Source organism: Salmo salar, chromosome ssa12, assembly GCF_905237065.1.
Source record: "Salmo salar chromosome ssa12, Ssal_v3.1, whole genome shotgun sequence".
NCBI lineage: Eukaryota > Metazoa > Chordata > Actinopteri > Salmoniformes > Salmonidae > Salmo > Salmo salar.
Window position 1 is genome coordinate 10,500,208 of NC_059453.1, and position 72,089 is coordinate 10,572,296.

The following is a 72,089-nucleotide window of genomic DNA, read 5'->3' on the forward strand; positions in this document are numbered from 1 at the left end:
CAAGAGCACCATTTGTTTTCTGTTTTTCTTTATAATAATGCTGAATGACTGTCTTGAATTGCATTTTTTTTTTATAAAACCGTACTGTAGACATGTTCATTTTTTTGATGGTTGTTTTTATGTCCCCGGCGACAACGGTTTACTAAGATGATAATACTGTCTGTTCTAAACTGTGGTGGTGACATTATTGAGCCTGGAATCCATGTTTTAAAAACACAATTAAAACAACTTTAACTGACTCAGAACGACTGGAGTGGTTTGTCATTGAATTTGACACCTCTCTCTCCCTCTATCTATCTGTACATCTCCCTCCCTCTCTCTAATTCTCTCTGTCTTTCCCTCTCCCTCTCCCTCCCTGTCTCTGTAATGACACATTCACTGACAGTAGATGGCGATATTCCTGTACGCTGGTACCAACAACACATCTGTGTCTGTGATATTCACGGGTAAAAGAGTGTGTTTCTCTTGAGTCTAGACACAGTTTTTTATGAAAGTAGATGAAGTAGCCAGCCAAATAGAAAAAGCAGCCAGCCAAATAGAAAAAGTAGCCAGCCAAACAGAAAAAGTAGCCAGCCAAACAGAAAAAGTAGCCAGCCAAATAGAAACAGTAGCCAGCCAAACAGAAAAAGTAGCCAGCCAAACAGAAACAGTAGCCAGCCGAACAGAAACAGTAGCCAGCTGAACAGAAAAAGTAGCCAGCCAAATAGAAAAAGTAGCCAACCAAATAGAAAATGTAGCCAGCCAAATATAAAAAGTAGCCAGCCAAATAGAAACAGTAGCCAGCCAAATAGAAACAGTAGCCAGCCAGGGAGTTTCATGCTGATGGGGGCTCTATAGTAAGGGCATCTGGTACATTCTAATGCCTTGATTTCATCCCATATACACAGCTCAATACCCAATACTTAATACTCATTCAATACTTTAACAACTTTACCTCCCAGCTTGGTAACATGAGTTGTGGTATTGAGTAGAAAGACATGACTTTCTCATGAAAATGACCTGAAAATGTATGAATTCAATGTGTTATTTGTTTTGGATATCTAGGCTCAGGCTTGTATGATCAGGACTAATGTTGTAAGTAGGATTAAAAAACATTAACTTTACTCCTGTCTTCTCTTGAGAAAGTCACTACGGTTTTACTGAAATACATTCATTACCATAGTGATATCTGTTCAAATTACACTGAACAAAAATATAAATGGAACACGCAACTATTTTGAAGATTTTACAGTTACAGTTCATGAAAGGAAATCAGTCAATTTAAAAACATGAATTAGGCCGTAATCTATGGATTTCACATATGGAATACAGATATGCATCTGTTGGTCACAGATACCTTCAAAGAAAAAGTAGGGTGTCTGACCACCATCTGCCTCAAGCAGCACGACACACCTTCTCATAGAGTTGATCAGGCTGTTGATTGTGGCCTGTAGAATGTTGTCCCACTCCTCTTCAATGGCTGTGTGAAGTTGCTGGAACACTCTGTAGTATATGTCGATCCAGAGCATCCCAAACATGCTCAATGGGTGACGTCTGGTGAGTACGCAGGCCATGGACGAATTGGGACATTTTCAGTTTCCAGGAATTGCGTACAGATCCTTGTGACATTGGGCTGTGCATTATAATGCTGAAACATGAGGTGATGGCGGTGGATGAATGGCACGACAACGGGCCTCAGGATCTCATCACCATGTCTCGGTGCATTCAAATTGCCATCAATAAAATGCAATTGTGTTTGTTGTCTGTAGCTTATGCCTGCCCATACTATAACCCCACCGCCACCATGGAACACTCTCTTCACAACGTTGACATCAGCAATTTGCTTGCCCACACGATGCCATACACGTGGTCTGCCATCTGCCCAGTACAATTAAAACCGGGATGAATCCGTGAAGCATGCCAGTGGCCAGTGGCAATCAAAGTTGAGCATTTGCCCACTGAAGTCAGTTACAACCACGAACTGCGGTTTCTGACAGTTTGTGCAAAAAATGATTTGCTTGTGCAAACCAAACCTGGCCTTTTATTGTCCCCAGCACAAGGTGCACCTGTGTCATCATCATGCTGTTTAAATCATCTTCTTGATATGTCCCATCTGTCAGGTGGATGGATTATCTGACAAAGGAGAAATGTTTGCTAACAGGGATGTAAACAAATGTGCACAAAATTTGAGAGAAATATGTTTTTTGTGCTTATGGAACATTTTTCTGGGATGTTTTATTTCAGCTCATGAAACATGGGACCAACACTTCACATGTTGCGTTTTATATATTTGTTCAGTGTATTTTATTGCCTCCACTTTTTGTAATTTGGGTGAACTATCCCTTTAACAGTTTGACCTGTCAATCAATCACTGTGGGTGGAACTGTCAGGGGAGGGGGCGGGATGTTGGTGAGTCACAGAGCTGGTAGGGTTTCAGACATGTCAATCAATCACTGTAGGTGGGATTTTGAGGGACGGCAGTAGATTAGTAATCTCGTCAGAAAAACTAGTCTAGTCTTCTGTTTCAATTTAGTTTATCGTACAAAAAAGGTTGTGTTATGTCAAGTAAGCATGCAGTCCCTGTTGAAAAACAATATAGCTTTCAAAACAATTCAATCTGTTTTGTTTTGTTATATTTTGAGCAGAATGAGGCTCTCCACTACCTACTGTTCCTGCAGTGAGGATTCAACATCTTCATCGAATGTTTTCACAATTTATCTGCAGAAAAACACCAAGAAGCAGTAGTAGCCTACCAGTATGCATATTAAATCAAATCTAACTTTGTCACATGCACCGAATACAACATGACCGTGAAATGCCTACTTACAAGTCCTTAATCAACAGTGCAGTTCAAGAAAGAGTTAAGACAATATTTACCAAATAAACTAAAGTAAAGAATAATAAAAAGTAACACAATAAACTAACAATAACGAGGCTGTATACAGGGGGGTACTGGTACTGAGTCAATGTGCGGGGGTACAGGTTAGTCCAGTTACTGCTCCTCCTCTAGCCAGGGGAGTTACTCCTCTTCTAGCCAGGGGAGTTACTCCTCCTCCAGCCAGGGGAGTTTCTCTTCCTCTAGCCAGGGGAGTTTCTCCTCCTCCAGCCAGGGGAGTTTCTCTTCCTCTAGCCAGGGGAGTTTCTCCTCCTCTAGCCAGGGGAGTTTCTCCTCTTCTAGCCAGGGGAGTTTCTCCTCCTCTAGCCAGGGGAGTTTCTCCTCCTCCAGCCAGGGGAGTTTCTCTTCCTCTAGCCAGGGGAGTTTCTCCTCCTCTAGCCAGGGGAGTTTCTCCTCTTCTAGCCAGGGGAGTTTCTCCTCCTCCAGCCAGGGGAGTTACTCCTCCTCCAGCCAGGGGAGTTTCTCCTCCTCTAGCCAGGGAAGTTTCTCCTCCTCTAGCCAGGGGAGTTTCTCCTCCTCTAGCAAGGGGAGTTTCTCCTCCAGCCAGGGTAGTTTTTCCTCTAGCAAGGGGAGTTTCTCCTCCTCTAGCAAGGGGAGTTTCTCCTCCAGCAAGGGGAGTTTCTCCTCCTCTAGCCAGGGGAGTTTCTCCTCCTCCAGCCAGGGGAGTTTCTCCTCTAGCAAGGGGAGTTTCTCCTCCTCTAGCCAGGGGAGTTTCTCCTCCTCTAGCCAGGGGAGTTTCTCCTCTAGCCAGGGGAGTTTCTCCTCCTCTAGCCAGGGGAGTTTCTCCTCCTCTAGCAAGGGGAGTTTCTCCTCTTCTAGCCAGGGGAGTTTCTCCTGCTCCAGCCAGGGGAGTTTCTCCTCCTCTAGCCATGGGAGTTGTTCCTCCAGCCAGGGGAGTTTCTCCTCCTCCAGCCAGGGGAGTTTCTCCTCCTGCAGCCAGAGGAGTTTCTCCTCCTGCAGCCAGGGGAGTTTCTCCTCCTCTAGCCAGGGGAGTTTCTCCTCCTCTAGCCAGGGGAGTTTCTCCTCCTCCAGCCAGGGGAGTTTCTCCTCCTCTAGCCAGGGGAGTTGTTCCTCCAGCCAGGGGAGTTTCTCCTCCTCCAGTCAGGGGAGTTTCTCCTCCTCTAGCAAGGGGAGTTTCTCCTCCTCCAGCCAGGGGAGTTTCTCCTCCTCCAGCCAGGGGAGTTTCTCCTCCTCTAGCCAGGGGAGTTTCTCCTCCTCTAGCCAGGGGAGTTTCTCCTCCAGCAAGGGGAGTTTCTCCTCCTCTAGCCAGGGGAGTTTCTCCTCCTCTAGCCAGGGGAGTTTCTCCTCCAGCAAGGGGAGTTTCTCCTCCTCTAGCCAGGGGAGTTTCTCCTCCTCCAGCCAGGGGAGTTTCTCCTCTAGCAAGGGGAGTTTCTCCTCCTCTAGCCAGGGGAGTTTCTCCTCCTCTAGCCAGGGGAGTTTCTCCTCCTCTAGCCAGGGGAGTTTCTCCTCCTCTAGCCAGGGGAGTTTCTCCTCCTCCAGCCAGGGGAGTTTCTCCTCCTCTAGCCAGGGGAGTTTCTCCTCCTCCAGCCAGGGGAGTTTCTCCTCTCCAGCAAGGGGAGTTTCTCCTCCTCTAGCCAGGGGAGTTTCTCCTCCTCTAGCCAGGGGAGTTTCTCCTCCAGCCAGGGGAGTTTCTCCTCCTCTAGCCAGGGGAGTTTCTCCTCCTCCAGCAAGGGGAGTTTCTCCTCCTCCAGCCAGGGGAGTTTCTCCTCCTCTAACAAGGGGAGTTTCTCCTCCAGCCAGGGGAGTTTCTCCTCCTTCAGCCAGGGGAGTTTCTCCTCCTCCAGCCAGGGGAGTTTCTCCTCCTCCAGCCAGGGGAGTTTCTCCTCCTCCAGCCAGGGGAGTTTCTCCTCCTCTAACAAGGGGAGTTTCTCCTCCTCCAGCCAGGGGAGTTGTTCCTCGTGCAAGGGGAGTTGTTCCTCGTGCAAGGGGAGTTTCTCCTCCTTCTCTAATCAGGGGAGTTTCTTCTCCTCCTCTAGCCAGGGGATTTTGTTCCTCCTCCTCTAGCAAGGGGAATTTCAACATCTGTTGATGTAAGACTCTTATCTCTGCACAGATTTTAATACATTTTTTATTGTAACCTTTATTTAACTGCACAGATAATTCTGTGTGTGCGTGATTAGTTTAGTTACTATAATGGGACTGTCTCTACTGAGGGACCAACTAATAAGGACTGATGGAGAGGGCGGAGAGAGAGAGAAGGAGAGAGGGGGAGAGAGAGCAGGAGAGAGGGGGAGAGAGAGAAGGAGAGAGGGGGAGAGAGAGAAGGAGAGAGGGGGAGAGAGAGAAAGAGAGGGGGAGAGAGAGAAAAAGAGGGGGGAGAGAGAGAAAAGAGGGGGGGAGAGAGAGAGAAGGAGAGGGGGAGAGAGAGAGAAGGAGAGGCGGGAGAGAGAGAGAAGGAGAGGCGGGAGAGAGAGAGAGGGAGAGGCGGGAGAGAGAGAGAAGGAGAGGCGGGAGAGAGAGAGAGAAGGAGAGGCGGGAGAGAGAGAAGGAGAGGGGGAGAGAGGGGGAGAGAGAGAGAAGGAGAGAGGGGAGAGAAGGAGAGGGGGAGAGAGAGAAGGAGAGACGGGAAGACAGAAGAGAAGAGAGGGGGAGAGAGATAAGGGGTGAAGGACAGAAAGAAAGAGGGGGTAGAGAGAGAAGGAGAGAGAGGGGGTGAAGGATAGAGAAAGAAAGATGGGGAGAGAGAGAAGGAGAGAGGGGGTGAAGGATAGAGAAAGAAAGAGGGGGTGCAGGGGCGAAACTTTGGAGGGGACAATTACGTGAAATTTTCTCAAGAGCAATTCCTGAAGGGGACACCAAAAATAGTGCTGTAACACATAGCCTACATTGTAATATGGTAAATGTATATTGAGGAACCAAAGAAATAAGGTGTTTGCCATACTCCTAACTACCGGTACCCAAAACTACACAACTAATCACAACAGCAATACCACTGCCTTTAACAAATCTTAGTTCAGTCACCAGTTTAAGTTGAGAGTGGGGGTATCCATGGCATTTTCCAATTATGTTCCTATTTTACAAAGTCAAAAAAATTGAGAACCTTTCATAATGTTGCCAAACAAAGACTCAAACTTACCTGAGACTCCCTGTCTCTGCCAGTCTGTCCCTGCATATCTGTCCCCAACTCTGCTGTCTGTGTGCCATCTGTTGCCTGCTCTGCCTAATGACATCATTGTGAAACATTTCAATTAGCATTTCACTTCTTTCTTATGAACATTTTATCAACTAGTCTTTGAGATATTAGGCTACTAGGGTTCTTACTTTGCGTTTTGGTGTACTGAAAAACACTCTGATGTCCGTATTTTTTATTTTTCTGCCATTTTTCTACCTGGCTGGTTGGCTACACACACACAGTGTGTAGGTTATTTACAGTAGGAGATGGGCTTCTATCATCTTATCTGTTATCATTCTATTTGAGCTTTGATCTAAAAGGTAGCTAGCAAATGTGAAACGGATTGCAGTGACAAGAGTTGACAGCTGTATGAGTTCACCATTTACACAACATATGCTGCAACCTTTTGTAATTTTAATAGTTTGTTTCATATTGGCTGGCTTCCAACAATAGCTGAATTTGCAAAGCTAGCGAGCACCAATTCCGTTTCAGTGGTGTTTGCTATAATCTTTGCTACCCGGGTTAAATAAAGGTGAAATAAAATAAATAAATACAAGTTCACTTGCGACAACTTAGCTTTTGCAACGAGACCATTAAATATACACTGCTCAAAAAAATAAAGGGAACACTTAAACAACACAAGTCCAAGTCAATCACACTTCTGTGAAATCAAACTGTCCACTTAGGAAGCAACACTGATTGACAATAAATTTCACATGCTGTTGTGCAAATGGAATAGACAACAGGTGGAAATTATAGGCAATTAGCAAGACACCCCCAATAAAGGAGTGGTTCTGCAGGTGGGGACCACAGACCACTTCTCAGTTCCTATGCTTCCTGGCTGATGTTTTGGTCACTTTTGAATGCTGGCAGTGCTTTCACTCTAGTGGTAGCATGAGACGGAGTCTACAACCCACACAAGTGGCTCAGGTAGTGCAGCTCATCCAGGATGGCACATCAATGCGAGCTGTGGCAAGAAGGTTTGCTGTGTCTGTCAGCGTAGTGTCCAGAGCATGGAGGCGCTACCAGGAGACAGGCCAGTACATCAGGAGACATGGAGGAGGCCGTAGGAGGGCAACAACCCAGCAGCAGGACCGCTACCTCCGCCTTTGTGCAAGGAGGAGCAGGAGGAGCACTGCCAGAGCCCTGCAAAATGACCTCCAGCAGGCCACAAATGTGCATGTGTCTGCTCAAACGGTCAGAAACAGACTCCATGAGGGTGGTATGAGGGCCCGACGTCCACAGGTGGGGGTTGTGCTTACAGCCCAACGCCGTGCAGGACGTTTGGCATTTGCCAGAGAACACCAAGATTGGCAAATTCGCCACTGGCGCCCTGTGCTCTTCACAGATGAAAGCAGGTTCACACTGAGCACGTGACAGACGTGACAGAGTCTGGAGACGCCGTGGAGAACGTTCTGCTGCCTGCAACATCCTCCAGCATGACCGGTTTGGCGGTGGGTCAGTCATGGTGTGGGGTGGCATTTCTTTGGGGGCCGCACAGCCCTCCATGTGCTCGCCAGAGGTAGCCTGACTGCCATTAGGTACCGAGATGAGATCCTCAGACCCCTTGTGAGATCATATGCTGGTACGGTTGGCCCTGGGTTCCTCCTAATGCAAGACAATGCTAGACCTCATGTGGCTGGAGTGTGTCAGCAGTTCCTGCAAGAGGAAGGCATTGATGCTATGGACTGGCCCGCCCGTTCCCCAGACCTGAATCCAATTGAGCACATCTGGGACATCATGTCTCGCTCCATCCACCAATGCCACGTTGCACCACAGACTGTCCAGGAGTTGGCGGATGCTTTCGTCCAGGTCTGGGAGGAGATCCCTCAGGAGACCACCCGCCACCTCATCAGGAGCATGCCCAGGCGTTGTAGGGAGGTCATACAGGCACGTGGAGGCCACACACACACTACTGAGCCTCATTTTGACTTGTTTTAAGGACATTACATCAAAGTTGGATCAGCCTGTAGTGTGGTTTTCCACTTTCATTTTGAGTGTGACTCCAAATCCAGACCTCCATGGGTTGATAAATTGGATTTCCATTGATTATTTTTGTGTGATTTTGTTGACACACATTCAACTATGTAAAGAAAAAAGTATTTAATTAAATTATTTCGTTCGTTCAGATCTAGGATGTGTTGTTTAAGTGTTCCCTTTATTTTTTTGAGCAGTATATTTAAGACAATGGTAGAAGAGAGTGTAGTTCTGTTCAGTTTGGACTTGAGCTTATCGCTAACCTTATCACAGGGACTTTGAAGCACTAACTTCATCATCTGCATTCTGATCTTGGAAAAAATTGACGATAGCAAAGATTCCATCTTTGACGACGCCACATAAATGGAATAGGTGCTAGCTAGCTTAATAGTTCATATTTGCGCGCTAGCTCTGCAAATTCAGCTAGTGTGTGTGTGAACCCTGCCAACATAAAACATAACATTGCTATGGCGCGATTGACTGGATGAACCTCACGTCAGTTACGTGCATTGAGTGCCTTTCAGACAGTAGATATGAACCCTCTGTTACCTTGCCAACTAAGGAACTGGCAGTGGATCAAACCATTGTGAGACAAAGGGTGGGGGGGTCGCAATCTTTTGAAACTTAAAAACCCGCTATTAAGTGTCTATAATCAGCACAATTGCTTTCATTGCGTATTATTAATATTATTTAAATTACATAGTTATGTTTACAGTGATATATTGGGGGGGACAAATCATATTTTGGGTCGTCCCCTCCCCCCCCGGGATTTCCGCCCCTGAGGGAGGGAAAGAAAGAAAGATATATTGTTGTATCATTAGGGCCCACACATTGGGTTATATTGTTGTATCATTAGGGCCCACACATTGGGTTATATTGTTGTATCATTAGGGCCCACACATTGGGTTATATTGTTGTATCATTAGGGCCCACACATTGGGTTATATTGTTGTATCATTAGGGCCCACACATTGGGTTATATTGTTGTATCATTAACACTAGGGCCTAGATTCATTCTGGACCGCGGAAGATCCGCATTATAAGCACGCTTGAATGGAATTTCCGATTGAGCCAACATATGCAGGTTTGTCGTGAATGCGGTCTTTGCGAACAAGGGAACATTGCCTTTAAAAAGGTGCATAGCTGCGAAGGGGCGATCGGACTGAATCCTGTCCCAACTGGAGACATAGATCAGTACTCACTATTGACCCAGACACCTGTAATAACAACTGAATCCTGGTCAGCTGGAGACAGATCAATACTCACTATTGACCCAGACACCTGTAATAACAACGGAATCCTGGTCAGCTGGAGACATGTAATCAGGGTAATTAGACTCAGAGGACATGAAGCAAGTCAAAGACAAACAGTAGTTTCATCAGATCTCATCCTACACTAGAATAATCCTCCCACACAGACACACAGCCAGGGAAGTCCCTGGGAAGAGACTACTAGAATAATCCTCCCACACAGACAGGGAAGTCCCTGGGAAAGAAGACTAGAATAAGGATCTCTTCCAGAAGGACACCTATTATTATGTACCTCTGGGATGCCAAGCTATTATCCCACCAACATAACACACAGCCTGATAGACACACAGCCTGACAGACACACAGCCTGACAGACACACAGTCAGGTATGAACGCTCCCACCGCATCCTGCTGTTTGATCCTCACACACACATTCCTTCACTGAGTCTGTCTGTGTGAGAATTTGTCTGTCTGTCTGTCTGTCTGTCTGTCTGTCTGTCTGTCTGTCTGTCTGTCTGTCTGTCTGTCTGTCTGTCTGTCTGTCTGTCTGTCTGTCTGTCTGTCTGTCTGTCTGTCTGTCTGTCTGAGAATCTTACGTGGCCTGCAAAGGAATGTGATGGATTAAAAGAAGCTTGGGCAGTAATCTGCCACACACACACACACACACACACACACACACACACACACACACACACACACACACACACACACACACACACACACACACACACACACACACACACACACACACACACACACACACACACACACACACACACACACACACACACACACACACACACACACACACACACACTTCAGGTCAATAAGGCGCTATAAGGCTGAATAAGGCATTAGGCTGAATAAGGCGCTATAAGGCTGAATAAGGCATTATAAGGCTTTATTAAAAAAGCAGAGAATAGCAACCACTGTGGCGAGACATAAGGCAAAATATTCAGCGTTCCCTGGAGATACTACCGTCTTTCTATAGTCCACATACTGGAGAATACATCCAACAACGACGACAACAACAACAACGATGACAACAAAGACAACAACAACGACAACAATGCAGTAAAATCCAATCAGAAACTATCCTGATCAAAAGAATAACATAAAAACATTACTAAAGCAGATGATGTTCACCTAGTGGTCAAAACAGAACAGGTTTCTATCTATAAAAGGCCCAGTTGAGGAAGAACGCTTCTCATAAAGAATCTCCAATCAGAAACCCATTATGGGTCAATTAATAACTCACAGAGAGAGAGAAGTCATCAGAACACTTATTAAGAACATGTACGTGTTCCGCTCATAGAGAAACAATCCATAGAACAGGTCTCCCCATTATGATGGCATAATGGGTGGACTGGCAGCCAATGTGAGAGTACCCAGGAGTCAAATGACCAGGGTTAAAGGTTCCAAGAGTGTTCTAGTCATTCTATTTCCACCTCTCTGATCCCTCCCAACATGCTCCATGGTACTACTACTAAACATAGAACTGGAACGGCTGCCTGTCTGCCCGTTATCACATGAATGCGGAGGCCTGTTCTACTCCTTCTAAATTCTTCTGATTACAAATGTACAGCGATATACATCTTCATGATAACAAAACGCATAGTCTGTCTTCAATACAGTATGATGTTAGGGTTGAAAGTCTTTTGGCCCCCCAGTGTGATTTCTGGAACCATATTCATAAAGAATCTCAGAGTAAGAGTGCTGATTTAGGATCAGTTTGGCCTTTTAGATTATAATGAATAAGAGAGGGCACCTGATCCTAGGCCAGCAGCCCTATTCTGAGACCTGCTTTATGTATACAGTCCCTGGTGCTTCATAACTCCCAGCAAAGTGCTTAGTCACCATCCAACTCCAAGTCATTATAACGGTTGTCTGATTGACAGCTGTCGGATGGAATAACAAGATAATACTTAAAAGTAATCAACTGTTAACAATGAGCAGTAAAACACCACTTCACTGGTCTGGTAGAGATCCAGAGTCTGTTGACAGTACTTTTTTTAAAATCCACAATAAACGTTAATATTGGGAAGAATATTGAGAAAAAAAAAACTGTACACAATTAGTTTATCCTTCAGTCTCCAAGATACAGGAAGAGGAATGTTGAACACCAAAGAGGGTATAGAACCATTCTCCTTAGCAACCAAGGGGGGGGGAGATTACAACTTCTACTCACAAAATAGATAGCCTGGTCCCAGACATGTTTGTGCTACCATGCCAACTACATTGCTGTCATGGACGAGCCAAACGTGACAAGGAGTTGATGATAGCACAAAGAAGACTGGCGCTCAGGCTACAAAGCGGAGTGCAGTGACACAACAGCACCGTGGCTTAAAACAGTCCCCCTCTGTTAGAGCTGCAACGTTGTCCATCACAGAGCCATCTGCAATCAGCAACTTCACAACAACATCGCGCCTTAAAACAGTCCCCCTCTGTTAGAGCTGCAACGTTGTCCATCACAGAGCCATCTGCAATCAGCAACTTCACAACAACACCGCGATCATCTCTTCTCCCCACCAGGCCTCTCTGGGAGGGACTAGGGGTTAGAGGTCAAGGGTTAGAGGGCGTGAGGATCCGGTGACGGAGAGATTCAGTGTCGTCCCACGAGGTGCCCCAGAGGCCCTAGGAACCCCAAAACGATCCGACTCCACCCCTATGACACCAAGTAGGACATGAGAGCTCGAGAAAGCCGTTCTATGGTCAGAAGGCACCGTATCATGACAATAGGGTCTCATTCTGAATCCATACAGAGGGAGGTTAATGGCTCGGTCTCTCCTGTCCTCTCCTCTGTCTATCCATTCATCAATATTTTTAGTCCCTCTTCTCCACTTCTCTCCTCTGTCCACCGCTCCCTCCGTGTCTTTAATCCATCTCTCGTCTTCTCCCCTCTTTCCGTGTCTCTGGACTGGTGGGGTCAGTACCTCAGTACCAGGTCAGGGCTGAACACCACGGAGTGTCTGGGTATACGACACAATGGACAGACCTGAACCTGAGAGAGGGGGAGAGGGGGAGGGGCAGAGAGAGAGGGAGGGAGGGAGTATGGGGGAGAGAAAGAAGTGAGAGAAGGGAAGTGAATGTGACACTGCATGGAAACTGCCTGCTGAGACTTTTAATACAACAACATGAAAACACATGCATAGAGAGAGTTTTACACGCAAACACTCACACAGTCACTTAGACAAAGTAGGGAAGCGACCCACTGTGGCTCTCAAAAGACACACACATGCAGACGCAAACACAAACCCTATATTACCTGGTAGGGTCTTCGTCCAATGAGAGAGCTCCTCTTACGTTGATTATGTTTCTCTTACTATCAAACGTTCCATAACTCAGAGTCACCTGAAACGGCAATAAACAAACAAACACACACACACACACACCCACACACCTGTCAGACTGTATTCAATAAATGAGAACATTCAATTCAGTAGGCTATATCATGTTCCATTGGCCAGTATTTAGCGCTGCGTTCCATTGGCCAGTATTTAGCGCTGCGTTCCATTGGCCAGTATTTAGCGCTGCGTTCCATTGGCTAGTATTTAGCGCTGCGTTCCATTGGCCAGTATTTAGCGCTGCGTTCCATTGGCCAGTATTTAGCGCTGCGTTCCATTGGCCAGTATTTAGCGCTGCGTTCCATTGGCCAGTATTTAGCGCTGCGTTCCATTGGCTAGTATTTAGCGCTGCGTTCCATTGGCCAGTATTTAGCGCTGCGTTCCATTAGCCAGTATTTAGCGCTGCGTTCCATTGGCCAGTATTTAGCGCTGCGTTCCATTAGCTAGTATTTAGCGCTGCGTTCCATTGGTTAGTATTTAGCGCTGCGTTCCATTGGTTAGTATTTAGCGCTGCGTTCCATTGGTTAGTATTTAGCGCTGCGTTCCATTGGCTAGTATTTAGCGCTGTGTTCCATGGAAGCTTAACAGGGTCCATACTCCATAGTAGTATTACTGTGTGTGTGTGTACCTGGTGGTGTATCTGTGTCGGTGACACCAGCTGAAGGTTCTCCAGGTGAGAGTGGAACAGTGGGGAGCGGATAAGACCCACCCCAAGCAACGCCTCGATGATGTAACCAACGGTACAGTCGTCAGGGAGACGAATACGATCAGCTGTTGTCATGAAATTACCTCCACTGGGGACCGGGAGAGAGAGAGTGGAAAGAGGAGAGAGAAAGACAGAGAGACACAGAGAGAGAGATAGAGAGAGAGAGAGACAGAGAGAGAGAAAGAGAGAGAGAAAGGAAGACAGAGAGAGAGAAAGAAAGACAGAGAGAAAGAAAGAGAGAAAGAGAGAGAGAGAGAGAGAGAGAGAGAGAGAGAGAAAGAGAGAGAGAGAGAGAAAGAAAGAGAGAGAGAGAGAGAAAGAAAGAAAGAAAGAAAGAAAGAAAGAAAGAAAGAGAGAGAGAGAGAGAAAGGGAGGGAGTGAGAGAAAGGGAGGGAGTGAGAGTTAGAGAGAAAGACAGTGAGAGAGAGAGGAGAAAGAGAGAGTGAATATGTCATGTGTGGAAACTGCCTACTGACTTCCAAAATAAACACACATAAACACACGTATGTTCACAACCTCACAGAAAAGCAGGAGAATAACCCACCGTGAGTCTCAAAATATACACACAGTCTCACCTGGCCCAGGGGCTCATCTTGAGGGCGAGACCTCGACTAACACAGAACCCTGCCCCTCCTGTGGCAAACCAGAAACGCACTGGACGCTGAAAGCACACAACATGCATACAAAATACACACAATATTACTAACGTGTAATAAACACAATGCAGGGCATTATATAGGCAGATACATACAATTATAAATGGAAACTCACACATATATTCATATTCAATATTATTATTATTGTTTTATATATCTATATACAATATATAACTACCCAACTAGCACATAACGTTCTGAGAACCACCCAGCTAGCACATAACATTCTGAGAACCACCCAGCTAGCACATAACGTTCTGAGAACCACCCAAATAGCACATAATGTTCTGAGAACCACCCAACTAGCACATAACGTTCTGAGAACCACCCAACTAGCACATAATGTTCTGAGAACCACCCAGCTAGCACATAACGTTCTGAGAACCACCCAGCTAGCACATTACGTTCTAAGAACCATATGTTCCCTTTCAGTCAGTCAACTTCTGTACAACATACTATGGGGAGTCGTACTCTCACGACTTCGGTTGAAGGATCTACAATCACATCTGACAAGGCCAATGAAATCTGCGCCTCGCTGGAAGCCCCGCCTTCCACAGGTGATAAGCATGAGGCTCCGATTTATTCCTTCAATTATTCCGTTCTTCACCTCAGTGTGAACAGGAACAATTCACGATACTAAAACAAACAATTGTAAGACGAGACGGTCTTAGTTGCACCAACTACACTGTCGCTTTGTGGTAGACCGTGCTCACCCCCTGGACGTTGTATGGTTCTCATAGTTTCATAATCACAAACAATTTGTTTCTCTTAAGGTTTCTTGCCGTTGGTATAACAATGAGTAAGATGACAGACAAATGAGAGCTAGATGGTGAAGGCTAAGCCCGGTTGAGGTTCGCGACCATGCCCAAACGAATAAAGAGATACTCACGTTTGTTGACTTGTATGTCTCGGCTCGGTGCATGCTCTGGCATTCCATTACTCAAATCCGTTCATGTGCAGGACTGGCACTGTTTCCCTACTTGTCTACACGCAGGTTCTCTTGACACTCGTGTAGCATTCTATAGGGGCCTTGGTGTTTCAGATATTCACTTCCTCTCCCGGGTGACCATACCTCAGCCGAGTCTGAGTAGTATGACGCCGACATAGATTGGGTCTTTGTTCGGAGCAAATGCCTTGTCTGCCTGGACGTGGTGTGTACAGTGGCTGCCGCCGCTCAACCTGGCTCCTGGCGCTCTGTCACCGGTTACGGAAGGTTACTCAAAGAGAGAGGGTAGACCCCCCCCCCCGCTGCCTGTTTATGTCTCAGTCAAGCACCGCTTTCCTCTCTTACATGTGGATGAAGGGTCCGGTCTCTCCTCTTTGGTCCGGTCCTACATAGAGACTTTCAAGACCAGGCCAGCTGACAAGCTCTGCATAGCGTGCTAGCTATTCCTCCCCATGGTGGAGTTGCTCTGCATAGCATGCTAGCTATTCATCCCCACGGTGGAGTTGCTCTGCATAGCGTGCTAGATATTCCTCCCCACGGTGGAGCTGCTCTGCGTAGCGGGCTAGCTATTCCTGCCACGGTGGAGTTGCTTGGGGTAGCTCTCTTGTTTAGTATACGTAGCGTTAAGTTGCTTGGTTATTCTAAACGGACCGTGCTGCGGTCAAAGATGCTAGCCAGCCTAGCTTAGCCTGTTAGGGCTAGGGGGCAGTATTGACACGGCTGGATAAAAAACATACCCGATTTAATCTGGTTACCACTCCTACCCAGTAACTAGAATATGCATATACTTATTACATATGGATAGAAAACACCCTAAAGTTTCTAAAACTGTTTGAATGGTGTCTGTGAGTATAACAGAACTCAAATGGCAGGTCAAAACCTGAGAGATTCCTTTACAGGAAGTGGCCTGTCTGACCATTTCTTGAACTTCTTTTCCATCTCTATCTTTTACTAAGGATCTCTGCTCTAACGTGACACTTCCTACGTCGTCCATAGGCGCTCAGAGCCCGGGAAAAACCTGAATGTCGTCATCCCAGCCCCAGGCTGAAACACATTATCGCGTTTCTCAAGTGGCCGATCAAGGGACTCTGGGCTTAGGCGCGTGACCTGACCGCCCCCGTCTTTGTGATTTTTTTCCTCTGTTTGCCGAAAAGGAGATTCCCGGTCGGAATATTATCGCTTTTCTACGAGAAAAATGGCATAAAAATTGATTTTAAACAGCGGTTGACATGCTTCGAAGTACGGTAATGGAATATTTAGAATTTTTTTGTCACGAATTGCGCCATGCGCACGACCCTTCTTTACCATTTCGGATAGTATCTGGAACGCACGAACAAAACGCCGCTATTCGGATATAACGATGGGTTATTTTGGACCAAACCAACATTTGTTATTGAAGTAGCAGTCCTGGGAGTGCATTCTGACGAAGACAACAAAAGGTAATCAAACTTTTATAATAGTAAATATGATTATGGTGAGTGCTAAACTTGCCGGGTGTCTAAATAGCTAGCCCGTGATGCCTGGGCTATGTACTTAGAATATTGCAAAATGTGCTTTCACCAAAAGCTATTTTAAAATCGGACATATCGAGTGCATAGAGGAGGTCTGTATCTATAATTCTTAAAATAATTGTTATGCTTTTTGTGAACGTTTATCGTGAGTAATTTAGTAAAATGTTAGCGAATTCCCCGGAAGTTTGCGGGGGTATGCTAGTTCTGAACGTCACATGCTAATGTAAAAAGCTGGTTTTTGATATAAATATGAACTTGATTGAACAAAACATGCATGTATTGTATAACATAATGTCCTAGGGTTGTCATCTGATGAAGATCATCAAAGGTTAGTGCTGCATTTAGCTGTCTTCTGGGTTTTTGTGACATTATATGCTAGCTTGAAAAATGGGTGTCTGATTATTTCTGGCTTGGTACTCTGCTGACATAATCTAATGTTTTGCTTTCGTTGTAAAGCCTTTTTGAAATCGGACAGTGTGGTTAGATTAACGAGAGTCTTGTCTTTAAATAGCTGTAAAATAGTTATATGTTTGAGAAATTGAAGTAATAGGATTTTTAAGGTTTTGAAAATCGCGCCACAGGCTTCAAGTGGCTGTTACGTAGGTGGGACGAATTCGTCCCGCCTAGCCCAGAGAGGCTAAACTAAAGAGCCTCCTGGCTAATGTCGGCTAGCATGCATAACTTCCGGTGAAGGAAGTTTACTAGTGTTTCCCATTGTTATGGCAACCCCATTATTATTTTCAATTCCTAGAGTTGGAGGGAGTGGAGAAAGCGCGGCTTGCGTGCTCCTCCGATGAGGAAGCAGCCCCCGAGAAGCTGGCTTGGGTAACCTGGAGAAAGGGGCCTTATACCCTGACGACATATATTCCTAAAAATTAATAGCCGACATTAGCCAGGAGGAATTTAGGAATATTATGTTCCTCAATTAGTGCACCCACACTGCTCGCAGGATCGTCTGCGTTGCCAAGGGCTAAAATAGAAGTCATTCCTATTTCTGACGCAGATCGCGCTGCAAGTCCTGCCTCTCCCATCTCCTCATTGGTTTATAGAAGCAGGTACCCACGTGCCATCTCCTCATTGGTTTATAGAAGCAGGTACCCACGTGCCATCTCATTGGTTATACCCATGTGGGTGATTGAAAGACTAACTGTTTTGCCGGTTGTCGTGGTAATACTATGAAAGTGTAGAAGCCAATCACAATATAAGTTCAAAGAAAAAGCCTGGAAGGAGGAGAGATGACTAGAAATGATTCGGTTGAGAGTTTTGTGTGTGGATTAATTGTCGGAGTAGAGGACCTTGTGCATATCAGGTAAAATAACAACTCAATGTTTATATCCCAGGACAAACTAGCTAGCAACAGCAAGCTAGCTAAATAGGACAAATTAGCTAGCAAGTGCAAGCTAACTAGCTAAATTGCCATACATGTTTAATGCTTTTCGACCTGTCCCCAAATTAATGTCATTGGTTCAGGGTTTGTTTTGATATTTTAACCTGCGCGTCGTGATCGCGTTTGGTGTAGGGGGACAAAATAAATGTATGCACGATAGCGCACGTGCGCAGCCGGTTTGGGTTCTGTGTTAGCGTTTGGGTTCCGTGTTAGCAAGGGTCTGAGCAACCAGTGCACCGCTCCACAAAAACATTACCGTGACGACAGTGTCCCCACGTTTTGTTACAGCACCCATTACCCTCTGTGCCCATAAGGGAGCCAGGATTCATGCAGACTATACAGTCTCACGGAAGCACAACGTGTGTTGGACTCTTGTCCATGTTTAATGCCCCTCTGGTACCTCTCGTTCAATAGTGTTCACGGGGTTTATCAATCTCCCCAGGGTGGGAGTAAAACGTTGGGTGATTCGCTCTGTCCACAAGGGGGCACCCCTCCCCATAGATGGCTCAGTGCTGATTCCTGCCTGTAGCTCACTCACCATGCGTTAAGATCTACATCGGCCCTGCATCAACACAACTTTCTCTATCTCGTTAAGTGCATTCAGGTGTATTGGGCCGTGCCCACTAATGCTGTTTGAATAGACTAAAAGTAACAGCTTTGTATGAGTTAAAAAACATTGCATGCTATCTCCATCTTGGTGGCCCAGTGGAATAATTCCATGGACTCAGAACAGAAGACCATAGGTTCAAAACTCACACAATAATAAAGAAATGGGTTTGCATGATTAATGCCTAAGAAAATTCATTTCCATGTGTTCTATCTATACTTGGAGTTCCAAACAGTTAACCTAAACTAAGCTAGCAGTGTTATTGAAACATTCAGTGAAAAGTTAAAGTTATTTAAAAAAAACTCCAAATACTCTTTTAAGCATTAAGAACATTTAGGGAATGTTCTCAGAACGTTATTTAATTACCTTCAAATACCCTATCATTTATGTTCTCAGAACGTTAATAAAACCTCCCAGAAAAACTTTCAGGGAACCATAGTAACCATAGCAAAACGTTCTCAGAACATCCCTGCAGCCTCAAAACGTACGTTCCCAGAACAGGCTAAATGTTAACTTCTGTTCTCAAAATGTTTAAAAAAACAGTTCAGTTTAACCAGTCAGGAAACGTATGGCTTCATTCCCAGAACTAATGGGAAACCAAAAATGTACGTTCCCACAACTTCCAAGGAACCAAAATGTGCTTGCTGGGTTATTATATAGTCACAAAACAAAATAATGGTTAAAATGAGAAGAGAAACATGTTTTAGGTTAGTGAACACATTACCGTGTGGGAGTCGCCAAACCTCTCGGTGGCTTCTAGCGGTCGGTCGAGGCTAGGCCGGCCAATGTAGACGTCGTGGGCATGGCTGTAGTGAGACAGGAGCTTCACAAGGGGACGTATGTTCACGTAGTTATCATCATCCACGTGGCAGAACCACCTACAAGGGTTAACCACAATCAGTATCATCATCCACGTGGTCAGAACCACCTACAAGGGTTAACCACAATCAGTATCATCATCCACATGGTCAGAACCACCTACAAGGGTTAACCACAATCAGTATCATCATCCACATGGTCAGAACCACCTACAAGGGTTAACCACAATCAGTATCATCATCCACATGGCAGAACCACCTAGAAGGGTTAACCACAATCAGTATCATCATCCACATGGCAGAACCACCTAGAAGGGTTAACCACAATCAGTATCATCATCCACATGGCAGAACCACCTAGAAGGGTTAACCACAATCAGTATCATCATCCACATGGCAGAACCACCTAGAAGGGTTAACCACAATCAGTATCATCATCCACATGGTCAGAACCACCTAGAAGGGTTAACCACAATCAGTATCATCATCCACATGGCAGAACCACCTAGAAGGGTTAACCACAATCAGTATCATCATCCACATGGTCAGAACCACCTAGAAGGGTTAACCACAATCAGTATCATCATCCACATGGCAGAACCACCTAGAAGGGTTAACCACAATCAGTATCATCATCCACATGGTCAGAACCACCTAGAAGGGTTAACCACAATCAGTATCATCATCCACATGGTCAGAACCACCTAGAAGGGTTAACCACAATCAGTATCATCATCCACATGGTCAGAACCACCTAGAAGGGTTAACCACAATCAGTATCATCATCCACATGGTCAGAACCACCTAGAAGGGTTAACCACAATCAGTATCATCATCCACATGGCAGAACCACCTAGAAGGGTTAACCACAATCAGTATCATCATCCACATGGTCAGAACCACCTAGAAGGGTTAACCACAATCAGTATCATCATCCACATGGTCAGAACCACCTAGAAGGGTTAACCACAATCAACCTGACTTTGATTCCTAAGCCATTAACGCAAACTGCTAATTTTGTCATTTCGGTTTGTGTGTGTGTGTGTGTGTGTGTGTGTGTGTGTGTGTGTGTGTGTGTGTGTTGTCTTACTTCTTGCCAGAGCTGATGAAGGTGTCGTATTCGACGGCCATTTTACAGGACAGAGCCTGGCGACTGTGGGCCGCTGAACAGTTAGTATTGATCATGTGACTCCCTGTAGGAATAACATCAATCAGTCAGTCAGTCAGACAGTCAGTAAATGAGCCCTGGGGTCAAATGATGCATAGCACACATTTCAGCACAACACAGTACAGTATGTGACTTTTAACAAAGATGATTGGATGCTATTGTGTTACTATGGTGGCAAAACAGTTTTGAATGAGTCAGCAATATTAGCTTCCTGTTATAATCTGGCACCTCTAGAATAACAATATTAGCTTCCTGTTATAATCTGGCACCTCTAGAATAACAATATTAGCTTCCTGTTATAATCGGGCACCTCCAGAATAACAATATTAGCTTCCTGTTATAATCTGGCACCTCTAGAATAACAATATTAGCTTCCTGTTATAATCTGGCACCTCTAGAATAACAATATTAGCTTCCTGTTATAATCTGGCACCTTTAGAATATGTGTATGTATGTGTTTTTATTTTTGAATCTCACCCATCCTCTTCCTCAGCCTGTCATCCTCTCCGTCGGTGAATATGTACGTCTGAAAACACACACACACACAAAGAGAAGGTCAGTGTGTGTGTCTATCATAATGTAGTGTGAATAGTGTGACAACGCTACTCTGTAGAACAGTAGTCAGACAGGATGCGTCCCATATAGTACACTATTCTCTATAGGGGAAGGACGGCTCATAATAATGGCTGGAACGGAGGCAAACGGAATGTCATCAAACACATGGACACCATGGAAACCATGTGTTTGGTGTCTTTGTTATCATTCCACCGATTCCGCCCCAGCCATTACCATGAGCTAATCCCCAATCAAGGTGCCACCAACCTCGTTTTTTCCCCTCACCAATCTACACACAATACCCCATAATGACAAAGCAAAAACTGTTTTTTTGAAATTGGAGCAAATTTACACAATATTAAAAACTGAAATATCACATTTACGTAAGTATTCAGACCCTTTACTCAGTACTTTGTTGAAGCACCTTTGGCAGTGATTACAGCCTCGAGTCTTCTTGGGTATGATTCTACAACCTTGGCACACCTGTATTTGGGGAGTTTTTCCATTCTTCTCTGCAGATCCTCTCAAGCTCTGTCAGGTTGGATGGGGAGCGTCACTGCACAGCTATTTTCAGGTCTCTCCAGAGATGTTAGATCGGGTTCAAGTCCAGGCTCTGGCTGGGCCACTCAAGGACATTCAGACATTTGTCCCAAAGCCACTCCTGCGTTGTCTTGGCTGTGTGCTTAGGGTCGTTGTCCTGTTGGAAGGTGAACCTTCGCCCAGTCATAGGTCCTGAGTGCTTTGGAGCAGGTTTTCATCAATGATCTCTTTGTACTTTGCTCCGTTCATCTTTCCCTCAATCCTGACTAGTCTCCCAGTCCCTGCCACTGAAAAACACCCCCACAACATGATGCTGCCACCACCATGCTTAACCGTAGGGTGCCAGGTTTCCTCCAGACGTGACACTTAGCATTCAGGCCAAAGAGTTCAATCTTGGTTTCATCAGATGAGAGAATCTTGTTTCTCATGGTCTGAGAGTCCTTTAGGTGCCTTTTGGCAAATTCCAAGTGGGCTGTCATGTGCCTTTTACTTAGGAGAGGTGAGAGGTCAAGGTGTCTGAATGCACTGTAGTGCACTATATCGGAGTGAAGTCAAGGGGTCTGAATGCACTGTAGTGCACTACATAGGAGTGAAGTCAAGGGGTCTGAATGCACTGTAGTGCACTATATAGGAGTGAAGTCAAGGGGTCTGAATGCACTGTAGTGCACTATATAGGAGTGAAGTCAAGGGGTCTGAATGCACTGTAGTGCACTACATAGGAGTGAAGTCAAGGGGTCTGAATGCACTGTAGTGCACTACATCGGAGTGAAGTCAAGGGGTCTGAATGCACTGTAGTGCACTATATCGGAGTGAAGTCAAGGGGTCTGAATGCACTGTAGTGCACTACATAGGAGTGAAGTCAAGGGGTCTGAATGCACTGTAGTGCACTACATAGGAGTGAAGTCAAGGGGTCTGAATGCACTGTAGTGCACTATATCGGAGTGAAGTCAAGGGGTCTGAATGCACTGTAGTGCACAACATAGGAGTGAAGTCAAGGGGTCTGAATGCACTGTAGTGCACTATATCGGAGTGAAGTCAAGGGGTCTGAATGCACTGTAGTGCACTACATAGGAGTGAAGTCAAGGGGTCTGAATGCACTGTAGTGCACTACATAGGAGTGAAGTCAAGGGGTCTGAATGCACTGTAGTGCACTACATAGGAGTGAAGTCAAGGGGTCTGAATGCACTGTAGTGCACTACATAGGAGTGAAGTCAAGGGGTCTGAATGCACTGTAGTGCACTACATAGGAGTGAAGTCAAGGGGTCTGAATGCACTGTAGTGCACTATATAGGAGTGAAGTCAAGGGGTCTGAATGCACTGTAGTGCACTACATAGGAGTGAAGTCAAGGGGTCTGAATGCACTGTAGTGCACTACATAGGAGTGAAGTCAAGGGGTCTGAATGCACTGTAGTGCACTATATAGGAGTACCATTTGGGCCCCAGCCCCAGTCATCCTGTTTGATCAGGCTGTTGTTGGTAAAGTGAAAACATTGTTTCAGCCGACTGGTCTAAAACAGAACAACATTCCGTTCCATCATTGTTCCACAGGGTTGTTTTCCACTACAGGTGAAACTGCACCTGTATCCTTCCTCTGACATCATGTTACACACACACACACACACACACACACACACACACACACACACACACACACACACACACACACACACACACACACACACACACACACACACACACACACAGGGTAGGGGTAGTTTATCCACCACAGTCACAGTATTGAATGGAGACAGACAGACAGACAGACAGACAGACAGACAGACAGACAGACAGACAGACAGACAGACAGACAGACAGACAGACAGACAGACAGACAGACAGACAGACAGACAGACAGACAGACAGACAGACAGACAGACAGACAGACAGACAGACAGACAGACAGACAGACAGACAGACAGACAGACAGACAGACAGACAGACAGACAGACAGACAGAGGGTAGGGGTAGTTTATCCACCACAGTCACAGTATTGAGTGGAGACAGACAATAGTGCTGATATTGAATCTGAGCCAAGACTAAGGTAAACCACTCAGCACCATAACAGCTGCTGACCAGTCCAGTGGGGTGTGTGTGTGTGTGTGTGTGTGTGTGTGTGTGTGTGTGTGTGTGTGTGTGTGTGTGTGTGTGTGTGTGTGTGTGTGTGTGTGTGTGTGTGTGTGTGTGTGACATTCAATGATAGACCATACACATACAGTACCAGTGTTTGGACATACCTACTCATTCAAGGGTTTTTCTTTATTTTTTAACTATTTTCTACATTGTAGAATAATAGTGAAGACATCAAAACTATGAAACCCCAAAAAGTGTTAAACAAGTCAAACTGTATTTTATACGTTAGATTGTTGAAAGTAACCCCCCCGACACTCACACACTCCGAGGTATTAGCATACAGCTGCTGTAGTTAACTGGAGAGGGATATCTCCCTGGGAGAAAGTCTTTGTTCCAACTCTCTCTGACACATTCCTCACATTACTCCTACTGCCGCGTGGGTGTGTGTGTCTCCCACTTCAACAGTTCCCACTGCATAATGAGTTGGCATGACTCTGGGATAACAACAATGTCCCGACCAGCTAAAAGCCCTACAACGTTATTATATGGTACAAATTCATTCATTAAATTAATGGTTACTATTTTTCAGTTAAATAACCACATTTTAGTAGTAGACAACATTTGTGTGTGTGGGTGTGTGCGTGCGTGCGTGGTATGTCTGTGTGTGTGTGTGTGTGTGTGTGTGTGCGTGGTATGTCTGTGTGTGTGTGGGCGTGTGCGTGCGTGGTATGTCTGTGTGTGTGTGTGTGTGTGTGTGTGTGTATGTGCGTGGTATGTCTGTGTGTGTGTGGGCGTGTGCGTGCGTGGTATGTCTGTGTGTGTGTCTGTGTGTGTCTGTCAGAACTCAGGAAGCCAGCATCAGCCAGGCGTACCCCGGATTCCCCCAGGCAGGAAAGACCCACCCTGAGACCCCCCAAATAAACACAGACACTTCCCTGCCCCCTGCCTAGCGCAGCACATGGGCAAAACAGTCTCATCTCTCCCTTTTCCATGGTGGTGTGTGGTTCTCTTAACACACACACACACATGGACACACACACGGACGGACACACGGACGGACACACACACAGACACACACACAGACACACACACACACGGACGGACACACGCACAGACACACACACAGACACACACACAGACACACACACACACGGACGGACACACGGACGGACACACGCACAGACACACACACAGACACACACACAGACACACACACGGACGGACACACGGACGGACACACGGACGGACACACGACACAGGGTCAGTGTTTTGATGTGTGTGTCAACACCTCTCTCCAGCTTCCTGCTCCCATACTGATATTAGATTACATTACATTCTCACGTGTGTGTGTGTGTGTGTGCGACTGCGCGTGTGTGTCTGTATGTGTGTTTGTCCGGGTCTCTTCAGACTTAAACTGTGTTAGCCTGCTGAGCTAAATCCTAGGCATTATCTCTGGGAGATAACACAAGTCTCTATCTCTCCTATAACCACTGTCTCTGTCTCTCCTATAACCACTGACTCTGTCTCTCCTATAACCACTGACTCTGTCTCTCCTATAACCACTGACTCTGAGTCTCCTATAACCTCTGTCTCTCCTATAACCACTGACTCTGTCTCTCCTATAACCACTGACTCTGTCTCTCCTATAACCACTGACTCTGACTCTCCTATAACCACTGACTCTGTCTCTCCTATAACCACTGACTCTGACTCTCCTATAACCACTGACTCTGTCTCTCCTATAACCACTGTCTCTGTCTCTCCTATAACCTCTGTCTCTCCTATAACCACTGACTCTGTCTCTCCTATAACCACTGACTCTGTCTCTCCTATAACCACTGTCTCTGTCTCTCCTATAACCACTGACTCTGACTCGCCTATAACCACTGACTCTGACTCTCCTATAACCTCTGTCTCTCCTATAACCACTGTCTCTGTCTCTCCTATAACCACTGACTCTGTCTCTCCTATAACCACTGACTCTGACTCTCCTATAACCTCTGTCTCTCCTATAACCACTGACTCTGACTCTCCTATAACCACTGACTCTGACTCGCCTATAACCACTGACTCTGACTCTCCTATAACCTCTGTCTCTCCTATAACCACTGTCTCTGTCTCTCCTATAACCACTGACTCTGTCTCTCCTATAACCACTGACTCTGTCTCTCCTATAACCTCTGACTCTGTCTCTCCTATAACCTCTCTGTCTCTCCTATAACCACTGTCTCTGTCTCTCCTATAACCACTGACTCTCTCCTATAACCACTGACTCTCCTATAACCTCTGTCTCTCCTATAACCACTGTCTCTGTCTCTCCTATAACCACCGACTCTCCTATAACCACTGTCTCTCCTATAACCACTGTCTCTCCTATAACCACTGTCTCTCCTATAACCACTGTCTCTCCTATAACCACTGTCTCTCCTATAACCATTTTCTCTCCTATAACCACTGTCTCTCCTATAACCACTGTCTCTCCTATAACCACTGACTCTGTCTCTCCTATAACCACTGTCTCTCCTATAACCACTGTCTCTGTCTCTCCTATAACCACTGTCTCTCCTATAACCACTGTCTCTATCTCTCCTATAACCACTGTCTCTGTCTCTCCTATAACCACTGTCTCTGTCTCTCCCATAACCACTGTCTCTGTCTGTCCTATAACCACTGACTCTGAGTCTCCTATAACCACTGTCTCTGAGTCTCCTATAACCACTGTCTCTGTCTCTCCTATAACCACTGACTCTCCTATAACCACTGACTCTGTCTCTCCTCTAACCACTGACTCTGTCTCTCCTATAACCACTGACTCTGTCTCTCCTATAACCACTGACTCTCCTATAACCACTGACTGACTCTCCTATAACCACTGACTCTCCTATAACCACTGACTCTGAGTCTCCTATAACCACTGACTCTCCTATAACCACTGTCTCTCCTATAACCACTGTCTCTCCTATAACCACTGACTCTCCTATAACCACTGTCTCTCCTATAACCACTGACTCTCCTATAACCACTGACTCTCCTATAACCACTGACTCTGTCTCTCCTATAACCACTGACTCTGTCTCTCCTATAACCACTGACTCTGTCTCTCCTATAACCACTGACTCTCCTATAACCACTGACTGACTCTCCTATAACCACTGACTCTCCTATAACCACTGACTCTGAGTCTCCTATAACCACTGTCTCTCCTATAACCACTGTCTCTCCTATAACCACTGTCTCTCCTATAACCACTGACTCTGTCTCTCCTATAACCACTGTCTCTCCTATAACCACGGTCTCTGTCTCTCCTATAACCACTGTCTCTGTCTCTCCTATAACCACTGTCTCTGTCTCTCCTATAACCACTGTCTCTCCTATAACCACTGTCTCTCCTATAACCACTGTCTCTCCTATAACCACTGACTCTGTCTCTCCTATAACCACTGTCTCTGTCTCTCCTATAACCTCTGTCTCTCCTATAACCTCTGACTCTCCTATAACCACTGACTCTCCTATAACCACTGACTCTGTCTCTCCTATAACCACTGTCTCTGTCTCTCCTATAACCACTGTCTCTGTCTGTCCTATAACCACTGACTCTGAGTCTCCTATAACCACTGTCTCTGAGTCTCCTATAACCACTGTCTCTGAGTCTCCTATAACCACTGTCTCTGTCTCTCCTATAACCACTGACTCTCCTATAACCACTGACTCTCCTATAACCACTGTCTCTGTCTCTCCTATAACCACTGACTCTGTCTCTCCTATAACCACTGTCTGTCTCTCCTATAACCACTGACTCTGTCTCTCCATAACCACTGACTCTGTCTCTCCTATAACCACTGTCTCTGTCTCTCCTATAACCACTGTCTCTGTCTCTCCTATAACCACTGACTCTGTTTCTCCTATAACCACTGTCTCTGTCTCTCCTATAACCACTGACTCTGTCTCTCCTATAACCACTGACTCTGTCTCTCCTATAACCACTGACTCTGTCTCTCCTATAACCACTGACTCTCCTATAACCACTGACTCTGTCTCTCCTATAACCACTGTCTCTGTCTCTCCTATAACCACTGTCTCTGTCTCTCCTATAACCACTGACTCTGTTTCTCCTATAACCACTGACTCTGAGTCTCCTATAACCACTGACTCTGAGTCTCCTATAACCACTGACTCTCCTATAACCACTGACTGACTCTCCTATAACCACTGACTCTCCTATAACCACTGACTCTCCTATAACCACTCACTCTGAGTCTCCTATAACCACTGACTCTCCTATAACCACTGACTGACTCTCCTATAACCACTGTCTCTCCTATAACCACAGACTCTCCTATAACCACGGACTCTCCTATAACCACTTACTCTCCTATAACCACTGTCTCTCCTATAACCACTGTCTCTCCTATAACCACTGTCTCTCCTATAACCACTGACTCTGAGTCTCCTATAACCACTGTCTCTGTCTCTCCTATAACCACTGACTCTCCTATAACCACTGTCTCTGTCTCTCCTATAACCACTGTCTCTCCTATAACCACCGTCTCTGTCTCTCCTATAACCACTCACTCTGAGTCTCCTATAACCACTGACTCTCCTATAACCACTGACTGACTCTCCTATAACCACTGTCTCTCCTATAACCACGGACTCTCCTATAACCACAGACTCTCCTATAACCACGGACTCTCCTATAACCACTGACTCTCCTATAACCACCAACTCTCCTATAACCACTGTCTCTCCTATAACCACTGACTCTGAGTCTCCTATAACCACTGTCTCTGTCTCTCCTATAACCACCGACTCTCCTATAACCACAGACTCTCCTATAACCACGGACTCTCCTATAACCACTGACTCTCCTATAACCACCAACTCTCCTATAACCACTGTCTCTCCTATAACCACTGACTCTGAGTCTCCTATAACCACTGTCTCTGTCTCTCCTATAACCACCGACTCTCCTATAACCACTGTCTCTGTCTCTCCTATAACCACTGTCTCTGTCTCTCCTATAATCACTGTCTCTCCTATAACCACTGACTCTGAGTCTCCTATAACCACTGTATCTGTCTCTCCTATAACCACTGTCTCTCCTATAACCACCGACTCTCCTATAACCTCTGTCTGTCCTATAACCACTGACTCTGAGTCTCCTATAACCACTGTCTCTGAGTCTCCTATAACCACTGTCTCTGAGTCTCCTATAACCACTGTCTCTGTCTCTCCTATAACCACTGTCTCTCCTATAACCACCGACTCTCCTTTAACCACTGTCTCTGTCTCTCCTATAACCACTGTCTCTGTCTGTCCTATAACCACTGACTCTGAGTCTCCTATAACCACTGTCTCTGAGTCTCCTATAACCACTGTCTCTGTCTCTCCTATAACCACTGACTCTCCTATAACCACTGACTCTCCTATAACCACTGTCTCTATCTCTCCTATAACCACTGACTCTGTTTCTCCTATAACCACTGTCTCTGTCTCTCCTATAACCACTGTCTCTGTCTCTCCTATAACCACTGACTCTGTCTCTCCTATAACCACTGACTCTGTCTCTCCTATAACCACTGACTCTGTCTCTCCTATAACCACTGACTCTCCTATAACCACTGTCTCTGTCTCTCCTATAACCACTGTCTCTGTCTCTCCTATAACCACTGACTCTGTCTCTCCTCTAACCACTGACTCTGAGTCTCCTATAACCACTGACTCTCCTATAACCACTGACTCTCCTATAACCACTGACTGACTCTCCTATAACCACTAACTCTCCTATAACCACTGACTCTCCTATAACCACTCACTCTGAGTCTCCTATAACCACTGACTCTCCTATAACCACTGACTGACTCTCCTATAACCACTGTCTCTCCTATAACCACGGACTCTCCTATAACCACAGACTCACCTATAACCACGGACTCTCCTATAACCACTTACTCTCCTATAACCACTGTCTCTCCTATAACCACTGTCTCTCCTATAACCACTGACTCTGAGTCTCCTATAACCACTGTCTCTGTCTCTCCTATAACCACTGACTCTCCTATAACCACTGTCTCTGTCTCTCCTATAACCACTGTCTCTCCTATAACCACTGTCTCTGTCTCTCCTATAACCACTCACTCTGAGTCTCCTATAACCACTGACTCTCCTATAACCACTGACTGACTCTCCTATAACCACTGTCTCTCCTATAACCACGGACTCTCCTATAACCACAGACTCTCCTATAACCACTGACTCTCCTATAACCACCAACTCTCCTATAACCACTGTCTCTCCTATAACCACTGACTCTGAGTCTCCTATAACCACTGTCTCTGTCTCTCCTATAACCACTGACTCTGACTCTCCTATAACCACTGTCTCTGTCTCTCCTATAATCACTGTCTCTCCTATAACCACTGACTCTGAGTCTCCTATAACCACTGTCTCTCCTATAACCACGGACTCTCCTATAACCACAGACTCTCCTATAACCACTGACTCTCCTATAACCACCAACTCTCCTATAACCACTGTCTCTCCTATAACCACTGACTCTGAGTCTCCTATAACCACTGTCTCTGTCTCTCCTATAACCACCGACTCTCCTATAACCACTGTCTCTGTCTCTCCTATAACCACTGTCTCTGTCTCTCCTATAATCACTGTCTCTCCTATAACCACTGACTCTGAGTCTCCTATAACCACTGTCTCTGTCTCTCCTATAACCACTGTCTCTGTCTCTCCTATAATCACTGTCTCTCCTATAACCACTGACTCTGAGTCTCCTATAACCACTGTATCTGTCTCTCCTATAACCACTGTCTCTCCTATAACCACCGACTCTCCTATAACCTCTGTCTGTCCTATAACCACTGACTCTGAGTCTCCTATAACCACTGTCTCTGTCTCTCCTATAACCACTGTCTCTGAGTCTCCTATAACCACTGTCTCTGTCTCTCCTATAACCACTGTCTCTCCTATAACCACCGACTCTCCTATAACCACCGACTCTCCTATAACCACTGTCTCTGTCTCTCCTATAACCACTGTCTCTGTCTCTCCTATAACCACTGTATCTGTCTCTCCTATAACCACAGTCTCTCCTATAACCACTGTCTCTGTCTCTCCTATAACCTCTGTCTCTGTCTCTCCTATAACCACTGTCTCTGTCTCTCCTATAACCACTGTCTCTGTCTCTCCTATAACCACTGTCTCTGTCTCTCCTATAACCACTGTCTCTGTCTCTCCTATAACCTCTGTCTCTGTCTCTCCTATAACCACTGACTTGACAGTTCTTTCTCCTCAATCAGCAACCATGTATTTGTGTGTGAGTGTCCCTGTGTGTGTGTGTAATTTGTAAGTCGCTCTGGATAAGAGCGTTTGCTAAATGACGTAAATGAAAATGTATCCCTATGTGTGTGTGTGTGTGTGTGTATCCCTGTGTGTATGTCGGTGTGTTTGTCAGCAGTCCAGTCTTTCTCTCCAGCTGTGTGTTCTCGTCAGCCCTGTGAGCTCTTAAACCCTCCAGAGGAAAACCAGCTCGTATGTGTGTGTGTCTCTGTGTGTGTGTGTCTCTGTGTGTGTGTGTTCTCTGTGCGTGTGTGTGCGTGTTTCTGTGCGTGTGCGTCTCTGTGCGGGTGCGTCTCTGTGCGTGTCTGTGTGTCTGTGTGTGTGTGTGTGTGTCTTTGTGTGTGTGTGTGTGTGTGTGTGTCTCTGTGTGTGTGTCATTGTTAAGACCCCACAGAGGAAACTACACATTGTCTCATACAGGGGAGAGAGAGAGAGGAGAGTGAGAGAAAATGGTGAGAAGAGAGAAGGGGGAGGAAGGTTAGGAGGCAAGCCAGGATTTGAGTTTTACAACACAGGAAACGACATTAATTGAACAATAACGAGACAGAGAGAGAGACAGAGAGACAGAGAGAGAGAGAGAGAGAGAGAGAGAGAGAGAGAGAGAGAGAGAGAGAGAGACAGAGAGAGAGAAAAGGAGAAACGTTTTATAACAATCAACCACTATAACATCCAAGTAGCTAAAGTCTCCTGGTGACGTCACAACTACCTCTGAGGCAACATATTATCAAGGTTACCTCCGCCAGGGTGTGTGTCTGTGTGTTTACTCTCCTAAACATCACACCCATACCTCTTCACTTCCCACGAGAAAGAGAGAGAGAGTTCCCAGGGTGTGTGTGTGTGTTTAGGTATTCCCTTACTCAGCAGTCTAACAGTAGCCTATAGGGGTGGGGCGGGACACACACCTTTGACACACACCTGAGAGCAGACATAGGAATGTCTACACACACACACACACACACACACACACACACACACACACACACACACACACACACACACACACACACACACACACACACACACACACACACGGGTAAACACAGTGCTTTCCTCTCTCTGTTCAGCCAGGTCACTTATGACCCACTGCGAATTTAGACGTCCATCCAGGTAAGCAGAACGTCAGCAGATGAGAATATTCTGAGAATATTCCTGAGAATATTCCTGCAACACAGGAAATACTAACTTGTGGTATAGTCGAGCTACAAAAAGGCTTCTAAAGTTTGTAATTTCCACTTTAAAATGTCAGACTTCATTTGCAATAACGAAAAATGCATCAACCCCTACCAAAAAATGTCCATTAATTATAATCCACATAATAATTCACATTTCCTGTTGCGGCAGGATTATTTTCCTGCTGTAGCAAACTGGCTCAAATTAAGATCCTACATCGAATCGTGAGAATCGCAATACATATTGTATCGCGATAATATCATATTGTAAGGTCCCCGGAAATTCCCAGCTCTAATGGCAGATAGGCTGTGAGCTCCGTCTCCGAGGGTCTCCTGTTCCATCCATTTATTTACACCCTATTCCCAAACCTTAACCATTCAGAATGAATGCATCAACTAAACCTTTGACATCAGACGTTTATGAACAAACGTGTGATTCTGCAGTGAGACCGTGAGAGCTTGTCGCTCTGTTTACATATCAACACAGACTAGTGTCTGGTGTGTGTGTTTTTTAATGGTTTTAGTCTGACTCCCAAATGGCATATGGCCTATAGGGCTCTGGTGAAAAGTAGTGCACTATATAGGGAATAGGGCTTTGGTGTAAAGTAGTACACTAGCTAGGGTATAGGTCTCTGGTCTAAAGTAGTGTACTATGTAGGGAACAGGGTACCATTTGGGATGTACATTTACACTCAGACAATTACAATTAGCCACACTCATAGATTAGCCTTACAATTAGCCACACTCATAGATTTGCCTTACAATTAGCCACACTCATAGATTAGTCTTAAAATTAGCCACACTCATAGATTAGCCTTACAGTTAGCCACACTCATAGATTAGCCTTACAGTTAGCCACACTCATAGATTAGCCTTACAGTTAGCCACACTCATAGATTAGCTTTACAGTTAGCCACACCCATAGATTAGCCTTACAGTTAGCCACACCCATAGATTAGCCTTACAGTTAGCCACACTCATAGATTAGCCTTACAATTAGCCACACTCATAGATTAGCCTTACAATTAGCCCCACTCATAGATTAGCCTTACAATTAGCCACACTCATAGATTAGTCTCTCCTTACAGGCTACAGGTAGCGACTTTCTCTACAGGCTAGAGGTCGACCGATTAATCGGAATTGCCGATTAATTAGGGCCGGTTTCAAGTTTTCATAACAATCGGTAATTGGTATTTTTGGCCACCGATTTGCCGATTTTTTATTTATTTATTATTATTATTATTATTATTATTATTATTATTATTATATTTTTTTATAAATATTTTTTAACTAGGCAAGTCAGTTAAGAACACATTCTTATTTTCAATGACGGCTTAGGAACGGTGGGTTAACTGCCTTGTTCAGGGGCAGAACGACAGATTTTTACCTTCAATCTTGCAACCTTACGGTTAACTAGTCCAACGCTCTAACCACCTGCTTTACATTGCACTCCACGAGGAGCCTGCCTGTTACGCGAATGCAGTAAGAAACCAAGGTAAGTTGCTAGCTAGCATTAAACTTATCTTATAAAAAACAATAAATCAATCAATCATAATCAGTAGTTAACTACACATGGCTGATGATATTACTAGTTTATCTAGCCTGTCCTGCATTGCATATAATCGATGCGGTGTGCATTCGCGAAAAAGGACGGTCGTTGCTCCAACTTGTACCTAACCATAAACATCAATGTCTTTCTTAAAATCAATACACAAGTATATATTTGTAAACCTGCATATTTAGTTAATATTGCCTGCTAACATGAATTTCTTTTAACGCGGGAAAATGTGTCACCTCTGTAACAGAGTCAGGGTATATGCAGCAGTTTGGGCCACCTGGCTCGTTGCGAACTGTGAAGACTATTTCTTCCTAACAAAGACAGCCAACTTCGCCAAACGGGGATGATTTAACAAAAGCGCATTTGCGAAAAAAAAGCACAATCGTTGCACGACTGTACTTAACCATAAACATCAATGCCTTTCTTAAAATCAATACACAGAAGTACATATTTTTAAACCTGCATATTTAGCTAAAAGAAATCCAGGTTAGCAGGCAATATAAACCAGGTGAAATTGTGTCACTTCTCTTGCGTTCCTTGCATGCAGAGTCAGGGTATATGCAACAGTTTGGGCCGCCTGGCTCGTTGCAAACTAATTTGCCAGAATTTTACGTAATTATGACATAACATTGAAGGTTGTGTAATGTAACAGGAATATTTAGACTTATGGATGCCACCCATTAGATAAAATATGGAACGGTTCCGTATTTCACTGAAAGAATAAACGTGATAGTTTCCGGATTCGACCATATTAACCTGTTAGGGCTAGGGGGCAGTATTGACACGGCTGGATAAAAAACGTACCCGATTTAATCTGGTTACTACTCCTGCCCAGTAACTAGAATATGCATATAATTATTGGCTTTGGATAGAAAACACTCCAAAGTTTCTAAAACTGTTTGAATGGTGTCTGTGAGTATAACAGAACTCAAATGGCAGGTCAAAACCTGAGAAGATTCTGTACAGGAAGTACCCTGTCTGACCATTTCTTGGCCTTCTTTGTCATCTCTATCCAAAACAAAGGATCTCTGCTGTTACGTGACACTTCCTACGGCTCCAATGGGCTCTCAGAAGGCGGCAAAAAGCTGAATCGTGGCTTTGCAGGCTCCGGCTGAAAAAAAGTAGCGTGTTTGGGTAGTGGCTGGTTACAGTACTGTGAGACTCAGGCGCGTGCCCGCGTCGACCGAATGCTTTGTTTTCTTTCCTCTGTTTACCTAAACGTAGATTCCCGGTCTAAATATTATCGCTTTTTTACGAGAAAAATGGCATAAAAATGGATTTTAAACAGCGGTTGACATGCTTCGAAGTACGGTAATGGAATATTTAGATTTTTTTTGTCACGAATTGCGCCATGCTCGTGACCCTTATTTACACTTCGGATAGTGTCTTGGAACGCACGAACAAAACGCCGCTATTTGGATATAACGATGGATTATTTTGGACCAAACCAACATTTGTTATTGAAGTAGCAGTCCTGGGAGTGCATTCTGACGAAGACAACAAAGGTAATCAAACTTTTGTAATAGTAAATCTGACTTTGGTCAGGGCTAAACTTGGTCGGTGTCTAAATGGCTAGCCGTGATGGCTGGGCTATCTACTGAGAATATTGCAAAATGTGCTTTCACCGAAAAGCTATTTTAAAATCGGACACCTCGATTGCACAAAGGAGTTCTGTATCTAGAATTCTTAAAATAATTGTTATGTTTTTTGTGAACGTTTATCGTGAGTAATTTAGTAAATTCACCGGAGGTTTGCGGGGGGTATGCTAGTTCTGAACGTCACATGCTAATGTAAAAAGCTGGTTTTTGATATAAATATGAACTTGATTGAACAAAACATGCATGTATTGTATAACATAATGTCCTAGGTGTGTCATCTGATGAGGATCATCAAAGGTTAGTGCTGCATTTAGCTGTCTTCTGGGTTTTTGTGACATTATATGCTAGCTTGAAAAATGGGTGTCTGATTATTTCTGGCTGGGTACTCTGCTGACATAATCTAATGTTTTGCTTTCGTTGTAAAGCCTTTTTGAAATCGGACAGTGTGGTTAGATTAACGAGAGTCCTGTCTTTAAAATGCTGTAAAATAGTCATATGTTTGAGAAATTAAAGTAATAGCATTTCTAAGGTATTTGAAAATTGCGCCACTGGATTACACTGGCTGTTGCGTGGTGGGACGAATTCGTCCCGCCTAGCCCAGAGAGGTTAATGACGTAAGGCTCGTGTTTCTGTGTGTTATTATGTTATAATTAAGTCTATGATTTGATAGAGCAGTCTGACTGAGCGATGGTAGGCACCAGCAGGCTCGTAAGCATTCATTCAAAACAGCACTTTCGTACGTTTTGCCAGCAGCCCTTCGCAATGCATTGCGCTGTTTATGACTTCAAGCCTGTCAACTCATAAGATTAGGCTGGTGTAACCGATGTGAAATGGTAAGCTAGTTAGCGGGTGCGCGCTAATAGCGTTTCAAACGTCACTCGCTCTGAGACTTGGAGTAGTTGTTTCCCTTGCACTACATGGGTAACGCTGCTTCGAGGGTGGCTGTTGTCGATGCGTTGCTGGTTTGAGCCCAGGTAGGAGCGAGGAGAGGGACGGAAGCTATACTGTTACACTGGCAATACTAAAGTGCCTATAAGAACATCCAATAGTCAAAGGTATATGAAATACAAATCATTTATTGATGTATTATATTAAGTTAAAATAAGTGTTCATTCAGTATTGTTGTAATTGTCATTATTACAGTATTTAAAAAAAATAAAATCGGCCGATTAATCGGTATCGGCTTTTTCGGTCCCCCAATAATCGGTATTGCTATCGGCGTTGAAAAATCATAATCGGTCGACCTCTACTACAGGCAGCTACTCTCTCTACAGGTTACTGGCAGCTACTCTCTCTACAGGCTACAGGCAGGTACTCTCTCTACAGGCTACAGGTAGCTACTCTTTCTACAGGTAGCTACTCTCTCTACAGGCTACAGGCAGCTACTCTGGCTACAGGCTACAGGTAGCTACTCTTTCTACAGGTAGATACTCTCTCTACAGGTAGCTTCTCTTTACAGGCTACAGGTAGCTACTCTCTCCAACAATGAGTGGAGATGTACACTGAGTATATTAAACATTAAGAACACCCGCTCTTTCCATGACATAGACTGACCAGGTGAATCCAGGTGAAAGCTATGATCCCTTATTAATGTCACTTGTTAAATCCACTTCAATCAGTGTAGATGAAGGGGAGGAGACAGGTTAAAGAAGGATTTTTAAGCCTTGAGACAATTGAGACATGGATTGTGTATGTGTGTCATTCAGAGGGTGAATGGGCAAGACAAAGTCAAAGTGCCTTTGAACAGAGTGTGGTAGTAGGTGCCAGGCGCACCGGTTTGTGTCAAGAACTGCAACGCTGCTGGGTTTTTCACGCTCAACAGTTTACCGTGTGTATCAAGAATGATCCACCACCCAAAGGACATCCAGCCAACTTGACACAACTGTGGGAAGCATTGGAGTCAACATGGACCAGCATCCCTGTGGAACACTTTCGACACCTTGTGGAGTCCATGCCCCGACGAACTGAGGGCAAAAAGGGGTGGTGCAACTCAATATTAGGAAGGTGTGCTTAATGTTTTGTACACTGTGTGTATAGTATTCTCTATAAGGACATAGTTGTACCAGTCTGTTGTAGATCAGCTCTATGATGACATTATATAGTATCCACTATAATGACATAGTTCTACCAGTCTGTTGTAGATCAGCTCTATGATGACATTATATAGTATCCACTATAATGACATCGTTCTACCAGTCTGTTGTAGATCAGCTCTATGATGACATTATATAGTATCCTCTGTATGTCCTTTTTTTAAAAACATGATAATGACTATTCTTTCTGATTCCCTTTGTTTTCTGACACAAGCAAGGAGAGAAGAAAAGGGGAGAGAGAAAGAGAGCTCTTCTCCGTTTTCATTCCTTCTCCTTCGTCCTCTGATCTGCCTTCCGAGAGTAATCTTCATCGGCTCCGGCTCCAGTTTAACTTTACAGGTTTACGTCTGACTGTCTCGCGCTTTGGCCAGAGCGCGGAGGCAATGAAAGTGAGCCGGCGTAACTAATCGTGTTGAAGGGGTATTTCAGGGAGAGGAGGGTTTGGGGTTTCTTGGGGTTACCCCTGGGAACATACACCGTCAAGCCTTCTGTTGAATGCAGATGCATTGGTAGCCTCACTAAAACTGTAGCATACACTATGTTGTTCTAACTACATTTTGATTAGAGTCATTCAGAGCAACTTAAAGTTCTCACCCTAATGTAGCTATGGGTAGACTAGGACAAACACAGATCACAGTCATACTGTAGTAAGTTCAACTTTCCTCAATACAGTAGCTATGGGTAGACTAGGACAAACACAGATCACAGTCATACTGTAGTAAGTTCAACTTTCCTCAATACAGTAGCTATGGGTAGACTAGGACAAACACATATCACAGTAAGTCAAACTTTACTGAATAAAGCTGTTATCAGTAAAGTAGTAAGAAAACTGTTGCTGTGAAACTTTCCTCTGCTTGAGTTGAGGCTCCTCTACTTACAGTTTATCCTAATTATCCCTGTAGCCTAGCAACCATGACATGTTCCGTAGCCTAACAACCATGACATGTTCCGTAGCCTAGCAACCACGACATGTTCCGTAGCCTAGCAACCATGACACGTTCCGTTGCCTCGGGCAGCCTTTAGATTCGTTGGTAATCTAATGCCACTAACTTGGGTGTTTATTTCTGTGGAATTATTCAAACTAGTTTTTCGTCCGTTTTCCTCTAAGAATATAATAGTATTTGTTCTATCACCTGTTGCATGTTTAGATGCATTGGTAATCTAATTTCACAAACTACTACAATAGCAATGTGTCCAATAGGCTAGCGTAGCAGTTCAGAGAGTTTTAATCGAAATGTTGCTGGTTCAAACCGCAGAGCCGACTAGGTGAAAGATGTGTCATTTTGTTCCTGAGCAAGGCACTTCATTCCTGTAAGTGTAAAGTTTTCCCATTACCTGCAGCATGTTTCTAGAGATCCATGTGTCCAGCAGTAGATCCAGCCTGGTGTGGTGGTATTTCTTGGTGGTTTTCACCGCTATGAACACATCCACCGGACTGAGCTCCTCCACCGGTGTAGGATCACTAGCCTTCACCGCTCTGTGCTCCACCGCCCGTTTCCCCCGGCTCAACTCACTGAAGTACGCCGAAAAACCCTTGACCTGGGCCGCCTGACATTTGTCCCCGACCCGATCCTCGGCTGGAGCTTGGTTAACGGGTTTGTCATTATTATTCATGCTGTTTAAACTTTGCAGGGAGCGAGTCCCGAACTCTCTCCCGGTGGAACCTTCCTCCACGAGAGTCCCCCGGTGTTTGATAACGGCGACGAGAAGAAACATCATCACGAGGCAGGTGAACAAGGCTCCTCCAGCCGTGGAGAGGGCGCGTTTCCTCCAGACGCCTTTTGACATCTTGCTGCAAGTTTACAAATCTAAAATAGATCGTTTATAATCCCATACAATGGTGAGCAGTGCAAGCATTGACAATAAAAGTGAACGTCTATTCCACTGCGACAAAACTCACAGAATAGGGACTGTTCATCCTGGTTTGCTTCACTCTCTCTCTCTCTCTCTCTCTCTCTCTCTCTCTCTGTCTCTCTGTCTCTCTCTCTCTGTCTCTGTCTCTCTGTCTCCCTCTAGATGACTGGACTGTTCCATTCTAACCCACGGTTAGTTCTAACCGAGCTACCAGAGGGAGAGAGCCACGCCTGCAGGCGGGACTAGTCTCCTCTCCAGCCACTAGCCGCTCTGAGCGCACTCTGTTTGGGCGTGACGGAGGAGCAAGAGGCGGGCCGGGCACTTGGAAGACTTCAGTTGTCAATCAAAATATTAACTAAATCTTCAGAAAAGCTAATTATTATTATACATTTGTATCAACTGTCATTGTATGCATAATAATCTATCCCAAATAAGTTTACAATGAAAATGTATATTAACTAATATATTTTAATAACGTATTTGTTAACTAATACATGTATTAATAGGTGAATAAGTAGCTCGGGGAGATGATAGTTCCCTCAGTTGGAACGTTGCGCGCGTTCTGTTCTGCGTTCTGGAATGTTGGCGGCCGCGGTTCCTTGCAGACAGATGTTGGAGCAGCGCATGACAGCGGCGCGTATGTAGCGCTGCCAACGAGAGGAGATGACAGATCACACACACACACACACACACACACACACACACACACACACACACACACACACACACACACACACACTGCCAGTGTAGTTGTGCCAGCAAGCATGGTTCCAAATCTAGTGGTCTGTGGAATGTTTCCTCTTCAACAATAAAGTGCTTGTCTGAGCAACTATTTCACAGCCGAGGGTACAACACACACACACACACACACACACACACACACACACACAGATGTGAACAAAAATCTTTAAAAATCTACTAAATCAACCCCTTGAAGGTTGTGTGTCTGATGCTAGTTGGTTTGGTTTGGTTTGGTTTTGGTTTTTGGTGAACCTCTTCCTCTTCCCTCCCTCTCCCCTCTTCCTACTCTCCTTTCTCCCATATTCCCCCTCTCTTCTCTCCCCTCTTCCCCTCTTCCCCATCTCCTTTCTCTCCTCTTTCCCCTCTCCTCTCCTTCCCTCTTCCCCCTCATATTTCCCATCTCCTCCCTCTCTGCTTCCCCCTCTCCTCTCCTCCTCTTTCCCCTCTCCTCTCCTCCCACTCCTCTTCCCCCTCTCCTCTCCTCTTCTTTTCCCTCTCCTCTCCTCCTCTTCCCACTCTCCCCTCCTCCCCACTTCTCTTTCCTCTATCCCTCATTTAAGGACAAGGACAAAGAGAAGAGCTGACCTGTCTTCAATGCTCCAGACTGCTCACCACTGAATACCAGAGGAATTAAATCCTCACACACACACAGCCCGACAGCATTAAATCTGTTCCGTTCCAGCATGTGCCAGCATGTGTGCCCTGTGCCAGCGTGTGTGTAGAAGTTCATGTATAATGGATGTGAGCTGATAACAGATACACTGTGATGTGTGATGGTACCACGGCTGGTTGGCTCTCTCTCTCTCTCTCTCTCTCTCTCTCTCTCTCATATCTTCTCCTCTAGTGTTATCTCCAAAATTCCCTGATCAAGGTCATGGTTTTCCGAGTCTGAAGTGGGGACTTTTCCCTGGATGTGTCCACCCCCTCTGAGCTGATGTATTACTACTAATAGAATCCATTTAAGACAGAAGGTCAGAAGTCTCACTGTCATACCATTACAATACAGTAACATGGCAATACACGCACACAGGCACACGCACACACACACTTACGCAAGCACGCACCAGTGGAGGCTCCTCAGACGTGGAAGGGGAGTACCATCCTACTCACTGAATTTCTTTTTTTTTTTTATCAGAAAAATGATCTGGTCCTTTGAAGATAAAGCTATACTAAATATATTCACATGTTACCAAATCAGTTATTAAAACTCACTGTTTTGCAATGAAGGTTTACCGAGTGGCGCAGCGGTCTAAGGCACTGCATCTAAGTGCTAGAGGAGTCACTACAGACCCTGGTTTGATTCCGGGCAGTATCACAACCGGACGTGATTGGGAGTCCCATAGGGTGGCACCAGGGTTTGGCTGGGGTAGGCTGTCATTTTAAATAAGAATTTGTACTTAACTGACTTGCCTAGTTAAATAAAGGTTAAGTCAAAAAAGTATCCTCAACAGCCCCTTCTAGGGAAGCACCATGGTGTCGCCGGAGGACAGCTAGCTTCCATCCTCCTCTGGGTATATTGACTTTAACACAAAATCTAGGAGGTGCATGTGATCTGTCCATAGACTTACACAGTAATTATGGCGACTACCAACCTATCAGAGCTCTTGCAGCATGAACTGACATGTTGTCCATCCAATCACAGAATCAGAGAATGAATCTAGTACTGTAAGCATAAGCTACAGCTAGCTAGCACTGCAGTGCATAACATGTGGTGAGTAGTTGACTCAAAGAGAGAAAGACAATAGTTGAACAGTTTTGAACAAATTAATTTCTTCAAAAAATTAAGTAATGCACCAATTTGTAAGTTGCTCTGGATAAGAGCGTCTGCTAAATGACGTAAATGTAAATGTAAGTAAACACAGCAGAGCTAGCTAGATTTCGTTGTATTTTTGTATTACTTTTAGTTTCACTTACTTAGCTGGCTAATGCAGCTAATTTAGCCTACTCAACAACCTGACTCAAACAGAGAGGAATGCTATTTATGTTAGCTAGCTAATGCAGCTATTTTAGCCTACTCAACAACCTGACTCAATCAGAGAGGAATGCTATTTATGTTAGCTAGCTGGCTAAGGCTAACCAACTCTGCAACTCTTCCAAGTCAAGGTAAGCTTTCGGTTTTATTAATTTATTGCCACAACTGCCCGGTGGTGTTACTGCTAAACTGCTTGCTGTACACTGTACTGTGTGATTGTACACATGGATCGGATTGTAGTTTTACTAACGTCGTAGCTATTTTGACTATGTCGTTAGCTAATTTGGTGACAACGATGTGTAGCGGTTAGCGGTTATGGTATGAAGGTTTGGCTTGGAGAGGTTTTTTTTGCCTGGTCAGAGACAGCTGTTGTTTTGTGCACTGAAGTCCGCAAGTGAAGGGAAAAGGTGAGAGGAGGAGAGCATGTAGATGGGAGAATGAATTATAGAACATGCAAAGTGATTATGCTGTAGACCTTTACGTGGCTGCTATGAAAGTGAACTGTGTGTTCCGGCGATCAGTGGTGTATTCATTCTGCCAATTCTGTTGCAAAACGTTTCTTAAACTTACCTGAATTTGTCCATTTGAAACTCTCATTTTAGTTGCCAAAATGGAACATTTTTCAGCTGTTTGGGCTAATGATTACACCCCAGATAAGCTAGATGCTGTCAAGAGTGTTCAAGTCGGTATTGAATGTGTCACTGTCTGTCACCTTGATTACTCCAATTTGTCTCTCTGTTCAAGATTATTAGCTAGCAAGAATCCTCTCACCTGGAAGCAGTCTTTATTATCGCGAGGGACTTTAACCAAGCCCATCTAAAACACATTTTTCCCAAAAATATCACTAACATGCCGAACCATGTATACACAAACATCCGCAATGCGTACAAAGACATCCCTGACCCCATTTTGGCCAATTAGATCACATCTCTGTTTCTACTCCCCGCCTACAAGCACCAACTCAAGAGGGAGCCACCAACACTGAGAATGTATATATATATTTTTTTTAATTGAACCTTTAGTTAACTAGGCAAGTCAGTTAAGAACAAATTCTTATTTACAATGACGGCCTACCAAATAAAAAAATAACTCCTGCAGGGACGGGGGCTGGGATTAAAAAAATAAAATAAAATAAAGATTATAAAGTACAAATCACACATCACGACAAGAAAGACAACACAACATAGTGAGGCGCTGTACAGATGAGGCATACTCAATGCTGCAGGATTGTTTTGAGAGTACAATAGCAGGAAGACAATAGCAGGAAGACAATAGCAGGAAGACAATACCAGGAAGACAATACCAGAAAGACAATAGCAGGAAGACAATACCAGAAAGACAATAGCAGGAAGACAATAGCAGGAAGACAATACCAGGAAGACAATACCAGGAAGACAATAGCAGGAAGGCAATACCAGGAAGGCAATACCAGGAAGACTCTCGCTGCTCCAGACGACCAGCTGCTTTCGCTCTTGGCTGACGTGAGGAAAAACTCTCAAAAGAGCGAATACTCAACAAGCCGCCGGCCCAGATGGCATCCTTGACCGTGTGCTGCCCAGCTAGCGGACGTCTTCTCAGACATCTTCAATATGTCCCAGGGTGTAGTCCCCACCTGCTTTAAGGAGACCACCATCGTTCCAGTGCCCAAGAAAAACAAGGTGACATGCCCAAATGACAATTCCCCCAGGTCGCGCTCACCTCGGTCATCATGAAGTGATTTGAAAGGCTGGTCATGGCCCACATCGAGGCCAGCACGCCAGGCACACTGGACCTACTGCAATTTGTCTACCGCTCCAACAGATCCACACTGGACCCACTGCAATTTGCGTACCACTCCAACAGATCTACACTGGACCCACTGCAATTTGTCTACCGCTCCAACAGATCCACACTGGACCCACTGCAATTTATCTACCGCTCCAACAGATCCACACTGGACCCACTGCAATTTTCCTACTGCTCCAACAGATCCATGGAAGATGCCATTTCTATCGGTATTCACACAGACGTAACGCATCTGGACAATAGGAACTCCTATGTGAGAATGCTGTTCATCTGGACAAGAGGAACTCCTCTGTGAGAATGCTGTTCATCTGGACAAGAGGAACTCCTATGTGAGAATGCTGTTCATCTGGACAATAGGAACTCCTATGTGAGAATGCTGTTCATCTGGACAAGAGGAACTCCTCTGTGAGAATGCTGTTCATCTGGACAAGAGGACCTCCTATGTGAGAATGCTGTTCATCTGGACAAGAGGAACTCCTCTGTGAGAATGCTGTTCATCTGGACAAGAGGAACTCCTCTGTGAGAATGCTGTTCATCTGGACAAGAGGAACTCCTATGTGAGAATGCTGTTCATCTGGACAAGAGAAACTCCTATGTGAGAATGCTGTTCATCTGGACAAGAGAAACTCCTATGTGAGAATGCTGTTCATCTGGACAAGAGGAACTCCTCTGTGAGAATGCTGTTCATCTGGACAAGAGGAACTCCTCTGTGAGAATGCTGTTCATCTGGACAAGAGGAACTCCTCTGTGAAAATGCTGTTCATCTGGACAAGAGCAACTCCTATGTGAGAATGCTGTTCATCTGGACAAGAGGAACTCATCTGTGAGAATGCTGTTCATCTGGACAAGAGGAACTCCTATGTGAGAATGCTGTTCATCTGGACAAGAGGCACTCCTCTGTGAGAATGCTGTTCATCTGGACAAGAGGAACTCCTCTGTGAGAATGCTGTTCATCTGGACAAGAGGCACTCCTCTGTGAGAATGCTGTTCATCTGGACAAGAGGCAGTCCTCTGTGAGAATGCTGTTCATCTGGACAAGAGGCACTCCTATGTGACAATGCTGTTCATTGACTACAGTTCAGCATTCAACACTAGTGTTCCTCCAAGCTCAACACCAAGCTCAGAGCCCTGGGTCTGGACACCACCCTCTGCAACTGGATCCTGGACATCCTGATGATCAGACCACAGGCTGTGATGATTGGCATCAACACCTCCTCCACACTGACTCTTAACACAGGGCCCCCCCAGGGGTGTGTCCTCAGTCCTCTGCTCTACTCCCTGTTCACCCACGACTGCATGAGTTTGCGCAAAACACCAACTCCATCGTCAAGTTTGCTGACGATATCACAATTGAAGGCCTGATAACCAACAACGACGTGTCAGCTTATAGAGAGGAGGTAAGTGAACTGGTATTGTGGTGTCATGACAACAACCTCTCCCTCAACATCAGCAAAAAAAAAAGAGTTGATTGTTGACTTCAGGAACCAGAGGAGGGAACGGGCCCTGATCCCCATCAATGGGACTATAGTAGAGAGAGTCACAAGAGTCACAAGTTTTAAGTTCCTTGGCATCCACATCATGGAGCAACAATACCACCACTCTTGTCAAGAGGGCGCAACAGCATCTCTACTTCCTAAGGCTGCTGAAGACATTTGGCATGCTGCCCCGGGTCCTCTTATATACTACTTCTGCAGCATCGAGAGTGTTCTTACCGGTTGCATCACAGCCTTTTATGGGAACTACTCCGTCCACAACCGCAACTCCTTCCAGCAGGTGGTGAAGACGGCCCAGTACATCATCAAGGACCCCACACCCCCCCCCCAGCTATGAGCTGGTCTCTCCCTTACCGTCTTGCTGCCCCCCCCCCAGCCACGAGCTATTCTCTCCCTTACCGTCTTGCTGCCCCCCCCAGCCACGAGCTATTCTCTCCCTTACCGTCTTGCTGCCCCCCCAGCCATGGGCTATTCTCTCCCTTACCGTCTTGCCCCCCCCAGCCACGAGCTATTCTCTCCCTTACCGTCTTGCTGCCCCCCCCAGCCACGAGCTATTCTCTCCCTTACCGTCTTGCTGCCCCCCCAGCCATGGGCTATTCTCTCCCTTACCGTCTTGCTGCCCCCCCCAGCCACGAGCTATTCTCTCCCTTACCGTCTTGCTGCCCCCCCAGCCATGGGCTGTTCTCTCCCTTACCATCTTGCTGCCCCCCCAGCCATGGGCTGCTCTCCCTTACCGTCTTGCTGAGGTCTAATACAAACAGGTCTCAGAGACAGTTTCTATCGACAAGCAATCAGAGACAGTTTCTATCTACAAGCCATCAGAGACAGTTTCTATCGACAAGCCATCAGAGACAGTTTCTATCTACAAGCCATCAGAGACAGTTTCTATCGACAAGCCATCAGAGACGGTTTCTATCGACAAGCCATCAGAGACAGTTTCTATCTACAAGCCATCAGAGACCGTTTCTATCGACAAGCCATCAGAGACAGTTTCTATCGACAAGCCATCAGAGACAGTTTCTATCTACAAGCCATCAGAGACAGTTTCTATCGACAAGCCACCAGAGACAGTTTCTATCTACAAGCCATCAGAGACAGTTTCTATCGACAAGCCATCAGAGACAGTTTCTATCGACAAGCCATCAGAGACAGTTTCTATCTACAAGCCATCAGAGACAGTTTCAATCTACAAGCCATCAGAGACAGTTTCTATCTACAAGCCATCAGAGACAGTTTCTATCTACAAGCCATCAGAGACAGTTTCAATCTACAAGCCATCAGAGACAGTTTCTATCTACAAGCCATCAGAGACAGTTTCTATCTACAAGCCATCAGAGACCGTTTCTATCGACAAGCCACCAGAGACAGTTTCTATCTACAAGCCATCAGAGACAGTTTCTATCTACAAGCCATCAGAGACAGTTTCTATCTACAAGCCATCAGAGACAGTTTCTATCTACAAGCCATCAGAGACAGTTTCTATCTACAAGCCATCAGAGACAGTTTCTATCTACAAGCCATCAGAGACAGTTTCTATCTACAAGCCATCAGAGACCGTTTCTATCTACAAGCCATCAGAGACAGTTTCTATCTACAAGCCATCAGAGACAGTTTCTATCTACAAGCCATCAGAGACAGTTTCTATCGACAAGCCATCAGAGACAGTTTCAATCTACAAGCCATCAGAGACCGTTTCTATCTACAAGCCATCAGAGACAGTTTCTATCTACAAGCCATCAGAGACAGTTTCTATCTACAAGCCATCAGAGACAGTTTCTATCTACAAGCCATCAGAGACCGTTTCTATCTACAAGCCATCAGAGACAGTTTCTATCTACAAGCCATCAGAGACAGTTTCTATGGAATATGAATGACAGTCATCCAATATGCTGTAGAGGAAATAAGGCCAAGCTCATGAAAACAATGGTCCCCCCTCATCTTAAACAGTACCGAACACCACTGGCACACACACAACAGAGACACACACAGACACACACACAACAAAGACACACACACGACACACACACACACAGACACACACACACACACAGACACACACACACACACACACACACACACACACACACACACACACACACACACACACACACACACACACACACACACACACACACACACACACACACACACACACACACACACACACACACACACACACACACACACACACATAATGTCTACCGTTCTAATTTTAGATGAATTGGAGTTGGGGGAATCATTTCCTACCGCCGCCACCACAATACATGTCACTGTCGGAACCAACGGAAACGTTCTAGAACACATCAATGGAATGACAGGAAAACAACCAAAGGACTTTTTCTCCTCCTCTGGTCTGTTTCATTTCATTCCTCCGGAGCGAAGGATCAGTCTTAGACCACAACAGAGGAGTGGAAGGAGGGATGAAAGGAGGAGAGAAAAGGAAGGAGTGACGAGAGAGGGGGATGACTCCTGGTCATTGTCAGGAAGAGGGTTCTGTGGTTGCCATAGCGTCTGCTCCGACTCGGGAATTCCAGAACAGAATGTGATATTGATTAAGGGAGCTTTTCCCAAAACAATCTCCTCAGGAAAAGTTCTCTGAATCCCAGAAAGGGATGGAAACAGTTTGTCCATCCATGGTAGGGTTTGTAACAAAAACATGCTGACAGGCACACACACAAGATTATGTTCAGAGAGATATGGGGGGAAGGGGGAGAGAGAGAGAGACAGGGAGAGAGAGAGACAGTGGGAGAGAGAGAGAGACAGAGGGAGAGACAAAGAGAGACAGAGAGAGAGTGAGAGAGAGAACGAGAGGGAGGGAGAGAGAGACAGAGAGAGGCAGAGAGAGAGACAGAGAGAGAGTGAGACAGAGAGAGCGAGACAGAGAGAGAGACAGTGGGAGAGACAGTGGGAGAGAGGCAGAGAGAGACAGAGAGAGAGACAGTGGGAGAGACAGAGAGAGAGAGAGAGAGAGAGAGAGAGAGAGAGAGAGTGGGAGAGAGACAGAGAGAGAGACAGAGAGACAGTGGGAGAGACAGAGAGAGAGAGAGAGAGAGAGAGAGAGAGACAGATAGAGAGACAGTGGGAGAGAGACAGAGAGAGAGACAGAGAGACAGTGGGAGAGACAGAGAGAGAGAGAGACAGAGAGACAGTGGGAGAGAGACAGAGAGAGAGACAGTGGGAGAGACAAAGAGAGAGACAGTGGGAGAGACAGAGAAAGACTCGGATTATTAAAATCCAAACTGTTTTATCTGCTAATGGAGAAGTTCCAGCCATGTCTGTGTTTGCTCAACTCTCCTAATGTGTGTGTGTGTGTGTGTGTGTGTGTGTGTGTGTGTGTGTGTGTGTGTGTGTGTGTGTGTGTGTGTGTGTGTGTGTGTGTGTGTGTGTGTGTGTGTGTGTGTGTGTGTGTGTGTGTGTTGGTTGGTTTCGTAGCAGGTTTGACTATGCTGAGTGTGTGTGTGAGAGAGAGGTGGGTGAGAGGGGACGGAGAGAGGTGCGTGAGAGGGGAGGGAAAGAGAGAAGAGCAGGTAGAGAGGGGAGAGACAGAAAAGTGGGGAGAGAGGAGGAGAGAGTGAGAAGTGGGGAGAGAGGAGGAGAGAGGGAGGGGTGAGAGGGGGATGAGAGAGGGAGGGGGATCAGTCCTAGACCACAACAGAGGAGTGGATGGAGGGATAAAAGGAGGAGAGAAATGGAAGGAGGGACGGTAGAGGGGGATGACTCCTGGTGGGATGAGGGGGAGGACCGGAGGTTGCTTGTCCCCCATAGAACCACAGGAAAGTTATGTTTAGTTTCTCCAATGTTTCTAGTTAGTCCCCAGTGTGTTTCTCCAATGTTTCTAGTTAGGCCCCAGTGTATTTCTAGTTAGGCCGCAGTGTGTTTCTCCAATGTTTCTAGTTAAGCCCCAGTGTGTTTCTAGTTAGGCCCCAGTGTGTTTCTAGTTAGGCCCCAGTGTGTTTCTCCAATGTTTCTAGTTAAGCCCCAGTGTGTTTCTAGTTAGGCCCCAGTGTGTTTCTAGTTAGGCCCCAGTGTGTTTCTAGTTAGGCCCCAGTGTGTTTCTAGTTAGGCCCCAGTGTGTTTCTCCAATGTTTCTTGTTAGGCTCCATTGTGTTTCTAGTTAGGCCCCAGTGTGTTTCTAGTTAGGCACCAGTGTTTTCTCCATTGTTTCTAGTTAGGCCCCAGTGTGTTTCTAGTTAGGCTCCATTGTGTTTCTAGTTAGGCCCCAGTGTATTTCTAGTTAGGCCCCAGTGTATTTCTAGTTAGGCCCCAGTGTGTTTCTAGTTAGGCCCCAGTGTGTTTCTAGTTAGGCTCCATTGTGTTTCTAGTTTGGCCCCAGTGTGTTTCTAGTTAGGCCCCAGTGTATTTCTAGTTAGGCCCCAGTGTGTTTCTAGTTAGGCCCCAGTGTGTTTCTAGTTTGGCCCCAGTGTGTTTCTAGTTAGGCTCCATTGTGTTTCTAGTTAGGCCCCAGTGTGTTTCTAGTTTGGCCCCTTTGTGTTTCTAGTTTGGTCCCTTTGTGTTTCTAGTTAGGCCCCAGTGTGTTTCTAGTTAGGCACCAGTGTTTTCTCCATTGTTTCTAGTTAGGCCCCAGTGTGTTTCTAGTTAGGCCCCAGTGTGTTTCTAGTTAGGCCCCATTGTGTTTCTCCATTGTTTTTAGTTAGGCCCCATTGTGTTTCTAGTTAGGCCCCAGTGTGTTTCTAGTTAGGCCCCAGTGTGTTTCTAGTTAGGTCCCTTTGTGTTTCTAGTTAGGCCCCAGTGTGTTTCTAGTTAGGCACCAGTGTTTTCTCCATTGTTTCTAGTTAGGCCCCAGTGTGTTTCCAGTTAGGCCCCAGTGTGTTTCTAGTTAGGCCCCATTGTGTTTCTCCATTGTTTTTAGTTAGGCCCCATTGTGTTTCTAGTTAGGCCCCAGTGTGTTTCTAGTTAGGCCCCAGTGTGTTTCTAGTTTGGCCCCAGTGTGTTTCTAGTTAGGCCCCAGTGTGTTTCTAGTTAGGCCCCAGTGTGTTTCTAGTTAGGCCCCATTGTGTTTCTAGTTTGGTCCCTTTGTGTTTCTAGTTAGGCCTCAGTGTGTTTCTAGTTTGGCTCCAGTGTGTTTCTCGTTAGGCTCCATTGTGTTTCTAGTTAGGCCCCAGTGTGTTTCTAGTTAGACCCCTTTGTGTTTCTAGTTTGGTCCCTTTGTGTTTCTAGTGTTTCTAGTTAGGCCCCAGTGTGTTTCTAGTTTGGCCCCAGTGTGTTTCTAGTTAGGCTCCATTGTGTTTCTAGTTAGGCCCCAGTGTGTTTCTAGTTTGGCCCCAGTGTGTTTCTAGTTTGGTCCCTTTGTGTTTCTAGTTTGGTCCCTTTGTGTTTCTAGTTAGGCCCCAGTGTGTTTCTAGTTTGGCCCCAGTGTGTTTCTAGTTAGGCCCCAGTGTGTTTCTCTAAACCATGTGGGATCGTTGAGAGATAACTGTTTTCATGACGTTGGCCTGTGGGTAAGGTTTATGACCCCCCCATAAATACCTTTCTACCTTCCCTCTCTCTCTCTCTTGACTCTACTGAAGGACTCTTGAATAGCCTTTGTTAAACATAGAGAGTCTGGGAACATCAAACGGTGGGGGGAAAGGAACCATATTTCTGTAATCCAACCAGTGGAAAATATGCGTTGGTACTTAATGAATATGATGTCAGATCGGTTGTCATCTGAGACATTATGACTGATGACAGGACGACATAAACTGTATCTGGGAAAGTCTACCCATTCTAGTTATCAGAATCACATGGAATTGTTGTGCAATTTAAATGTGAAAATATCAAACTATTTGTGAAAAGATTAAATGTAATTTTAGCTTCCAAATGAGAGAATTGGGTTTTCATAAGGTTAGAGCCCTGCTCAATCAGTGGCCCGCCCCTGTGAAGAGACATGGGTTATAAACTATGAAACACACCCTTCTCTCCCTCCACTATATAAGCCCTTGACAAAAATTTAACCTTCTGTTCCGAGGATGAAAGGACGACGGCCCATACGTTAAAAAGGACTAACATGTCAACTACAGAACTAAGCCAACCTCAGCGTGAGCTTTGGTTGTGAATGGTATGAACTTTGAACTGTTATTCACTACAGAAGTGATACCTCCTAGCCGTTGAGTTAGCAGCGGCCACTCTAAACGTGGGCTAGGAAAGGACGGACGACGTGTCCAGTCTATCACACAACGACGATACTACAACGTATACCATTTACCACCAGAGACATTCTTCCGAGGACAGCAAGATCTCTGCTGGGCAACACGGCCAGCATCTACGACCAACCTACCGAAGCGCAGCTCAGAGTAAATATTTATTGCATTTTCCTTTTCCAAATGGGCGGTAATTTAGAATGCATAAGATACTGTATTTACGATAGCACAGCTTCTCCCTTTGTTCCTCAGTCTTCCTACTCTTTCACTCAAACCCAACCCCCTTTCCTTTGTGTAACTGTCACGTCCTGACCAGTAGAGGGTGTAGTTGGGTCAGGACATGGCAGAAGGGAGTGTGTGTTTTTTATTGTTTCATTGATTTTGGCCGTGTGACTTCCAATCAAGCACAGCTGTAGAGGGTTGTGGTTGATTGGGAGTCACACATAAGTTGCCTACGTTTCCTTTGTGTTTCGTGGGTAATTGTGCTTGTCAATGTGGTTGCACCTGACAGGACTGTGTTGGCTGTCAGTTTTTGTTGTTTTTGTAAATGCATAGTGTTCGTGACATTAAATATGACGAACCCTAACTCCGCCGCATTTTGGTCCACTTCTTCCATAGACAGCCGTTACAGAATTACCCACCAAACCCGGACCAAGCGGCGGAAGAGGAAGGAGCAGCAGGAGTATAGCGTTATGGACCAATGGACTTGGGAACAGATACTGGACGGAGAGGGACCATGGACTCAGGCTGGGGAATATCGCCTCCCGCAGTGGGAGATTGAAGCGGCGAGAGCGGAGAGGCGCTATTACGAGGAGAGAGAGCGCAACGAGCGCGAGAGGCAGCCCCAATATTTTTTTTGGGGGGGCCACACGGGACAGTCGGTGGAGCTGAGGTCGGAACCAGAGCCAGTCGGGATGACATTGGAGGTGAGCGAGGGATATGAGACAGAGACTGTGACGGGATTAATGGGGAAATTAGGAGAGAGAGAGATGAGAGAGCTGCTAGTATAGTGCATTAAGTACGGCATTCGCCCTAATGAGCGTGTCGTGGGAATGATGTCACCTGAGGCAGCTCTCCATACTCGTCCTGAGGTGCGTGCTGGTTGTCTGGTAAAGACTGTGCCTGCGCCCAGAAACAGGCCTCCTGTATGTCTTCCCAGCCCTGCACGTCCTGTGCCTACGCCCAGAACCAAGCCTCCTGCATGTCTTCCTATCCTGGTCAAGCCCGTGTCTCCTCCACGGACCAGTACTCCAATGGGTCTCCCTATCCTGGTCAAGCCCGTGTCTCCTCCACAGACCAGTCCTCCAGTGGGTCTCCCTATCTTGGTCAAGCCCGTGCCTCCTCCACGGACCAGTCTTCCAGTGGGTCTCCCTATCCTGGTCAAGCCCGTGTCTCCTCCGCAGACCAGTCCTCCAGTGGGTCTCTCCACCCTGGTCTCTCCTGTGCCACCTCCTCAAACCAGGCCTCCAGCGGGTCTTCCCAGACTGGTGAGTCCAGGGCCTGCGCCCAGAGCCAGGGCTCCGTTATGTCTCCCCAGCCTGGTGAATCCTGAGCCGGAACTGCCAGAGTGGCCAGACTGCCCGGAACTGCCACAGTCACCAGAGCTGCCCGCCAGTCAACAGTCACCAGAGCTGCCCGCCAGTCAACAGTCGTCAGAGCTGCCCGCCAGTCAACAGTCGTCAGAGCTGCCCGCCAGTCAACAGTCGTCAGAGCTGCCCGCCAGTCAACAGTCGTCAGAGCTGCCCGCCAGTCAACAGTCGTCAGAGCTGCCCGCCAGTCAACAGTCGTCAGAGCTGCCCGCCAGTCAACAGTCGTCAGAGCTGCCCGCCAGTCAACAGTCGTCAGAGCTGCCCGCCAGTCAACAGTCGTCAGGCTGCCCTGAACTGCCGGAGTGGCCAGACTGCCCTGAACTGCCGGAGTGGCCAGACTGCCCTGAACTGCCGGAGTGGCCAGACTGCCCTGAACTGCCGGAGTGGCCAGACTGCCCTGAACTGCCGGAGTGGCCAGACTGCCCGGAACTGCCGGAGTGGCCAGACTGCCCGGAACTGCCGGAGTGGCCAGACTGCCCGGAACTGCCGGAGTGGCCAGACTGCCAGGAGCTGCCGGAGTGGCCAGACTGCCAGGAGCTGCCGGAGTGGCCAGACTGCCAGGAGCTGCCGGAGTGGCCAGACTGCCAGGAGCTGCCGGAGTGGCCAGACTGCCCGGAGCTGCCAGAGGTGCCCGCCTGCCTGGATCTGCCAGGGTGCCCTGCCTGTCCTCCGGCCCAGCCCGAGTGGCCCTCCTGCCCTCCGGCCCAGCCCGAGGGGCCCTCCTGCCCTCCGGCCCAGCCCGAGGGGCCCTCCTGCCCTCCGGCCCAGCCCGAGGGGCCCTCCTGCCCTCCGGCCCAGCCCGAGGGGCCCTCCTGCTCTCCGGCCCAGCCCGAGGGGCCCTCCTGCTCTCCGGCCCAGCCCGAGGGGCCCTCCTGCTCTCCGGCCCAGCCCGAGGGGGCCCTCCTGCTCTCCGGCCCAGCCCGAGGGGCCCTCCTGCTCTCCGGCCCAGCCCGAGGGGCCCTCCTGTCCTCCGGCCCAGCCCGAATGGTCTGTCTGCCAGGGTCAGCCCGAGTGGCCCGTCTGCCCGGCGCAGCTATCGGCGCCACCAAAGTGGGCGACGCCGAAGGTGGAGCGAGGTCCACGTCCTGCACCTGAGCCACCTCCAGGATAGGTGGGTTGGGGAGGGAGGGTGTAGCACAGTGCCGTCGGTGACGGCAGCCACCCTCCCTTCCCTCCCTTATTGTTTAGGTGTTCCTTTTTGTTGGGGATTTTCTTGTGTGTTCTTTTTTTAGGTGCATCCCGGGGTCTGCACCTTGAGGGGGGGTACTGTCACGTCCTGACCAGTAGAGGGTGTAGTTGGGTCAGGACGTGGCAGAAGGGAGTGTGTGTTTTTTATTGTTTCATTGATTTTGGCCGTGTGACTTCCAATCAAGCACAGCTGTAGAGGGTTGTGGTTGATTGGGAGTCACACATAAGTTGCCTACGTTTCCTTTGTGTTTCGTGGGTAATTGTGCTTGTCAATGTGGTTGCACCTGACAGGACTGTGTTGGCTGTCAGTTTTTGTTGTTTTTGTAAATGCATAGTGTTCGTGACATTAAATATGACGAACCCTAACTCCGCCGCATTTTGGTCCACTTCTTCCATAGACAGCCGTTACAGTAACCAGCCGTCATGTCGGCTCCGTCCACCAGGGACGTTTTCTGTATGACATAATTTGCATTCTGTGTATATGTAATTCTGTGTGATTAGTTAGGTATTTAGTAAATAAATAATTAAACCCAATTTTGTATTGCTGATTCAACTTGTTAGCCAGGGTTCGTGAAGATAACCAAGAATTTACAACTTTCAGATGAGACTGAAATAAGGTGACGATTAATATTGACTGCTATTGATGTAAAATATTACTAGGTCTTTATGAGTTTATTCGGAAGATAACAGCTCTATTAACACTCTTTCGTGGTGCCCCGACTTTGTAGTTAATTACATTTACATGATTAGCTCAATCAGGTAATATTAATTACAGAGAAAGGATTTTATTGAATAGCATGTCATATCACTTAATCCGGCATAGCCAAAGACACGACACTGTAAACCTCTCTAAACCATGTGAGATTATTTAACCATCTGCATCATTATACAGTAGTTTGCCATTCCAGCGTGTGTGTGTGTGTGTTTTTAAATCCCTCCTCAGGCTTAGGTCTAGACAGTGTGTGAACTTTGATCACAAGATGTCTGACCAACAGAGCTGCAGAAGGCAGGCTTTACCCCAGAGTGTATGTGTGTGCGTGACACATGTGAATGATTAGCCCTAAGCTGTAGGGAAATAAACATGGGGACAGTGCTCAACTCTTCTCATCGGTTATGCCTTTTACACACACACACACACACACACACACACACACACACACACACACACACACAACACACACACACACACACACACACACACACACACACACACACACACACACACACACACACACACACACACACACACACACACACACACACACACACACACACACACACACACACACACACACATTCCATTGCATGCTGTCTCGCTGTTTGACCGCAAGTCAGTAATCATTTCACGCTTAGGATCAATTAACAAAGCTTATCTTGTTAGAGACAGACTGTGTGAGCTTTAGGGCTGGGAGCTAGGGTTAGGTTTAGGGTTAAGGTTAGGTTTTTGGGTTAAGTTTAGGTTTTTGGGTAAAGGTTAGGGTTAGGGTTAAGGTTAGGTTTTTGGGTTAATGTTAGGGTTAAGGTTAGGTTTTTGGGTTAAGGTTAGGTTTTTGGGTTAAGGTTAGGGTTAGGGTTAAGGTTAGGTTTAGGGGTTAGGGAAAATAGGATTTTGAATGGGACTGAATTGTGTGTCCACACATGGTTAGCTGTACAATACTTTGTATGTGTGTGGTTGAGGATTATAGGGGTTGAAGTTGTGGAATGTGGCATCAGATGAATGTAGCACATGATCAGTTCTCTCTTTCTCTCTTTCTCCTCCCTCTCTTCTTCTCTCTCTCTCTTCTCCTCCTTCTCTTCTTCTCTCTCTCTTCTCCTCCCTCTCTTCTTCTCTCTCTCTTCTCCTCCCTCTCTTCTTCTCTCTCTCTCTCTTTCTCCTCTTTCTTATTCTCTCTCTCTCTTTCTCCCCCCTCTCTTTTTCTCTCTCTTTCTCCTTCCTCTTCTTCTCTCTCTCTTTCTCCTCTTTCTCTTTTTTCTCTCTCTCTTTCTCCTCCATCTCTTCTTCTCTCTCTCTCAATCTCCCCCATCTTCTCTCTCTCTCGATCTCCCCCCATCTTCAGTTTATTTCTACAAATGATAAGAATCGAATAAATTTTTGTGACTAATTTCACACATTTCGCTTCAAGGTCCATGAGCAGTGTGTGTGTGTGTGTGTGTGTGTGTGTGTGTGTGTGTGTGTGTGTGTGTGTGTGTGTGTGTGTGTGTGTGTGTGTGTGTGTGTGTGTGTGTGTGTGTCAACACGCCGATGAAACATCTCTCAGATATGAGAGGAATGAAGGAGGAAGAAAGAAAGGAATTAATAGAAGAGAGAGGAGGAGAGGAAGAGGAGAGGAGGAGGAGGAGAGGAGGAGGAGGGGAGGAGGAGGAGGAGAGGAACAGGAGAGAAACAGGAGGAGGGGAGGAGGAGGAGAGGAAGGGGAGAGGAACAGGAAGAGGAGTGGAGGAGGAGGGGAGGAGGAGAGGAAGAGGAGAGGAGGAGGAGAGGAAATAAATTAGTGGCTGTTTGTTTCATTTGGTTGACAGCCAACACAGATCTATTCAGTGTTTAGTGAACAGGAGATATATATCACACACATGTTCTTTACGAGGTTCCAATTTACCCTTTCATACATTCCGGGTTCTCGGAACCGGAAGGCCGACGCACTGTCGCGTCTCTACGACACCGAGTAGCGGACCATCGATCCCACTCCCATACTCCCTGCTTCCTGTCTAGTGGCACCGGTGGTATGGGAGGTGGATACGGACATCGAGCGGGCGGCTCAGTCAGAACCCACTCCACCTCAATGTCCCGCTGGTCTGAAGTTCGTTCCGCTTGGTGTTCGCGATCGCCTGATCCGGTGGGCCCACACTCTACCCTCCTCGGGTCATCCTGGGGTGGAACGGACAGTGCGAGGCCTGAAAGGAAAGTACTGGTGGCCCACCTTGGCTGAGGATGTAAGACACTATGTCTCTTCCTGTTCGGTGTGCGCCCATTGCAAGGCTCCTAGGCACCTGCCTCGAGGGAAACTACAGCCCCTCCCCGTTCCACAGCGACCTTGGTCTCACCTTTCGGTGGATTTCCTCACGGATCTCCCGCCATCTCAGGGGAACACTACGATCCTGGTCGTTGTGGATCGGTTCTCAAAGTCCTGCCGTCTGCTCCCGTTGCCCGGTCTTCCTACGGCCCTACAGACCGCGGAGGCCCTATTCACCCATGTCTTCCGGCACTACGGTGTGCCCGAGGACATCGTATCTGATCGGGGTCCCCAGTTCACTTCCAGGGTGTGGAGGTCGTTTATGGAGAGGCTGGGGTCTCGGTCAGCCTGACCTCGGATTTTCACCCCGAGAGTAATGGGCAGGTAGAATGCATTAACCAGGATGTGGGCAGGTTTCTGCGGTCGTATTGCCAGGACCGGCCAGGGGAGTGGGCGAGGTTCGTGCCATGGGCTGAGATGGCCCAGAACTCTCGCGCCACTCCTCTACTAATCTGTCACCTTTTCAGGTTGTATTAGGTTATCAGCCGGTCCTGGTGCCCTGGCAGCAGAGCCAGACGGAGGCTCCTGCGGTGGAGGAATGGGTACAGCGCTCTCAAGAGACCAGGAGTGCTGTCCAGGAGTGCTTGAAGCGGGCGATAGGTCGACAGAAGGAGAGCGCTGACCGCCTCCGCAGTGAGGCCCCCGTGTATAATCCGGGGGACAGAGTCTGGCTCTCGACCCGGAACCTGCACCTCCGCCTGCCCTGCCGGAAGCTGGGTCCGCGATTTGTGGGGCCGTTCAAAGTCCTGAAGAGAATAAACGAGGTGTGTTATAGGTTACAACTCCCTTCATATTACCGTATTAACCTCTCGTTTCATGTGTCTCTCCTCAGGCCGGTGGTAGCTGGTCCACTGCAGGACGCTGAGGTGCGGGGGCCAAGGCGTACACAGTCCGGGCCATCCTGGACTCCTGACGTCGGGTAGGGGGCCTGCAGTACCTCGTGGACTGGGAGGGGTACGGCCCGGAGGAGAGGTGCTGGGTTCCGGTGGGGGACATTTTGGATCCAGCTATGCTGCAGGAGTTCCATCGTCTCCGTCCGGACCAGCCAGCGCCTCGCCCTCCGGGTCGTCCCCGAGGCCGGCGTCGGCGCGCTGTGGGAGCCGCACGTCAGGGGAGGGGTTCTGTCACAGTATCCACAGAAGATGGCGCCCCTCCTCGGTCGGGCGGCGCTCGGCGGTCGTCGTCGCCGATCTACTAGCTGCCACCGATCTATGTTTCTGTGTTCTTTGGTTTTTGTCTGTCTAGGTCCGCACCTGTTTCTTGTCTGTCATTAGTGGGGGTGTATTTAGTTTGTTCCTTTGGGTTCGTTTTTTGTGCGGGATTAATTGTATGTCAGCGGGCAGTGTTTGTGTACGCTGTTGTTGTGTTTTCCCAGCGGAACACGTTGGATTATTATTATTGCCGGGCTGCGCCCCGTGCGTATTTTTTTATTCGTGGATTACCTGTTTCCCTTTTGGGTATTGTGCGCACCCTGTGCCTTTTTGACCACCGAGTGTTGTCGGTGTAAATAAACTTCGGCACTACTGGACATAAGTCTCCTGCGTTTGACTCTGCCCCTTCCTCCTGCCCTTAAGGATCCGTGACACATAGACTGTTCTCTCTACTACCGCAAGGCATGTGGTGCCGGAGTGCCAAGTCTAGGAAAAAAAGGCTTCTCAACAGTTTTTACCCCCAAACCATAAGACTCCTGAACAGGTAATCAAATGGCTACCCAGACAATTTGCATTGCGTGCCCCCCCCCCTTTTTTACGCTACTGCTACTCTCTGTTCATCATATATGCATAGTCACTTTAACCATACCTACATGTACATACTACCTCAATCAGCCTGACTAACCGGTGTCTGTATGTAGTCTCACTACTTTTATAGCCTCGCTACTGTATATAGCCTGTCTTTTTACTGTTGTTTTATTTCTTTATTCCTCAGGACTACCTGGCTTGATGACTCCTTGCTGTCCCCAGTTCACCTGGCCGTGCTGCTGCTCCAGTTCCAACTGTTCTGCCTGCAGCTATGGAACCCTGACCTGTTCACCGGACGTGCTACCTGTCCCAGACCTGTTGTCCCAGACCTGCTGGAACCCTGACCTATTCACCGGACGTGCTACCTGTCCCAGACCTGCTGTTTTCAACTCTCTAGAGACAGCAGGAGCGGTAGAGATACTCTCAAAGATAGGCTATGAAAAAGCCAACTGACACTTACTCTTGTGTTACTGACTTGTTGCACCCTCGACAACTACTATGATTATTATTATTTGACAATGCTGGTCATTTATGAACATTTGAACATCTAGGCCATGTGCTGTTATAATCTCCACCCGGCACAGCCAGAAGAGGACTGGCCACCCCTCATAGCCTGGTTCCTCTCTAGGTTTCTTCCTAGGTTTTTGCCTTTCTAGGGAGTTTTTCCTAGCGACTGTGCTTCTACACCTGCATTGCTTGCTGTTTGGGGTTTTAGGCTGGGTTTCTGTACAGCACTTTGAGATATCAGCTGATGTATGAAGGGCTATATAAATACATTTGATTTGATTTGATTTGACTTTACCAACCTATTGTTCACCTAATACCTTTTTTGCACTCTTGGTTAGAGCCTGTAAGTAAGCATTTCACTGTAAGGTCTACACTTGTTGTATTCAGCGCACGTGACAAATAAACTAAACTTTGACTTTAGTTACGAAAGTTCAGTCTGTAAGTATGGTCTGAATGGATCGTCACTTTCATTCATATAGTAAACTCAGAATTCACATCGCTTCCTGTCTCACTCATCAGCATGGCAGGTATTTATAGGGTAGGGTCTATCATGTTACCTCATCAGAATGGCAGGTATTTATAGGGTAGGGTCTATCATGTTACCTCATCAGAATGGCAGGTATTTATAGGGTAGGGTCTATAATGTTACCTACATCAGCATGGTGGGTATTTACAGAGTAGTGTCCCTCTCTCCCTCTCCCACTCTCCCTCTCCCTCGCTCTCCCTCTCTCTCTCTCTCTCTCTCTCTCTCTCTCTCACTCTCTCTCTCTCCTTCTCTCCCCCTCTCTCCCCTTTCTCTCCCTCTCTCTCCCTCTGCCTCTCCCTCTCTCCCTCTCTCACGCTTGCTCGCTCTCTCTCTCTCTCTCTCTCCCCTCTCCCTCTGTCTTCCGCTCCCTCTCCCTCTCTCTCTTTCTCCCTCTCTCTCTCTCGCTCACTCTCTCTCCCTCTCTCCCTCTTTCCCTCTCCATTTCTCCCTCTTTCCCTCTCCATTTCTCCCTCTTTCCCTCTCTCCCTCTCTCTCTCTCCCACTCTCTCTCTCTCCCTCTCTCTCCCTCTCTCCCTCTCTCCCACTCTCCATCTCTCCCTCATTCCCTCTTTCCCTCTTTCCCTCTCTCCATTTCTCCCTCTCCTCCTCCCCCCCCTTCTCTCTCTCTCTCTCTCTCTCTCTCTTTCTTTCTCTCTCTCCGTCATTCAGTCCAACATCAGTAAACACTTTCCCTCCATCCTGTTCTCCTCCACCTCATCCTGTGTGTGTGTGTGTATAAAGGAGTGTGAACCCTCTGTAGGATGTTCAGGAGCTAGATGTCCTGCCACTGTTCAGAGACTGATAACACTGTTACAGCTTCCTGTATGTGTGTATGTGTGTATGTGTGCATGTGTGTGTATGTGTGCATGTGTGTGTATGTGTGTATGTGTGTGTGTGTCTGCGTGTGTGTGTGTGTGTGTGTATGTATGTGTGTATATGTGTTTGTATATTTGTGTGTGTATTTGTCTGTGTGTGCGTGTGTGAATGGGTCTGCGTGTGTGTGTGTGTGTGTGTGTGTGTGTGTGTGTGTGTGTGTGTGTGTGTGTGTGTGTGTGTGTGTGTGTGTGTGTGTGTGTGTGTGTGTGTGTTTGTTTGAGAAAGGCATATCTGATGATGAGCACAGTTGAGTCCCTTCTCTTTGAGAAAGTTATTTTGCTACCATGAGTGAACACACACTGTGTATAATTTCAATCAAATTTCTGCTTCAAATGGAAACATTAAACACAGTCATCCATCTAAATGTTCCACAGCAGTCCCGTACATTTCAGAAGACATCTGACCCAGAACACTGACCCTGGCTGTGGAACACACACGCCATCTCGATAGCGTTCCTTTCAATTCTCAGGGGAAAGTGGGAGAATACAGATAGAGTTACAGTCTGGAGGAGAAAGAGAGAGAGAGGGGGAGGGATAGAGAGAGAGATAGAGACAGAAAGGTAGAGAGAGAGGGAGAAGGATAGAGAGAGATAGATAGAGACAGAAAGATAGAGAGAGAGGGGGAGGTGAGAAAGAAATGGAAGGAGAGAGAGCTAGAGAAATTGAGAGAGAGAGACAGGAGAGAGATTTAACTGAAGGTGAGAGAGAAATGGAAGGAGAGAGAGAGAGCAGAGACATTGAGAGAGAAGGAGGCAGCGAATGAAAGAGAGAGAGGGAAGGAGAGAGTTGACCTTTGCCCTTCTGACCCTTCTCGTCTCTCACGTTTCCTCTGGAGTTTAATACCAGACGTGACCAGGGTAACCTCTGGAGTTAAATACCAGACATGACCAGGGTAACCTCTGGAGTTAAATACCAGACATGACCAGGGTATCCTCTGGAGTTAAATACCAGACATGACCAGGGTAACCTCTGGAGTTAAATACCAGACATGACCAGGGTATCCTCTGGAGTTAAATACCAGACGTGACCAGGGTAACCTCTGGAGTTAAATACCAGACGTGACCAGGGTAACCTCTGGAGTTTAATACCAGACGTGACCAGGGTAACCTCTGGAGTTAAATACCAGACGTGACCAGGGTCTCCTCTGGAGTTTAATACCAGACGTGACCAGGGTATCCTCTGGAGTTTAATACCAGACATGACCAGGGTATCCTCTGGAGTTAAATACCAGACATGACCAGGGTATCCTCTGGAGTTAAATACCAGACATGACCAGGGTAACCTCTGGAGTTAAATACCAGACATGACCAGGGTATCCTCTGGAGTTTAATACCAGACGTGACCAGGGTAACCTCTGGAGTTAAATACCAGACATGACCAGGGTATCCTCTGGAGTTTAATACCAGACGTGACCAGGGTATCCTCTGGAGTTTAATACCAGACATGACCAGGGTATCCTCTGGAGTTAAATACCAGACGTGACCAGGGTATCCTCTGGAGTTTAATACCAGACATGACCAGGGTATCCTCTGGAGTTTAATACCAGACGTGACCAGGGTAACCTCTGGAGTTAAATACCAGACATGACCAGGGTCTCCTCTGGAGTTTAATACCAGACGTGACCAGGGTAACCTCTGGAGTTAAATACCAGACATGACCAGGGTATCCTCTGGAGTTTAATACCAGACGTGACCAGGGTATCCTCTGGAGTTTAATACCAGACATGACCAGGGTAACCTCTGGAGTTAAATACCAGACATGACCAGGGTATCCTCTGGAGTTAAATACCAGACATGACCAGGGTATCCTCTGGAGTTTAATACCAGACATGACCAGGGTAACCTCTGGAGTTTAATACCAGACATGACCAGGGTATCCTCTGGAGTTTAATACCAGACATGACCAGGGTATCCTCTGGAGTTTAATACCAGACATGACCAGGGTATCCTCTGGAGTTTAATACCAGACATGACCAGGGTATCCTCTGGAGTTAAATACCAGACATGACCAGGGTATCCTCTGGAGTTAAATACCAGACATGACCAGGGTATCCTCTGGAGTTTAATACCAGACATGACCAGGGTATCCTCTGGAGTTTAATACCAGACATGACCAGGGTATCCTCTGGAGTTTAATACCAGACATGACCAGGGTATCCTCTGGAGTTTAATACCAGACATGACCAGGGTATCCTCTGGAGTTAAATACCAGACATGACCAGGGTATCCTCTGGAGTTTAATACCAGACATGACCAGGGTATCCTCTGGAGTTTAATACCAGACATTACCAGGGTATCCTCTGGAGTTAAATACCAGACATGACCAGGGTATCCTCTGGAGTTTAATACCAGACATGACCAGGGTAACCTGTGGAGTTAAATACCAGACATGACCAGGGTATCCTCTGGAGTTAAATACCAGACATGACCAGGTACCTCTGGAGTTAATACCAGACATGACCAGGGTATCCTCTGGAGTTTAATACCAGACATGACCAGGGTAACCTCTGGAGTTTAATACCAGACATGACCAGGGTATCCTCTGGAGTTAAATACCAGACGTGACCAGGGTAACCTCTGGAGTTAAATACCAGACATGACCAGGGTATCCTCTGGAGTTTAATACCAGACGTGACCAGGGTAACCTCTGGAGTTTAATACCAGACATGACCAGGGTAACCTCTGGAGTTAAATACCAGACATGACCAGGGTATCCTCTGGAGTTTAATACCAGACATGACCAGGGTAACCTCTGGAGTTTAATACCAGACATGACCAGGGTATCCTCTGGAGTTAAATACCAGACATGACCAGGGTAACCTCTGGAGTTAAATACCAGACATGACCAGGGTATCCTCTGGAGTTTAATACCAGACATGACCAGGGTATCCTCTGGAGTTTAATACCAGACATGACCAGGGTATCCTCTGGAGTTAAATACCAGACATGACCAGGGTATCCTCTGGAGTTTAATACCAGACATGACCAGGGTATCCTCTGGAGTTTAATACCAGACATGACCAGGGTATCCTCTGGAGTTTAATACCAGACATGACCAGGGTATCCTCTGGAGTTTAATACCAGACATGACCAGGGTATCCTCTGGAGTTTAATACCAGACATGACCAGGGTATCCTCTGGCCCCGTTTCTGGCCTCCTCACCCACCCGTGACCAATGACCAGGACAAACCAACAACACAGTGCTGTCTTATTAATGAACTGTATAATGGTAGCTGATAGGCTCATTAGATATGGACCCAATGGGGTTTAGCTGACAGGCTCATTAGATATGGACCCAGTGGGGTCATAATGTTGGCAGTACACACTCACACACACACGCATACACACACACGTGTATGTGTATTATGTGTGTGTGAGTGTATTGCATGTATTTCTGTTTCTTATCTTATCTTTTCTTATCTTCCTCTCTTCTCTTCTTCTCTCCCTCTTTTTCTCTTCCTTCTTCTCTCCATCTCCTTTCTCTTCTCTTCATCTCTCCTCTCTCTCTCTTCTCTTCACTCTAATCCTCCTCTCCCTCTCTCTCCATCCTCCATCTCTTCTATTGTCTGTGGTCATTCTATCTCCCCATGAGGTAATAAATCATGTTACCATTAGATACGCTGCCGTATAATATTCAATAAAACCTCGTTCACACAGAAATCTATATGTTCATACAACCAGTGTGTGTTTTAATCCTCTAGTTCAAGCTGGTTTATGGTGTTCACATGAATCTGCAACTTCCCACACTCTATGAGACGGAGGAGTGTGTGTGTGTGTGTGTGTGTGTGTGTGTGTGTGTGTGTGTGTGTGTGTGTGTGTGTGTGTGTGTGTGTGTGTGTGTGTGTGCGCGCGTGTGTGTTTGTGTGTTGGTGTAGCTATCAGCGAGCTTGTAAAGTGGTCTTATGTTTCAAGTTTGGTATTTGACTTGCTAATGTGAGGATGACGTTATCATTCATGTCTACTGTAATAAGCTGTAACAAGTCAAGATAAATAAACATCTTTCAACAGCGATGGAGAACATTCTATCAGTCTCTAAGGAGACACACTGTATTTATCTACTGGCAGAGCTACAGTCTCATAGGAGAGACACACTGTATTTATCTACTGGCAGGAAACACACTATTGTGTGTGTGTGTGTGTGTGTGCGTGCGTGCGTGCGTGCGTGCGTGCGTGTGCGTGCGTGCGTGTGTGTGTGTGTGTGTGTGTGTGTGTTGGAAGGTGGAAGAGCTACAGCGCTGTTTGTCAGACCAGGAGACATCGGTTCTTTAACGAAAACGTCTGTAGTGTCCAAACGGTTTGACCTACAAAACTAATATGAACACTGTTGAAACATGAGTCTCTCAAAAATACGATGGTGTTCTCCGTTTTGCTCTACGTCCCCACAAGTGTTACGTGACTCGTCTGAAGGTAACCCAGTGCCAGGCCGAAAAATGAATGGAAGTGACTGTGAGATTTCCACGTCAGTGGTATTATGGAGAATTCCACACAATTTATTTGAATGAACTTTCTTATATCTCTCAGATATCGGACAGCCACTTCAAAACATACTTCCTTTTGATATTTTTTTGGACTGTTTTTCCATGTATGGTTCTGTTGTTCAATGTGTTTCTATGGGCTAATAGCGAAATGCAATGTTTCATTAAATATATACAGTACCAGTCAAAAGCTAAGGCTACTCATTCAACAGTTTTTCTTCATCTTTTACATTTTCTACATTTGTAGAATAAGATATCAGAACTATGAAAAAATGTATGGAAAAATCAAGAGAAACCCTTGAATGAGTAGGTGTGTCCAACCCTTTGACTGGTACTGTACATATAACATAAATTGTATGTATCAGTCAATCAATCAAATGTACAGTATTTATAAAGCCCTTTTAACATCACTCACTCACTCACTCACTCACTCACTCACTCACTCACTCACTCACTCACTCACTCACTCACTCACTCACTCACTCACTCACTCACTCACTCACTCACTCACTCACTCACTCACTCACTCACTCACATTGACATGTTATTGTGAAAAGCAGACAGTGTATTAATATCATATCATTGTAGATCTCTCTGTAAACACCACCAGCGTCTCTCTGACGGCAGAACCTCACCAACTAATAAACTCCAGACTGTGGACTGTGTGTGTGTGTGTGTGGTATTTATATGTTTGAGGTGAAACACAGCCTTTAAGGTTGTGAGGTGAAACACAGCCTTTAATGTTTGTCAGGTGAAACACAGCCTTTAATGGTTGTGAGGTGAATCACAGCCTTTAATGGTTGTGAGGTGAAACACATCCTTTAATGGTTGTGAGTTGAAACACAGCCTTTAATGGTTGTGAGGTGAAACACATCCTTTAATGGTTGTGAGGTGAAACACATCCTTTAATGGTTGTGAGGTGAAACACATCCTTTAATGGTTGTGAGGTGAAACACAGCCTTTAATGGTTGTGAGGTGAAACACATCCTTTAATGGTTGTGAGGTGAAACACAGCCTTTAATGGTTGTGAGGTGAAACACATCCTTTAATGGTTGTGAGGTGAAACACAGCCTTAAATGTTTTCGTAACTCTGGTTTCTTAGATAGTATTACAGACAAGAGATGACCCTGCTCAGTACTGCTGAGATAAATATAGTACTCTAAGATAGTTCAGGCCTCTCTGAGAGAGATAGGACTACGGTTGGCTCTTGGGGATGACAGCTAGTTAATGTGTATGTAGTAACACTACGTCAAACGACGAAACACTTTTAAGATGTCACCCTAAGTCTGAACGAGGTAAGGTTTCCAAACGAGATCACCCTTCTTAACGTGTGTGTGTGTTTGTAGGTATGTGTGCGTGAGTGAGTGAGTGAGTGAGTGAGTGAGTGAGTGAGTGAGTGAGTGTGTGTGTGTGTGTGTGTGTGTGTGTGTGTGTGTGTGTGTGTGTGTGCGTGAGTGTGAGTGTGTGTGAGTGAGTGAGTGAGTGTGTGTGTGTGAGTGTGTGTGTGTGAGTGTGAGTGTGTGTGCGTGTGTGTGTGTGTGTGTGTGAGTGTGTGTGTGTGTGCGTGTGTTATCTTATCAGTAAGACAGAAATAGAGGATCTACCAGTGGGGGGTAAAACCTCCCTCTCAGGGTGTCTCTGACTGCTGACTCAGAGATGTCTATATAAAGTAAACACATACACACACACACACACACACACACACACACACACTTCCAACCATGAGGCCACTGTTATTTTTTCAAGATCCCCTCTTGTGTCTCAACAGAGTATGTGAGGTGCTCATGGCTCATGGAGAGGTGCTCATGGAGAGGTGCTCATGGCTCATGGAGAGGTGCTCGTGGCTCATGGAGAGGTGCTCATTGCTCATGGAGAGGTGCTCATTGCTCATGGAGAGGTGCTCATGGCTCATGGAGGTGCTCATGGCTCCGCTAAAAATGTAACCAACACTGATCTATTGTTATGACTACCTGGACCAACCATTTGGTTTTGAAGTACTGAATCCCAAACCATATGGATTTGAAGTACTGAATCCCAAACCATATGGATTTGAAGTACTGAATCCCAAACCATATGGTTTTGAAGTACTGAATCCCAAACGATATGGTTTTGAAGTACTGAATCCCAAACCATATGGTTTTGAAGTACTGAATACCAAACCATATGGTTTTGAAGTACTGAATCCCAAACCACATGGATTTGAAGTGCTGAATCCCAAACCATATGGATTTGAAGTACTGAATCCCAAACAATATGGATTTGAAGTACTGAATCCCAAACCATATGGATTTGAAGTACTGAATCCCAAACCATATGGATTTGAAGTACTGAATCCCAAACCATATGGATTTGAAGTACTGAATCCCAAACCACATGGATTTGAAGTGCTGAATCCCAAACCATATGGATTTGAAGTACTGAATCCCAAACCATATGGTTTTGAAGTACTGAATCCCAAACGATATGGTTTTGAAGTACTGAATCCCAAACCATATGGTTTTGAAGTACTGAATACCAAACCATATGGTTTTGAAGTACTGAATCCCAAACCATATGGATTTGAATGAAAGTTATTTTAATAAACAACATGACAAGGTGAATGTAGGAGGCTCATCATTTCCAATAGGCTACATGTCATATTAAACAGCATATTAACACTCTCAATAGGTCAGGAGCCAGACAGGGAGCGTCGCACGGAAATGAATTATTTAGGCTATATTATTTAATTATTTCAAGGCTATAGCCTACAAAGAAATACATTGTGAAGCATGTGTGAGTGTGACACACTTGGTTGATACGGACATAAAGCTCTCAGCATTTTTAAACAACATTTAGTTGTATTAAATCATTATAGTCTATAAATTGCCCATATAGGCTGTAACTTAGAATTAAATATAAATTAAATGAAAAATGTCCCTTTGAATCCATTTTTAGAAAGTATTTTTAGAAACACGAGTTTGACCAATCTGTGGTTTCAGGCTCGTGTGATGGAGCCTGGAGAGCCGGCCAGCAGCAGAGAATATCCTGTCCTTACTGGCAGAGCCACTAGAGATGCAAAACACCCTCTTGGCCACTCTCATCAGGCTGGGCAGAGATGCTAAACACCCTCTTGGCCACTCTCATCAGGCTGGGCAGAGATGCTAAACACCCTCTTGGCCACTCTCATCAGGCTGAGCAGAGATGCTAAACACCCTCTTGGCCACTCTCATCAGGCTGGACAGAGATGCTAAACACCCTCTTGGCCACTCTCATCAGGCTGGACAGAGATGCTAAACACCCTCTTGGCCATTCTCGCCAGGCTGGGCAGAGATGCTAAACACCCTCTTGGCCATTCTCGCCAGGCTGGGCAGAGATGCTAAACACCCTCTTGGCCACTCTCATCAGGCTGGGCAGAGATGCTAAACACCCTTTTGGCCACTCTATCCAGGCTGGGCAGAGATGCTAAACACCCTCTTGGCCAGTCACGCCAGGCTGGGCAGAGATGCTAAACACCCTCTTGGCCATTCTCGCCAGGCTGGGCAGAGATGCTAAACACCCTCTTTGCCAGTCTCGCCAGGCTGGGCAGAGATGCTAAACACCCTCTTGGCCACTTTCGCCGGGCTGGGCAGAGATGCTAAGCACCCTCTTGGCCAGTCTCGCCAGGCTGGGCAAAGATGCTAAACAAGCTCTTGGCCACTCTCGCCAGGCTGGGCAGAGATGCTAAACACCAGCTTGGCCACTCTCGCCAGGCTGGGCAGAGATGCAGTTGTTTTTGTATTTGTCTATAGGTAGGCCTGAAGGTTTTTAGGCAAAATAACCCAATCAAAACAGAGATCTCCTTGAACGTGGGAATATGCCAGGCCTATTGGGCCAAAATCAGTTTTGGCCCATTTTATAGATAATAGAACAAAGACTTTCAGTTTATAAATATTTTGCCATAATGACACACTTAGTTATCTACCCACCTCGTTCCTTTCTTTTATCATGTGCACGTAGTAAGTACACATCATGCTTTTGGGATACATGTCTTTTCAAATTCCACAATGATTCTTTAGTTGTGGACACTACATCACCACACTCCCTCTCTTGTTCTTGGTCATCATCTTTGTAAGTCACCTGAGTGTTTTATCAGTTTTTTAATGAAAATATTTAGCAAACTCCTTGGCAGTAGCTAAAGCAGCATTTCCAGCATGCCCTGAGCTCCTGAAGGGAAATGAGCGCTATTGGAGTGAAATCGGAGCGGGTGAGAAGGCCGACACTCCAGCCTTTGGGAAATTCAATCAGCGCTCCAGTCAAATTGGGCATGCTCGGCTCCTCGCGCCGCTCCAGCTCCGCTCGACTCACATGCTCTGCCTCCCAGCCCTTCCTCTCCTTTCATATATTGAGATATAGTTAGGGGTTCACGCCAGCAAAGCTGGGTGAAACATTATTGTATTTGTTGGCGTTGATTATTATTATTATTATTATTATTAGGGGTTCAGCAGCGAAGCAAATTTCGAAAGCTCACAACACGCCTGTGACTTAGGTTCATGAAATTCGGTACATAGGTCACTCTCCTCTCAAGAAACAAATTTGCCTCGAGGACACATAATGTCCACCAGGATGGATTTTCCACCATTTAAATTTTGTTATGATATGAGCCATGACCCGCCTTTCAAAGCACTTCATGGCTACTGACGTGAGTGCTACGGGGCGGTAATCATTTAGGCAGGTTACATTTGGTTCCTTGGGCACAGGGACAATGGTGGTCTCCTTGAAACATGTAGGTATTACAGACTCAGTCAGGGAGAGGTTTAAAATGTCCGTGAAGACACTTGCCAGTTGGTCCGCGCATGCTTTGAGTACACGTCCTGGTAATCCATCTGGCCCAGCGGCTTTGTGAATGTTGACCTGTTTAAAGGTCTTGCTCACATCGGCTACCGAGAGCGTTATCACACAGTCATCCAGAACAGCTGGTGCTCTCGTGCATGTGTCAGTGTTGCTTGCCTCGAAGCGAGCATAAAAGGTATTTAGCTCGTCTGGTAGGTTCGCGTCACTGGGCAGCTCGCGTCTGGGTTTCCCTTTGTAGTTTTCAAGCCCTGCCACATCCGACGAGCGTCAGAGCCGGTGTAGTATGATTCAATCTTAATCCTGTATTGACGCTTTGCTTGTTTGATGGTTCGTCTGAGGGTGTAACGGGTCTTATATGCACCACAGGAGAACCAAGAAATGAAGAGCGACACCACAGCTGTCTTTTAGGCTTTTATGTTGATCTACAATAGTATTGTGAAAAGACAGGACAGGAAGACATCAGTCTCCAATGCACCATCTGACAAGTTGTTCTACACAGGAGCATGAAGAAAGGTAAAACACATATCCTGTCTCACATCCCCAATACATTGCTAGGTGCTTTCAGTGTTGACAGTGCCAAAATACAACAACTCATGTACAAAAACACTGCAACACAAACAAGTTACAACGTGAAATCGCCTCTTTCCCATTCAGACCTTAGAGGACCAAACTACATCTCCCATAATGCAACACCAGCACCAGTCTGCAGCTCAGCTAACCGTCTGCATCACAGAAAGGCATGCTAGCTAGCAACAGCAGCACTCTGTAAACTATATTAATAACAACAATAAAACTCTGAAAGTTACATGTTTCAATAGTCTCACACTCCCTTATAACAATATCTACAGCATTAACCTTGGGATGTTTTATTTATTTCATGTTATGGACTTCTACAAAGGAGTAATCTGCAACACATACCTTTCTCTCTCAGTGTTTTCTCGGACTGAGGAGAACGGGAGCTACGGGTAGTACCAGGGTGTTAGTAGGTGACGCAAGCACCCAGATCAAATAAAATAAATTTAATGAAAAAAACCCCGAAGATGTTAATCATTCAGCTACTGTAGCTGCCTACCTAACATCAACAGGCATCACCAGTAGCTCAACAATTTAAAATAGACACCAAAAGTAAAGTTCCTGGCAATCTGACTCCCCCCTTCTGTCTGAACTTGGAATATTCCTGTTCGCTTTGGCCACTGACCCTCAACCTGCTTGTTCTGTTCTGTAATGTGTACTATTCTAATCATTTGAAGTTTGATGGAATAACCATTTTAACTCTACTACAAGGGCATAGCGGGATTTCTTATAGGCGTCCGGATTAGTGTCCCGATCCTTGAAAGCGGTAGCTCTAGCTTTTAGCTCGATGCGGATGTTGCCTGTAATCCATGGCTTCTGGTTGGGATATGTACGTACGGTTACTGTGGAGACGACGTAGTCGATGCACTTATTGATGAAGCCGATGACTGAGGTGGTATAATATTGGATGAATCCCGGACATATTCCAGTCTCGCCAACATCCGGTGAAATTGCGAGCGCGAAATTCAAAATACAAAATTCGTAATATTAAACATTCATGAAAATACAAGTGTCTTACATCGTTTCAAAGCTTAACTTATTGTTAATCCAGCCGCTTTGTCAGATTTCAAAAAGGCTTTACGGCGAAAGCATACCATACCATTATCTGAGGACAGCGCCCCGCATACAAAAGCATTACAAACATTTTCCAAACAAGTAGAGGCATCACGAAAGTCAGAAATAGCAATAAAATAAATCACTTACCTTTGAAGATCTTCCTCTGTTTGCAATCCCAAGGGTCCCAGCTACATAACAAATGGTCGTTTTGTTCGATAAAGTCCTTCTTTATATCCCAACAAAGTCAGTTTAGTTGGCGTGCTTGATTCAGTAATCCACCGGTTTTCCTCGTTCAAAATGCATACAAATGAATCCCAAAAGTTACCAATAAACTTTGTCCAAACAAGTCAAACAACATTTCTAATCAACCTCAGGTACCCTAACATTAAAAAAAACGATACAATTTAAGACGGAGAATAGTATGTTCATTACCGGAGATAAAT

The 72,089-nt window shown here is 46.1% G+C and overlaps 2 protein-coding genes across 2 annotated transcripts in view; one reads left to right on the top strand and one right to left on the bottom strand.

Annotated features, from left to right (window-relative positions):
• The window catches only part of ttyh3b (tweety family member 3b), a 59,051-nt gene extending 58,813 nt beyond the window's left edge, over nt 1–238 (top strand). Inside the window, exon 14 of the mRNA XM_045690662.1 lies at nt 1–238. This exon is cut by the window's left edge and continues 3,501 nt beyond it. The gene's annotated coding sequence lies outside the window, so the exon portion shown is untranslated.
• Nucleotides 239–10,119: 9,881 nt separating this feature from the next.
• On the bottom strand, nt 10,120–39,303 carry LOC106594217 (beta-1,3-N-acetylglucosaminyltransferase lunatic fringe). The gene is made up of 8 exons (XM_045690664.1): nt 38,650–39,303; nt 20,856–20,904; nt 20,301–20,403; nt 19,117–19,270; nt 13,861–13,946; nt 13,208–13,373; nt 12,501–12,586; nt 10,120–12,236 (listed from the first exon to the last, which is right to left on the bottom strand). The coding sequence occupies exons 1-8, from the start codon at nt 39,100–39,102 to the stop codon at nt 12,170–12,172; spliced, it is 1,164 nt and encodes a 387-aa protein (XP_045546620.1). The 5' UTR covers nt 39,103–39,303; the 3' UTR covers nt 10,120–12,169.
• Between the last annotated feature and the right edge of the window lie 32,786 nt (nt 39,304–72,089).

What these genes read in the sequence shown, in the direction of transcription:
- LOC106594217 (XM_045690664.1), bottom strand. Translation starts at nt 39,102, where the DNA reads ATGTCAAAAGGCGTCTGGAGGAAACGCGCCCTCTCCACGGCTGGAGGA. An exon ending in GGTTTGGCGACTCCCACACG is followed by an intron (nt 13,947 to 19,116) that starts GTAATGTGTTCA and finishes GTGTGCTTTCAG; the next exon opens with CGTCCAGTGCGTTTCTGGTT. An exon ending in AAGATGAGCCCCTGGGCCAG is followed by an intron (nt 13,374 to 13,860) that starts GTGAGACTGTGT and finishes CCCGGTCCCCAG; the next exon opens with TGGAGGTAATTTCATGACAA.